This window comes from Lathamus discolor, chromosome 8, assembly GCF_037157495.1.
Source record: "Lathamus discolor isolate bLatDis1 chromosome 8, bLatDis1.hap1, whole genome shotgun sequence".
In the NCBI taxonomy this organism is placed as follows: domain Eukaryota; kingdom Metazoa; phylum Chordata; class Aves; order Psittaciformes; family Psittacidae; genus Lathamus; species Lathamus discolor.
In genome coordinates this window covers 5,919,960-5,992,048 of record NC_088891.1, presented here as the reverse complement: position 1 = coordinate 5,992,048, position 72,089 = coordinate 5,919,960, and the positions used below count along the sequence as shown (strand labels likewise).

The 72,089-nt window shown below is 39.8% G+C and overlaps 1 long non-coding RNA gene across 1 annotated transcript; it reads right to left on the bottom strand.

Moving 5' to 3' along the window:
• Nucleotides 1–21,381: 21,381 nt before the first annotated feature.
• On the bottom strand, nucleotides 21,382–50,619 carry LOC136019042 (uncharacterized). The gene is made up of 3 exons (XR_010614723.1): nucleotides 50,501–50,619; nucleotides 47,953–48,034; nucleotides 21,382–21,669 (listed from the first exon to the last, which is right to left on the bottom strand). It is a non-coding gene; the product is annotated as an uncharacterized LOC136019042 (long non-coding RNA).
• Nucleotides 50,620–72,089: the final 21,470 nt, after the last annotated feature.

Here is a 72,089-nt window from a genome sequence, read left to right as displayed (position 1 = left end):
AACACCCACTCAGCTCCTTTGTACTACTATTTTTTTTTTAGCATCTTCCCCATGTCACTGGAAAAGACTGGGAGCAGCAATTGAGTTAAATCTTGACTGAATTATCCCTTTCATAAGCCTGTGTCTTCAGTGTTTTTAAGTAAAGGTTTCCTTTATTAATTTTACCCAGCTAGCATTCACTTAGCATTTGCTTTGAGGGATAATTGACAGGTTGAGGCAACACTCGCCAGAATGAGAGCCATAAATCAGAAATAATTTCCAAAACTGGCTGAGGGGCTGATATGTTGAATAGGCAAATACAGGTAAAAATCTCTCTATTACGCCTGACAGGAGCGGCAAATGTCAAGCATGAGCTCCTTAATGCACCAGATTAGATTAATTTTGTGGTTCCTTCTTTGGGTGATTTTATCTTTGGAATGCTACTGTGCTCTGACAATGCTACCAGACTGCTCTCCTGGAGGGGGTGGGTGTTTCTATTTTTCTCTTAAATGAGGAATAGCCAAAATTGCCATGGAAAAAAATGGAGATTATTTTAACTCCAGCTTGTTTTCAAAATAAGCCGCTTTCATAGTCAAGGCTGTAGAGTAAAAACAAACAAACAATGAAAGAGCTTAAAAAAAATGCCAGTGCCCAGAAGACTAAAGCATTTGTCATGAGGAAGTGGGAACTTCAGTTCAGGGTCCACTGTATTTGCTTACTGAAGTCCATGTTTAAATAGTCCAAACTGAACGGCACAAGGTTGTTATAAAGTAGGTAGACAGCCTAGCACAAAATTAACTTCCAATAGTTGTGTTCACTCAGTGTTTTTCTGTAAAGGCTATCAAACATTTCACCAAGAGCAGTGCAGTTAGTTAGTAATGGATAACTGTTACAAGGAAGTAGGTAACTATGATCTTATTTAAGAAATAGAGAACTCTGTTGTTGGCAATGTCAAAGACAGTAATCAGACAAACACTAATGATTCCAATACCCAAAGTCCATAAAGCCAAATCTTCATGTTTCATGCTTTTCACCATCCATCAGCAAAGGCCAAAATAATCAAATTTCTGAAAATTAAAGTGGGTTTGGTCAGTTTGTCCAGATCCTTTTCATGACATTCTGCTAAATAAGAGGTGTGTTCCCTCCAGGCCTTTTGAATGCAAGCGCACACATAAAAAACACATTCACTGCAAAAATGGCCAAAATTCAGTCCCAGAATAAAACTGTGAAAATTCACAGTTTCTTCCACTGAGCAATTATTTCAGTTTTCGCCAACAGGAATGGTGAGATTTTAGCATCAGGTTTTTTTGTTTGCAACATAAATACTTGTAAAGCAAAAAACTGGTAGCTTTGCAAACTCTAGATGTATTTAAGGATCTTCTGTGAAATATGATGGATGAGGGGGAAGAAAAGAACAGCTCTTGTCATGAGAAGCCAGAACGAGAAAAGTTCTCTGAGTACCCCAAGACTCAAGACCTTGAAACATAACATGGTTAAGGTCATGATCCAAGATGGATTGCAGTCGATAGTGATGGCTGAAATGCATAGAGAAGTGTGGGCTGGTAATCAGACTGACAGATCACAGTATTTCCCACTACTCCCAATTTAATTCTTCCTTGAAGTCATAAGCAGGTCAGCTTCTCCATTCTTCTGCCTTAGATTTTCTATTTGTGGACAACTCACTGTCCCAGAGTTACAGATTAAGTTTAATGTTGGGCTCCACCCAAGCTTGGACACAAAACCTCTCCCCATTGGACAACCTGTGCATCTGTTCTATATTTGCAGAGACTGGAAAGCAGCCTGGCTGCTTCCTCAGGACTGCACATTTACACCCACTGTAAATGATGTGTGCAGACATCTCTTTCTATTTACTTCAAATTCTGCTGAAGATAGTCTCCAAGAGGACAAAAGGGATATGGTGATATGGCTTGTCTAATCTAGCAAAATTATGCCTGAGAAGGGGTATGGTCAGTCTATAATGCACCAGAAAGAAACTGATAGGAGCGCAAAGAATTCTATAACCAAAAAGGAAACGACCCATTTACAAAAGCCTGTAGACTAATAGACTAACCTCGTATACTCTTAGGCTGGAAATTAGAACAAAGTTCTTGGAACACTTTTCTCATAACGGAGTAGAGGAGCAAACTACTAAGTTAGCTAAAAAAAAAATTGATAAAGCCATGAATTTACTGTTTTGTATGAAAGATGTCTCTAGAGGCTGGGTGTTGGACTTAATCCAAAGCACCCCTTGCACAATCACATGTGGGAAGAACAAGAGGGAAACCAAGTGCTCACTTAGTACAAAACTTTATTTATGTTAGGAAATGAGTGGCGATTACACTTGTAGCTCATAAGTACTTTCTTTAGACTTACAGAAGGCATCTCAGCAGCTCAAGTTGAGCACGGGGAAGAGAAATGGCTAGATCTGTACAAGGCAAGTTGGGGTCAGTATACTTCAAAAGTACCATGGTTACTACAATTTTATTATGTTATTTTATGTTATTTATTATTTTTCTACCCAGGTAGAAGCAGCTACATATTTATCTTGGATATCGATCTCTCCCCCTCCACTCAGAAGTAACACCACCTTCTTGAAGAGCTCATCACATTGAGGACTGCGAGTGAAGCCTACATTAAACCTGGTACTAATAAAACTAGACCAAGACTAGGATCAGAAGTAGACTCACCTAGGAGTACATTTCCTATCACAGGCACCTACGGTTTGATGGGCCACATACATTGAATTTAGCTCAGAGCCAGGAAAGCTCTCCAGACTTGAGATCTAACCACCTCCTCCTACCAAAAAATTCTCAGATGTGGGAAAAGATTTATTGGACAGCTTCTTTGAGGTTCACTCGAGGGAGGTTTTTTTCCTCTTTCCTTCTCAAATGAGAGGAATATCTAATAATACAGTAGCCATAACGATTTGAGTTTGGTCTGCTCCAGTCTGAACACCCACCGTGTATATTTCTAAACCATTTGCCCTTCCCTAATTCTTACAAACCGCTTTACAACTCAAGTCTAATCAATAACAACTGTGTGAAACAGCACTCAGACAGTAAAGAAGTTGGAATTCCCCTTAATAGCCCTTTAAAGGAGTTTTAATTAATTCCATGCGCTTCTGTAGGATTATCAACTTTACAGTATGACTGCATGCGAAAGCTTTGAGACGTTTCACTTATGTCTGCAGGATGTTATGGTACAAAAACTGGTTTTCATGGCTTGTCACCGCTCCCCATTAGCGTCCTGATTAATCCTAAAATCCCACTTCTTCCCTTTCTACTTTAACTAGCTGTCTCTGCAGTTTCTCCTATTGGCCCCTCTTATATCCCTTCTCCTAGAACTTGATCCAGCTCTTAGGAAAGGAAATAGATTTCCTCAGATGGTAATGGGAGCTTGGCACAATCATTCCCTTCGTTTTGCTTACTCCTCAAAGAAGCCATTTAGCTAAAGCTGTGCAACAAATCCATTGCACAGTTCCAGTGAGAAGCCAGCAATTCTTAGCTCATACCCAGATGCTTGAATTTCCTCACGCATTTTTTCAGTTTCCAATGGGTATTTCTTTTCTTTCATCACCTCTAATTTCCTCTCAATTCCTGCTCCTCTTTTCACTCCTTTTATTCTCTTTAGTCCCTATTTCCATTCCGTCCACTTCCTAACTCAGGTCCTCCCTCCAGGTTCTCTTAGCTCCTGACTTCCTGCACCTTTCCCCCTTTTGCCACTGATCCTTGCCTCATTCCAGTTCTTAGTACCGCTGAGCCATTTATCTCATTTCCATTAATCACACAAGACTTCTGCTAATTATTGTTCAGCCGAGAAGATCTGAAATAGCATCAGAAATGAAAGAGAGCAAGAAAGAGGAAGGGAGAAAAGATTTGCGCTTTTTTTTCCACCATCATATTTACAGCCAGTGACTTTTCTTAATGAGCTTATGAAAGGAAGGCAAGTGATGTTAGTGCAGGAAAGCCTGAGCACAGTGTGTAGTTAGAGGCTAGAGTTCATGGGCTGTCCAGAGCATGTTTTATCAGGTCACCGAGTCAGACGTGCTATAGGGCAATTTCTCTTTCTCAGCATTAACCCTCAACTCCAAGTCTCTGCTGGAAAGGCCTCCCCCTCACAAACACTCCAGGATAAGATGATAAGAAGATTACAAGTAAAGCCTCTCTTTAGCAATTCCACATCTCCTGTCAGACACAGCAAGTTAAATTACAGTGCAGGCTGCAAATGCATTGATCATCCACTCAGCTCCTACAACCCAGGGGTGAAAAGATCCATGCCGAGGATAAGTGAAGTAATCTCAGGAAAGTTTATTTTAGCTGGGAGGGGTTAAACAAGTTCAATGAGGCAAGGCTTCAGGAGGGCGCTGGAGCCAAGTTCAGCAATGCCTTGTTTGTGCAGGTACAGGCTGCAGGTTATACATGCCTTAGCTGTGTAGGTCTACACTGAAGCACTTGCACTATGCCAGGAGAGCTGCAATACCTCACCAAGGGTGATGGGAAAGTGCTCCAGTCATTCCAATGAAAGCCTCTACACATTTGCCATAGGCAGAGACCATCAATAAGGTAACTACCTCTTTATTGCAGTAACTTCATGCTGCTGAACCAGAAGAGGACTTTTTATATTCACAAGATCTCCCCTTTTTAAACAGGTGGTGATAGCATTCGTTTTACCTATAAAATCTATACTGTGTTTTATGACAGAAGAAATAAACCTCCCTAAGCAGTTTTGACAGAGAAGGCAAGATTGTCCATTTTGAAGATAAAAAAAAAAAGAAAAAGATTATAAATCATTAGGAGTGCTTATGAATTCTGTTCATGACTGCCTTCTTTATTAAAAAGACCCATTGTAAAATGGAAAGTTCAGAAGGCTTGGTGGTGAGCGAAAATGAATTATAATGACATCACTGGGTCATGAACTAGGCCCACTGGCTACTTTCCAGAATAAAATTGACTGGAAAGATCAGATGAGCCCATTTGTACTGAGAGACATCTGGGTGGCAGCCAGAGAATGTGGGTTCAAGCTCCCTATTTACAGAACACGCTTCCCTTTTCCCTTTCATTACTAGGAGTACTCTGGATTTCCCAGGCACTATGTGTGGCATAGTGATGTCATTCGATTCACATTCCAGGAGGAATTTCCCCAGAAAGGTTCTTCATGATCCTCACTCACGAAGTGAAGGACCTTGTTAAGAACACAGACGTGTCAACATCCAGCTAACACGTACAGTACATTATCATTACACTGCTGATGGGACACATGTTATCTTCAAATAAGCATAATTTGTCAGCCTTTTTGGTCACTTTTTCCTCCTTATCCCTTTCCCAGATAATAAACAGTGTCTGAAACCCAAAAAAAAACTCATTTCTGCTAAGAGGTCACTTAAAAGCCTTTAATTGCATTTTCTGTAAAAATGAGGGGATAGCCTCCTTTTGTCTTAACTTTTTCAGTTGTCTTTCTAAACTCAAAATGGCATCTCATTCAAAGCTTTCCAGTGCCATCTTTATCTTTCCTATTTGACAATTTATACTTCTTTGATATTGCAGCACGAGACTTCGAGGAAGCTTTTACCCAGTACTGTAATGCCTATTATCTGAAAAATTTAGGTGCATGTAACACTTGCCAAAGAGCAATAATGCACATCAATTGGATGTCAGCAGTCCAGTAAGGTGGAATAGTATATTTTCTAGGGAAGAAAAGATGTCTAACCATCTGACCTTAGCACTGGCACCATCTCAATATTAATATATTTTATGCATGCATGTGATAACGTTTTACCTTCCTTATGGTCCTGCAGGGAAGTTTCTCTTCTCCCTACTGAGGATTATTACCTATTCAGAGGTGGTTATGATTATAGATACTTACTAAGACAAGAATAATTGACCATAAAAAACCTTTTATATTCCCACAATTATTTTTGCATTGACTAAAAGTGTCAAGAAAATCTAATTTTATTAGCAGGTCCCTAATTTTGCTTTCTTTTAACTTATAATTAGGTTTCCTTCCCCACCCAAAGTATGTTTTCACTTTGAGGCATTTGGCAATGATGTAGAAGAACAATTTGTCACAAGATTCCTACTGGGAGCACATGGATCAAATATCAAAGTAGATATGATATATCTGCAGGAGACGGAGCAGGCTAGAGGAAGGTATCAAGACTGTGTGTACATGGAGGAGTGTCAGAAGACATCTCTATGTACGTTCCAAGAGTCATAAACAAGCCTATATAAAACCAATAGTCTGACATAGATTGAGAGGGAGCCATAAAGACATTTCATAACAGTTTTGGAAAACAGGAACAGAAAATCCAGTTCTACTCACAAATGTGACATTCAGGCCATTCTTCAGTAAAATTTGAGCACTAGAACCCTGTGAGGCTATCTGAGAAAACTTATTAAATAAAACAACACAAACAGGGACTATCTGTGAGATACGAGTAGCTAGTAATATAGATGAGAACTGAGACAGAAGAGTGACAGATTCTCAAACACAAGTCTGCTAACTGTAGGTGAATTAACAGTTTTCTTCTAGCAGATCTTTACTTCAAAAGAAGTAAAACCAAACCCCAAAACAAAACGTTTTGCTATAATTGCATTCAACCAGAGAGGGTAAAACTGAAATTCAGACACACTGGGTCCTATTCTGGTTAGAGGGAATGTGCTGACAGTTCAGTCAAAGGAAAAGAAGACTGGACAGGCCTTGATGCTGCAAATTATTATTTCGAGAACTTCATCCTTCTTGTCAACCTGAACATTTTCTGAAATCCAAACCTCAAAGGATGGGATTTTTAAAGGCACTCTCAATTCTCTAAAGAAGTGCAGTTCACTTAGATGCTTTTCAAAAATCCAGTCCAATTAGGCTTACAGGATTCTGTCTGAAAATGCCTTCCTTGTTGCACAGATTTGACTGTGTCCCAAACCTCATTATATGACAGCCCTCAAAAATTCAGCAATATCCAGATCCAAACTGGGTGGATAAATAAGTGTCCTAACTCCTGTAAAGCACTATGGAGGCTCTGAAAGAAACATTTCCACACTAGTGGCAGGAGACCAACACACGACATGGCTCCAATAGAAAGCAAGAATGGTTTTCTCCTGACCCAGGCCTGATGCTTGTTCCAGGTACATCTCTCCATCTGACACCTACTAAGTCCATCGTCAAAGCTATCCTATATTTTGTTGCTATTTTTTACCTAAATAAAGAGTTTCAGGACTTGGCATGGTGTTAACAACACAGCTAACTGGAAACTTTTCAGTAAAATATGTTATTTCAAAGCCAAAATGATTTGTGGAAATATTTCAGCTTCAACAGAGACTTTATTTACAGGACTTCAAAGACAAGCATGCCACTGTCCCTGCGTTGGAACTTTCTGCTTCTACTATGGGTTTTCTGCGTCATCTGGGCCAAACTCCTTTACTATCTCTACACTTCTTCAGCTCTTTCTGTCAGAGTTTACTGTTCTCAAAGATAAAGCATTCATATTTATAAGTTTGGGATATTCTGTGAGGCATTGCAGAAAGTACTTGCAAGAGCAGGATGCCCCGTGGCTTTTAGCTCATGTTTGAAAACTGCTTTCCAGGTGCTATGTTTCTTCAGTATGATAGAGAACATGCTCTCTAGAGGACACCCTTGACTCTTCCTGAGGCTAAACTTGAAGATTTGCCAATAGCCTGGAAAACCATGTGAGTCTTGACATTACCCTTGGATAGGTCATTGAGATAAAGAACAGGTGTACCCTGGCCCTTAGCAGAACAGAGATAAATATCCCTTCCTTTTCCAAGAAACATTGCTCTCTACTAAGAAAATACAGCTGCCACAAACAGAACTGCTACCTTCTCCCATGCAGGGAAACAGAGGGGTTATTCTTGAGAGCTGCTGTCCTTCAGGATTTTGTTTTCCTAAAAGATGTGTAAAGCCAACTTGAAATATTTTCTTCATCAGGAGCATAAAACAATGTGACAGGAGAATTCCTTCCTATTAGTTTATATCCATGAATGAAAGTTTAATTGTTTAGTTTAAAACTGTTTAGAGAAACCTGCACATGAATAGGAAGTCAGGCTTTCAAGAAAAGCAGTCATAAATATAAACAAAAATGTGATGCCAAGCAACAATTAGTGCTTTGTTCCTTTTTTGAATGACAGCATGCCTTAAACCCATTTATTTCCAGTTCTGACTTGCTGTAATGTGTAAAAATCTACTGTAACTACACTAAATAAGCTTCGTATTTTTTTCTCCCGAGGTTCTTTGGCTTCTGCCAACTTTCTGTGCAGTGTTTTCCCTTTATTGTGCAAGGCACAAACATCTCCACCTCTTTTTTTAACTTTGTTTGGAAGAACAATTATTCATAACTGACTTACCTGGAAATGTTTCACAGATACAGACAGAGATTGTGCTCGCCAGTGGGAGTGCTAACAAACTGACTGCTGGTATTTTAAATGTCGTGGCATGTAGAGTCAGTGCAGATCTAGATGTTTCTAATTGCTTGCAGTTGTTGAGTGACTGTCGAAACCATTTATTCTTACTGCTGATGGTAAATTTTTTGGGGAAACGTTGTTTTAGACAAGAAGGCAGGTTTTTCAAAGGCACAAATGGTAGTCAGGCATCTCGCTGCCATTTGCTCCTTTGAAAAGCCTGCCCAACTCCTTAGACAAGTTGCCTGGCAAACAGATGTGTAAGGATAGATTGGACATTTAGGTATCAACACCATCTTTGAACTTCTTGGATGAAGAGTCTGCCAACATTTTTTTTTGGCCTTTCCTCTAACACTCAATGCCTTCTAAGATGAAACACCAGCAAGTTCTTTAAGCTCATGTTATTTTAAATAGAGGCCAAGACCTTTAACGAATTTGCTTAGTGGTGGCAGAGAAGGAAGAAAGATTTGGTCCTAAGTGTTGTTCAATAGCATGTCTTGGTTTTCTCTGGATGGTAGCTAGGCCTGATATTTAAGAGGTGTTTAGCTGATGGACTATCTTACCTTAATGACAATAACAGAGCAGCACAGTCCCCAGCAGGCTATCCATCTAACTACATCTAAGAATAGATTCATAAAATCAGAGAAAATTCACAGAAGAGCCTGTAAGAACTTAACTCACCATTACCAAAAGTGAAAGAAATATAATCCTCTTCTAGAGCACTGGTTCTCACACTCTGGGGGCAAACAGAGCATTGTCAGCACTCCAAATTCATCATGAAACACCAAGCATAATTAATCAAAATTTTAAATGAAAAAACACCCAAAAGATAATAGAACTTTGGCCACAAAGACAAGAGGACTTTGAAGACCACCTGCCATAATCTCACAGACAATGGATTGCCCTTTGGACTACAATTTGAAAGCTGTTTTTTATGAAGTTTCTCAGACTATCTGCGTGGCACTCTAAAAAAAAAAAAAAAAAAAGTTAAAAATTAGTGAAATATCAGTACAAAATTAATTGACTGCTTAACTTATATTGCTTTCAATGCCTTAGCTTAAAAAATGTGCTTGTAGTAAGGAAAAGTGTTCCCTGTATCTGTTCTCAGCAGAAGCCCAGAATTAGCATTTGGAGCTTATAGCAATATCTAGAAGGAAAAGAAACCAAAGAAACAAAGAAGCTACCAGAACAATTATGAACTAATGCTACAATATGAGAGATGTGACATGGAGATCAGCCTATTAAGAAAGTTAAATTCACTCACTATATATACTGCGTTTTGAAGATTAAGAAACTAAGATCTTGCAAACAAAAAGCTGATTGTTATGTTTTACTCTAAATTTTCTTCAGATTGAAGTAGCACGTTTTTTCCAGAACATAAACATTTAAATTCTTAATGCTAATTTCACAACAGATGATAAAAGTTTTGCTAATCACAAATAGACTTCTTGGGGTCACAAATCAAATCTTCCCATTTTGCTACAAATTAAAATGACCACCCTTGAAATAATACGTTTCAAATAATCTTAGCGAGAGTTTCAGCCTAAAAAAGGGCCCAAAGCAAAATCAAGCAAAACTTGATGGAAAAAAGAGTCAGATCTAGCAAGAAAACTAGAATATAGAAGCAATTTTAAAGTATAAACAGTGCAGAAGAATCATTTTCCCTTGCTTTTTCATAAGGTGCCTTTGGCGTCTTTGGCAATTCCACTGGGTTGAGGCTCTAAAGAACATGCTGAGAACATGACAAAGTTAGCAAGCACGGCTTAATGTATCTTCTTTCCACATATGAAGACCTGATATGGAGTCTGGAAACCTACTGAGCATCTGTCTAGATCTATAGAAGCAAAGATCCAAACTTCTACAGGCTTCAGTGAAGCAAAATTCCCAAAGCAAAATGAGCTCCACAGCACATTTTGAGTCCTGGAGATACATAACTAACTAACTAAATTAATTAATTTGATGCTGCAAGACAAGGTAAAGAAACCACTGAGAACATGAAAGTACAGAAAGCTTTCTGGTGAGGCTTCAAATTTGCTCTAACTGGAACTCAAAGTCCTGGGCTTCAGAAGAGGAGTTAATATTCACCAACTATAAACTTTATAGTGTGATATAGAATTTCAGCATTGAGACAAAAAATGAGGCAAGCTTAACCTACAATTACTCATCTAATAAAGTCCAGAGCCTTATTCATAAGCGGCTGAGATAGCCAAATTTTATCTGGAATAAGCATCTGAACTTCTGGGACGACCTCCAAACCTTTTATGGTACGTCTAAAATACACCCTATTTTAACAGTCCATATGCTCTTTGCCAGTCTTCTACCTTCAAATACAGGCACTATACAGCCAACTCTTAATGTACATTAAATCCCTTGGGAGACACTCTTACCCAGAAATAAAGTGCCCTTGATCTACTGTAGCTTTATCCTCCCAGTTTAGTCTCTCAAATTTGAGAGTTCACCAGTGCTTATATTAAGACTTCGTAAGTGTAACAGAGCAATAACTTACTTTCTGAATTCTGCACTTTTTCCTCAGTTTTCCTTAACTCTTCTAAGTGTCCCCATAAAGAAAAACCTCTGGGTTGGGAAAGGGACTCACAGTACCCCCAAACACGGCTGCAAGGGACCTTTTGCCTCTATATTTGCCCTCTTATGCTTTATATGCTGCCCCATTCCCTTTCATGCCATTAATCTGACAAGTTTTTGAACAGCTGTCTAACTTTTTCCCTGAGCCTTGGGTAGAAAATTGGTATCTTCACTAAGAACAGCATGGAAAACTTTTCCAAGTCAGTTAACAGTTTGTCTCGCTGTGGGTTTTTAAAGTCTGAGTACAGATTTACAGCATGTTTTATGTATATTTTTTTAGTCCCAAGGTCCCTTCTCTTCACAGATACATACACAATGTGTCATGTAGAAAATATAAATTGTTGATTGTACAGGCACTTTCCTCCTTTTTAAACCTTTCCAAAGGTCTTTTTGTTAAATACACCCAGACACCGTTTGACAGATGAGGGGCTAATTGCTCTGTGAATTACCTCTATCGATTCCTGTTTCATGTTGAGCCAAACAAACAAAAGATATTAATGCTTCGAAAAAAATGAATGATGACCTTTCTCTGCAAACACAGCTTGCGGCCTCTGATTATTGGTGATTCCAAAGAGCAGCGGTCAATCGCAATAGCTGTAACGCTATGATCACTATAATAAGCTTGCCTGACCTTCTCTGCCATGTTAAGTGGTTTAAATTTATTTGCCCAACAACACTGGAGCTTTCATTTAAAGTCACAGAACATTCAATTCTATCTAAAGATCCAGGCTGGGCTTTTTAATACCTTTACCTGTTCTTTAAAAAAATAATATGTGCCGCACTTAGAAGTGATAATAATATTGAATACAAGCCATAGCCAAGGAGTTATTTTAACCTACATAACCAGGAGTCCTTGTTATGGCTCTAACAGTGTGGATTTTTCTTCAGCATTTTGCCTTCCCACTGCTCCACTCATCTCAGAAGTGTAATCTATTTTGCACTCTCCCTTCAACAGAGTTGCAGTTGGGCACTATCTTTGCAGTTATCCCAGCTGGACTAAAAGAAAATCATTATCATTGAATGCAAATGCAGTCCTAAAATCCAGTCCCTCTAAGCAAGATTTCCCAAGAAGTGGTCAATAGCAGAATCTGGCTACAAGCAAGACTCCTGCAAGTCCTTCATCAATGTTCTCTGTCTTTACCCTCTTCCTAGCCAGGGCTACTGAGAGAGTAAAAACCAGAAATCAAGGTGAGGCAACCAACAGAAGATGAAGTGCTTATGTTTTTGCTGGAAGTGGTCTGCAAATTTGCTGGAATATTCTTTATTTTGAGATTTCCACCTCCTTCTTTGGTTTCATATGGACAAGAAATGCGTGCATGAATATCCTTCGCCTTAATGTCTGTGATAATACGACACTGTATCCATAAAATGGGAATAATAATCCTTAGTCCCCTTTTCAAAGTGCTTTTCTAAGTGCTGGATACAGCAAACTCAGTGAAGTCCCTGGGAATTCAGCATTCATTTTGATCACTGTTATAAGCCACTGTAGTCTGGTATCAAATGAAGGGTGAAATACAGCAACAGGAAAATATGGTCTAAATTTGTTAGAGACAAAAATACAGGATCAGAAATGATTCCTGGGGGAAACCAAAGCCAGCAGACAGCTATTCACTTCTCTCAGCTTTATTTTCAAGATTCTATTTACCTTCCCCTTTGCAAGGAAGCAAAAATCTACTATTGCTTGGGAAATTCCCTCTTCTTCCACACATATCAGGTATCAGGTTGAGGTCAGGGCTTAAACCAAATCCTCCACCTGCCTACAAGGTCACTCGCACTCCCCTGGTCCCCATCCCTGGATGCTCAGCATGCCCAAAGCTTGTTTGGCTGATGGTCTCTGAGCATGTGGATTCAGCCTGTGAGCAACATCTAACTCTGTGAGTCCCACATCCAGCCTGACTGCTAATTCTTCTCTCTATTACCCCAAAACACTAAGGAATCTGTGGTGAAGCAACAGTCATTGAGGTGACTCTGCTATGAATACAAGGCAGGATTAAGAGTAGAAAGGAAACTCAGATGTGTTGGCAGGCTGGGGACATCCTCAAAGGCAAATTTAAGTAGCAATGTAGACGTGCTTCGCTTGAGGAAAACTTGGAAGCACAATAAAGCTGAGTCAAGTGCAGGAGGGTAATACGTGCCAAAAGAAGTGGTGAATCAGGTAGTCAAGCCATAGAAGAGAAAGGAAAGAGGAAGGAAAATGTGGGGAAAGTACCCTAAAATTTTCTCTGTGGATATACTGGCACAGAACATGGCTGTAGAGGATGTTTGTGTCTGTGAAAGAAACTTCTTCCCTAAATGAAAGTATTATCAAAATGCCCCTGAGGCTGGAATTTAATTTCAAACAGAGCTTAAGTAATCAGACATCTATGTCTTGGAGCTGTAAAAGTCTGAGGCCTGTTGTGCTGTGAGAGACAGCTGTATCTTTAACATCAAAAATTAAAGTTCTGAGAAAAGGCTTAACAAAATTGTGATGCATTTCTGTATCCATATCAGAGTTGCACCCAAGGAACGAACAGTCCTTTTCAACCTTTGTATGCCAAATAGACCCTAGTCATGAGAATGGTGTAAAGGATGAAATCTTAGTGACCAGGCAAAGGATGAAGTTGTACCTTCTCCCCACCTAAGCAGTTACTGTCCTGCTTGGCATCATGGAGAAGGGCAGTTCTTTACTTGGAAATTGCAATGTAAAACACCACTTTGCATCAGTAGATCACAGTAAAGTTCAAAGTCCAGACAAGAAGTACTTTTTATAGAAGGGGAAACTGAGGCAAAGAGGTGGAGAGAGGCACTCAAGCAAAAAGGAAAAGGAAGAATTTTTTGTCCATCTGATCCACAAGGTTTCACTTTCTTCAACAGAGGGATTAAGATAAGGAACATTCACAAATTCCTCCAGCTGCATCTTCTTGCACACATTAAACTCAATATATCGAACAAGCAGGTAAGTATTCAAAACCCTTGAAATAAAGAGGCATCTGGCTAAGTACTGAGCAGGTGTTGAAAATATGTTCACACAGTTGTCAGGGATTTTCGATATCCTGATATTCTGGAGACACTTGGGTTTTTTTCTTTTTTTTTTTTGGTTGTTGTGGGGCTTTTTGATGAAGACATCACCAGCATTTTTGCCTGTTGAGTGCAGAGAAGGTGGGGAAGGAGAGAAACGGTGGGAAGAGGTATATTTTAAAAAGCAGGCCAAAGACAATTTGATTAAGGATTAAAACTGCGTTCATCTGTTACTTGCTAAAAGCTTTTCTTATTTGCATAAGGGCTTGGTGCTCTCAGACCCGTCTGTTACTCCCAGTGCTGTTCTACCTACAGCCAATATTTTGCTCTCAAAAATGCCCAAGAGGCCAGGAAGCACAAGGGTGAGTACGTTCCTGCTCCCAGGTCACTGCTCCAGACCTCCCAAGTCACTTTTACCTATTTCCAAGCAGTTGCTCCAGTCCCTTACTAGTTGCTTTCCAGTGCATTTTCCTCAGGAGTAAACTGGACTTTGAAAACATTCAAGGAATAAAAATAAAACTCTCTGATAAACATTTTAACCAGCTGGAGGTCCTCTGAAGTGTATTTCTCACCCTAAAAAAGTAAATATTTTGTGAGCTTTCCTCAGCCTACCAGCCTCTTTGATTTCAAATAGCATCACTGTATTTGGGTAGAGTACAATGTATTTTGGCCTGAAGACTGGTTTCTTAGTGATAGGCTCCACCAGTGTGGCAGGCATTAGGGCTGGTTTCCCACAAGAGTAGCTCTTCTGAAATACCATTTCACACCAGCTGGGGATCTGCTCCTTAAGAACAAAGGAAGCAAATTACAGCCAGTCCCTAAAGACAGATAGCTGGCATTTCCTCACACTTGTGCCTCCACAAAGTCAAAAATAGCTTCTGTTCAGGAGACATCACACGCAGATGAGGATTCAAACCATTCTCAAATTGAGAATGCTGCTTTGCCACTGTTTCTTTGAGAACATCAATATGCCATATTTCTGGCTTCAATAGGCCATATGCAATAATACATGGATCTCCGAGTACTTTGGATTTTATGGGACACCTCCCAGTGGAACGTCTGTAGTTGTTAGCTCAAGGGATGAAAAGATTGTGAAGTTGTATTCCCACAGCCAGATGGGATTTAGGACTTTCTTCCTCAGCTGAAAACCTTACATTTCAAATCCTGTCTAGGTAAATTACCTTTCCAGGGCTGAGTATTTCCTTTTTGGATATTCCTTGGAAGTAATCTTCAGGGAATTGACTAACTTCTTAATGGTTTGGTCAGACAAGAAGGAAGGAAACTTGTGCTGGTCCAGTGGGAGGCACCACTTCAGGCAGTCAGCATCCTGCAATTCTTCCAAGTCGGTGAATCATAGCAGTTTAACTTTCTTTCAAGGGCAAACTTCTTCCTTTAAGATAGGGCCAAGGTAGCAAAAGCAAGGCCTAAAATAGTTCGAGCCAGCATTTGGCTTTGAAAACAATTTCAAAGAGTCACTGCTAACTGCTAGGAAGAAGTTTAGCCTTGATCTAGAAGAACTGGACAAAGAATATCTCTTTGAGTATAAAGTCTGGAAAACAAGGATCTATTCAAAACACTAAAATCATTCATAAGATTTACTTAATATCTCCATGTAACTTTCCAAGGAAATGCACAGGCAACAAGGCTTGGCTTTTCTTGTGGTTGCTGGAGATTAGAAATAGTCAAATACCAGCCTAATTCCCTGATATTATGTTATATTATATTTGAATTAAAAGTAGCTACAGACATTGCTACAAAGAAAGTTCATGGTAGCACCTTCATCTCTCTACTATAAACAGGACAGTGGCCTCAGGGGCTGTTGTATGCTTTTCTTTACAAAACATTGATTCACCTCCTCAATCAGTTGGGTTTACACTTACATTTTGCTGTAGGTTCTATTTCCAGTTCAGAGCTGCATTTTTCCAGGTTAACTATAGCCTCCAGACTGTTTGAGAAGCTAATGTTTAGTGGCTAGACATTCTTATCTGTCAGAACCTGAGTCTTGTATAATCACTGAAGAAAATAACTGGGTAAATGCTTCAGTTCTTCTGCAAGCTCCTCTCAAAGGGGGTTTGAATATGATGGTGAATCAAGCAGATTGCTATATATAATAACTCATGTCTAATGGGGGGAGGGAACTTAAAAAAAAAGGTCATGTGGTAGGAGCTTAGAGCTGCAATTTAGATGCCAGAAGCAGAAAAAGGTGTCCATTTAGTCTGACCTCCTCATAAAAGGATACCTTGAGTCTAACTCTACTGTTTTTTGGTATACTGATAACAAGGGAAGAGTCTTGTGTACTGTCCTTTTTGGTTTTTATCAGAATCATATCAATATTTCACTTAAGATGGAATCCAGATTCATCTCTTCTTGACTAGTTACAATCTCTGGTAAAGTTCTATAAAAGGTTTTTCTTCCTTCCCTCCCTAGACTCCAGTAATAGCGATAATTGATTAATTGATTCAAGACAAAAAGGTTGGGCTGTATTCCTGGCAGAAGTCACTGTGAACCAAAAGCTTTCTGTATAAAAAGATGTTTGAAAATGAATTACGGGGGAAGATCAGGAATGAATGCCCTCTTTCTTCAAAATAAAAAGAATATTGGGTTAAAATTCAGATGATTGAACCAATTTCCTTGAAGACGTTATAGGTAATATCAGTTAATAAAATCAAAAGGTTTTTAAGAGTCAAATATACTTCCCTACATGTACGTGGTTTGTAGAACCTTTTGCAACTTAGCCCATCTCAGCAGTGAAAATAAAGGGTTTGCTACAAAACTGAACTGTCCACTGTCCAGACACTGACTTACTGTTTAACACGATGCAACAGTGAAAGGCAAGCTGTGCATTAAAAGAAAATACAGAAATGGTTGACATCAGAAACATTTTTCTATAGCAATCTTCATATAAAACTGAAATAACTATTCAAGATAAATGGCTAACCTTCACACATATGGCCTGTGCAAGAATGAAAATTTATTCTATATGAGCAGAAAGAGATTTTTCATTCTTTTTAAATAATTGTTTAAAAAATATTCCAGTCCAAATTATGAACGTCAAGCCTACAAAATGTTATTTTTAAGCACCAAGCTGTTTTCTTTTACTTAGAGAGAAGCCAAGGAATAAATTGCTAAATATAGTTTATATGTTGGAAACAGTGACACAACCTTCATTCTCTTGGTGCTGTAAAATATGTAACTTTAAATATAAGTTTTACAGAACAGTATTTTGCTCAACAGATATTTCATTTCACTGAGTGAATCACATTAATAACACTTAGCTTATATAGTGCTTTTCATCTGTGGATTTCCCATCACTTTACAAAACGTAAATTCATTACCAATATTTTACAGGGATGCAATAAATGGATTTGCTGAAGGTTACACAGTGAGTTAGTAACACAGCTGCTGAAGGAGTGAAGTCCCAAAATCTTGTTCGTTGCCTATTAGAAGACAATGACCTGTGCATTAATTGGGTTTTTGCTCTTCTTTCAGCATGTGTCACTGGAAGAACATGCTGAGAATTCATTACAGTGAAGCAAACCATCAGGTATCATGCAACATTTTGTGATCTAGCCATCTGATGTTTGTTTGCCCTATTTATCATTGTGATGTCTACATGCACAACTGAGAAAGACAGGTGTGAAACACCTATACACAAAACAGTCCCTGATGAAAGAACTTACACTTGAGCAAGACTTGCAAGAGCAAGGGAAAAAAGAGATGTGGCACTGAGCGTTTGACAAGTATCCAAGTGAGTTCAATATACCTCTTCAATTTTTTTTTTTTTTGTGAGCTACCTTGGGAATGAACAGCTAAGTGGAAAGACAAGAGAAAGAAGAGACTAAATAAGAGAGTGGATATAGAAGAGGTCTGAATAAAGAGTAAAACGATAGAGGAATAGTCCAGAGTGGTACATTTAGCCATGGTCACGTCTCTCAGCAGGGATTGTTCCAGCATCACTCTCATCATGGTTTTTCCTCCTACCTTTTTGTCATGGGGGCTGCCCCATACTAAAGGGTAAGGAGAGAATGCAAGGTATTAGAAATTAAGACATGAAAGGAATTCGTGAGTAGAAGTGCTCTGTAGCCACTATCTCCAGCCCTTCCCTAAGCAGTAGTACCTGTGTCTGTTATTCCCTCCTGGCTCCTTAGAGGGGTCAGGAAGAAAGCCTAGCTATGCAAATGACATCACCCCCAAGTTATCTGTATTCTGCAAAGCTACAGGGCCTCCAGAACTACTGGCTCACTATTTTCCATCAGAAATTGCACTTTTTTGTCAAGTAATTGAAATAAACATTAAAAAAACTAATATGGCAGAGTGAAAAACAAAGAATTTATGATATTGAGCTTAGACTCTTCAGTAGAAAAAAAGAATAACCTATTCTTTAAGTAGTCTTCTATTTTCCTGACTTTAATGGCTAAAGGGTGGGATTTTGTCCTCTCCAAATTCAAATGACAAAGATATAAATTTGGATGTAGTGTTTCATTGAGGAAAGTCACACCAGGTTTGTGTGGATGGAACTAGGAGCAGAATCTAAAGAACCAACATGTCAAAGCACACTTGCATTAGTTCCCAGAATTTTTGAAGGGGAAAAAAAAAAAGTTTTCTGATACTTCATTTACAGTCTTGCTTTTAGCAGTACAATAAAATCCTACATATCATAGCCTTGACAGATGTGGAGTGGTATGTCTCTACATAAATAGAATTAATTAGATCATTGATTCACAGCAGCTGAAAATCCAGCCCTCTATTCTACAGCACATGTCAATGCTATTACACAAACAATAAGATTTGCTTAACAAAAATATAACTCTGCTCTTTTCAGGTATCACTGATACTTGATTGTTTCGAGTATTGGCTTTCTGACAGGGTTTGGAATGAAGCCATTTTTATTAATTTAGTTATTTTTGCTGATATAAAAGGTCGTCTATCATGTTAATGATGTATCGGTCTGAGGTACCACCGAACAATAATTACAGAATGTTCCTAATAGTAAATCATTTGTCACAATCAGAGCTCACTACAACAACCTTTTGTTGAGCAATAGAATACATTAGGTGAATAGCAATACACCTTTATGCTTACCAATTAAAGGATCCCACACATACAGAATTTACATGAACTTTAGAGTGAAGTATCATGAATTATGAACTGCTGCTTACAAAATCTTGCTAGGTATAGAACTTGCTGCTAATTTTTAACTTGTCAAATCATTTATATGTATCTTTTCAAGTATAATTGGAGCTGCAGACAGATTTCCCAGTCTGTCAAATCAGAAGTGTTTGGAAAAATTCAGAGGATCAGGGACATTGAAAATAGACACAAATAAATATTTAAAAGACCAGCTAATCTATTCAAAATGCAAATATGTCCTGTCACTCTATTACTCTGTTTAGATAGTGATAAAATTTCTTCTTGTTTTATCCATTTGGTAAAAACCGTAAAAAGATTTCAGCTTAGGAAAAAGGTTTCCAAGCTCTAAAGACAGGTAGCACATGCATTACTGGCTGGTCAGCTAGGGAGAACAGTTTGATCACACTCTGCTTCAACGTCAATTTTACTTCCAGTTACTGATTGTCTTTAACATACATTAATAAAACAGGAGAAACTTTCAGTACTTTCTTATTCTCATGGACATATCACATGAAGTTATGTGATGAAGGTGGTTCATTAATTAATCTGCCTTAAAATGGGCACCAAACTATAAGCAAATTCAAGAATTCTGGGTTTGAATATTCCCTCCGCATGTTTTTAAGGGTCCGTGTTTGTTCAGGTTCAGTAACCATATCCTACTCTTTATACTGTAACACCCTACAGAAGGGAAAGGCCATAGCTGTCCCTGCTGTTACGCCTATTACGAGTCATTAAATCTTTGGTCACATGAGCCCAGTAATACCTAAATTGGATAAATTAAACCAAACCTGAAAATAGAACTTTTTTCAGAAGCTCCAAGGTTTCATTCTCACACCGCCTTTTGCAGCCGGTAGATCGAGTCAGTGTGGATTTGTCAGACTACCAGGAGATGTACTCTTCCCTTGCATGCTTCAGATCAGGGTCACCTACTGGATACTTCTCTACACAGAACTGTTGAGCCTTCTGCCCCTTAGGAACAACGAAACAGTGGCACATGCAAAAATGAGAGTTAAAAAGTACACGAGCTGCCACGGCAGCGCTGTACTCCACCCATATGCCTCAATTATCTCTCCCAGGCCTCCGCAACACCACGCGCCACATCAGGAGCAGCAGAGGGACTACCAATGAGTAATTAAACCTCTTATTGCTTTGCATGGCTGAGTAGTTTTCATAACAGCACTGCACAAACTTGAGATTCGCAGATTTTTATATAAGCTCCTCAACATTTCTACTTGCCTCTCTCTCCTTTTTTAATTTCAACCGTTAGAATAAACTTTATTGTGAACTGCTGGGAATAAGAGGATTTGAGCAGGCAAATGCTAAAATGATTGTTCATTAAACCCAATGACTTTGAAACTGCCTCTGTGTCAATTAAAATAAAAACTGTCAAATGCTTTAAAAGAGCAGCTTTGTATAATAGGAACTCTGTTGAGTTTATGGGCAAGGAAAGAGAGCGGTTCCAGGAGGGTATGCAGAGGAAAATAATACATTGTTTTTAAGAACGGTGTTCCCAATCTCTCCTGATCCTCTTTCATTAAGGAAAACAGTACAAAACACAGGTATCAACATACATATACCCAACACAAATGCTTGCTGGACAAGCTAGGGAAAGAAGAGGTTTGGCCTTTTACTTTTGTTTTTCCAGAGGGTTTTCTTTTTTCCCCAAGCTAACAATTAGGATTAATTGTCAACTTATAAACCACTGGGTTTTGTTTTGTGTCTAACTGGATGCAGATTTAACACTTCATATAACTTAAAAATTCCATTTTGTTACAGTAGCCCACCAATCCTACAGAGGATCCTCATGCCTGCGTGTCAAGTGTCAAACATAAAATAGCTGTAAAATGGGACAATAAAAAGCATGTTACTGGAGGATTCTGACAGCCCCCACGCCTGGCAATTAGGGAACCTTCGTAACAATTAACAGAATTGAAATCAGATTGAAGAAGTAAGTGTGGGTGTGTAGGATGGACATGATAGAAGTGCCTTCCTTCTACAAATGTCCTTCTACTCTGTCTTACAGCAATACATGTGCTGAGTGGCCATTTCTGGTAAAGGGGAAAACAAGCACAAGCAACGTAACTGGGTCCCTTTGGAAGAAATGACGCTGGTTCCTCAAAAGGGCAGCAAGGGCGGGAGGGGGATTATTTCACCCCCTGAAAAATTAGAACATTCAAATGTCTCTCCCCCCATCCACACACACACCACCCACCCCTCACCATGTTCTGTCCAGAAGAAAAATCCCTCAGCCGCAATGGTTGTTTTTATTAAATTCTCCTCAATAAAAAGCTCAGGCAGGATTTATTAGGTACTCAGGGCGGACGTTTAGTATTTCGCCAGTTATTAAGTGAAAATCAATAGAAAGCAAAGAAAATGGAAGTCACTGCACTGTTAGCACGCTGTTGTCGCCCAGATATTATGTCGGCTGTCTTGTAGATTCATGACAGACGAAAGCGGCCGGGAGAGAACTCTTTCTGCTTACATTGCAGGAGCCAAAGTGGGGTTATTCATTAGATCAGGCAGCTGGCCAGATGGATTTCCAGTTCAGTTTTACCATTTATCTTAAAAACGCCTGTATCGAGTGAGAAAGAACACTGATATTATGTGATATCGATGGCAGCTTTATGTATCTAAATCAGGATTTATTGTTATTTTGTTCTGAAGACCTTTTTTTCTCAAGAAATACCATTTCACTGGAAGAAAATAATAGCTAAAACCTTGTCAAAGATAACCTTTCATGTTGTTCGTGCACTGCTGGCTGTAAAACAAATAGAACCCAGGGTATAAATAGGTTTAACCACATCCTTACAAATCATTCCCTTTAGGATTTTCTCTCCCCCCCCCCCCCCTTTTTTTTTTAATGGTACAAATGTAGGTTTTGGTCATTAGTTGTTTTTCTTGCCAGTAATTTAGCTATAAATAATGTCAGCATTTGTTTTAATTGCATTAAAAAGCTCTAGAAGTTTTATGTCTCTGGAAGGCCAGAGCAGAAGGTTTTTTCAGTGGGTGGGTTGAAAAAGGAATTTTTGGGGGAGTTTTTTTGCCTTTTGCTTTTTTTAAAGCCTCCCTCTCTGTTACCAAACTTTTCACCCAGATCATCACAACAGAAGCAACAACAGCTGTTCTACCATAAAAAAAATGTGTTTTTAAGAGACAGGACCAGATCTCTGAAAGAGATTAGCTCCTGCTCAGGCATCTAGAGGAAAAGTGCGGCTTTTCAGAAGTTTTCCACATACAGTGAGTTCCATTTTCTCCAGAGCTCAGAGCCCTTCTGCAGGATTGATTTATTTTTGCCCTAATCAGAAACAGAGTGCTGCTTGTCCTGAGCCTCATCTCCCCTACAAATGTGTGCTTGAAATGGCTGCAGCATGAAATGCTTGTACCTTCTGAAAACACCAGGTCCTCTCAATCTGAACCCCATGTAAATAGACACTAGACTGAGTACTCTCTGACACAGCAGATGTTGATAGCACTGGGCCTGACAAGCAGTGCAGACACACCATGGCTCAGTGCTGGCAATCCCAGCATGTTTCATTGCATGCTTTGCTTGCCAGTCCACAAATAAAGCTCCACACTCAAAAAGTTACTACTTCAAAAGTCGAAAATGGAATAAAATAAAACACATGTTCCAATCTTTAAATTATTTTGAACATTAGCTCTGAGAGGTGGGGATGGGATTGATGTCCTTTGAGGTAAGAACAATGGAGTTGTGCTTCAGTGGGCTTTTCTGATTGCACACAGGTTAAACTGAAAAAGGCCCAAAGAGGCAGATGAAGCAGCCTGAGAGATCAGCTGTCTCTATGCTCAGGACACCTTTATGCACCAAGGTTTTTCCCCTTCCTTTCCTTCCTCTTAACCATGCTGTTATTAAACATATTGACTCCTGAATGAACAGCAAGTTCAGCTCATCCAAATCCATCCTTGAACATAGTCCACCACCCAGCCTGTCCTAGCTGGGCTTTGCCCATGCCAGGGTCTCTTTGGGAGGCCGCAATGTGTTTGTCACGACTCAAACAGCAACTTTAAAACACAACCTTTTGTCAGTCATCCTTCAAAGGGTGTGAACCCTGTGGAGGACAGGAAAAAATAAAAAAGACACTTTGAATCAAGCAGATACATGCAAGAGAACTTACAAAGTTGTAAATAACATCACAGCCCTGGCAGGAAGAAGCCGAGTGCATTGCTTTTACAGTTTTTTCCTCTTTTCCTTCTGAAAGTGTCAGCCCGTCACCATTTCATTGACGTACTGGATGGTTTCCCCTAGCTCAGATATTTTTCTAGGATCTTTGAGTGTTTAGATTGCCTTTGAATCCACTGTACCACAGGAAGAGGAAACCATTGTGTCTAGGATGGAGTTACACATATATGCTCTTCCCCTACTGATAGCTCAGCTATTGTTGTCCTGCAAAGTCCTTTGATTTAGCACCAACCACCCCCACCATAGATGCTCAGAGGGGTAGTGGCAAGAGCAAGGGCTTTTTCCTCAGCCACAAAGTTCTTCTTTCTTCTTTTCATAAAATTCTTTAAATATAGGGTGAAGAAAGCTTATAGTCACTGTACATGTTAATTTTCCAATATAGTAAGGCTAATTCCTGCTAGAATCTCTCTCAGAGTCACTTACAAGGCAAACTGGAGATGGTGAAAACCAGCTGCTAGTGAAGAACACTGAAACCCTCAGTACTGGTGAACTTTCACATTTAAATTCTTTTTAAATGTTACGTTTCACTTAGCAAATTGGGAGCTGCTTCTCATATCCACCCAGAGCATTTCTAAGGTAAAGGACTATGTGAATGCAAGAGAAGGAAGCATGATCCTACTTTTTTACTTTTTTTTTTTTTTTTTTTTTTTTTTACGCACTTACTGTATAAGTCTTTTAGACACCGTGGTTGAAGTTCCTACTGATAAATAGACACAGCAGAAATCTTAATCTGGATTCCTATATCCCAGGTGAAATTTGCATAGCAGTTACACTAACTTTAGGATTTAATATAGCCATAGGCAGTGTTTTGATGCAACTCTGGAAAATGTTTCTGTTTATTTGTATTCATCATCACTCAAAATACATTTCTATCTAGGAAACTTTCACATGAAATAATACCAGTCAAGCAACCTTTCTCTAGGTAAGGAACAGTCATGTTTTAATCTCTGCTTTGCTTAATTATTTTTAGGGACTTTGTCTGAGTATACCAACCAGAAGACAGTCGTTATTCTATGATGGAAATACTTTTCTCTCCTGAACAAAGTGACATGTAGTGATCGACTAACTCCTGAGGTATTTTTTTAATACAATTATTTATCTTTCACCAAAGCATTTAAACCTTTGCAAAATGGCAGTTTAATTTAGTTAGAAAAAAATATTCCATAAGCTTTTCTTTCTTGGTATACAGCTCCATTGTCTTCTAGTACTGGCAATTCTGTGATAGTGTATAGCAAACTGAACCACTTTTGTCACAGAAAGACGATTTGCCCAGATGCGTCTTATCTGTTGTCTTTTCTTAAATTTGCTTTTATAATGAAGCTAAGGAAAACAGAATACATTCCTTTTAGTTCAAGGTGGAAAAGTCATCCTCCCATAGAAGACTATCCCATACAGATTTCCAGAAAAGATAACCTTCTACTAACAAAATACACAAATCGGATGTTTTAGCATTTTGCGGCTTGCTGTCACCTGATGTTGAGCCCTGTACACATCCATGGGATAGGCAGCCCTGAGGTCTATTGCTTGTTTCTTCCATCTTATGCCATCTTCACTACCCCTCCATCTCCTTCTTACGCTCACACATGCACCTCTGTGTTTTGTGAAGACAGCCAGACTTGTGCTACAAGCTCTACCAGGGAACCCTTGCAGTCAGTAGTCTTAGCTAGTTCTCCACATCAGTCCCAAGGCAGGAACTCAAAACCGAGATGAAGTTGGGTTTAGCCCCTCTCCCTGCCTTCTCCAAGCCTGTTAACTCCCTAGTTTTCTCAGTGAGAACATTAACAAAATACTAACACCTGATTTGATTAGATCAAGGCTTGCTTTTCTTTTTTTTTTTTTTTTGAGAATTGTTAATAAAAATCACACTTTAAAAAAAAACCCAACAGGATGGAATGTAAATGCTGCACTAATTTAATTACACTTTGGCGCTGGGAGACACTAATGTAAATATTCTGGTGAGTAGGCCTAAGACACTTGAAGTAATTACTTAAAGGCTTCCTTTCAAAGAATCTCCCCCTTTTTATTAAATGCCTTTTAACATTAGCACTTTCTTCCTGACAAATTAAATGAAATTTCATTACTCTCCCTGACTTAATGGCATGAGGCTGCCTGCTGCAAGTGCAAGTTAACCCTCTCTGGATGGAAGACACAGAGTTGTGTGTTCTGGTTGGCTCTGGGAGTCACCACACTGCCTGAGCATCCCCCTGCCTCTCCATCTTCAACCTTGAACTCAGCTGCAAGTTCTGCCTTGTAGCTCATATTCCAGAGTATCCCAGCTGTTGTTTCATGGATGTTTGCAGCCCAGATCAACTACTACACATGGGGTCCAGCTCTTCACTTTCTCTGTGCAAGATGAAGCTAGAAGTCAAGCCTATAAGATCTTCAAGAGACATGCCTATAAAATTAAAATCCTCATGAGGCTTTTTGTAGAATTAACAGAAATCTAATAGCAGATTCATATTTATACTGATCGCTGCTTGAGGTTCCAGCTTTCCATGACACCACAAAACTTCTAGAATATTACAATTCCAAGACCATAGGCACATTTAACACTGAATTCATGTACTCATGAAGAGAACTGAGAAAGGAGAGATTTTGCTAATCAATACTTGTGTGAACAGATTTACTTTTTTACTAAAGTCCACCTGACCAGTCCATTTTGTAACTTTTGCCCCCCTCCCATCCTTTCCAATTGATTTCTCTTTAAATTAAATAAAAGTGGGGTCAGGTTATCTCCTTTTTTTATTTACATACCTACATAGTCTCCACCAGTCCCACTGGGCCAGCTTCCAAGCAAGGGACCTGGTGACAGACTCTCTTCCATGCTGTTTATATAGTGTCCCAGCCACAAAAGGAGCTGAACAAAGCTTTTAAAACACCTGTGAGAGCCAACACTTATAAGCTGCCAAAGTAAGTGAAGAGGCAGCAAAACAATAGCCTTCTGTGCATGATACTTCCCTGAAGGGAATTACATCCTTCGTATCCCCTAAAACATGACTCCCAAAGGTGAACAGACCCCGGCAGGTCAGGATTCTCTCAGTCCTCCATAGGGTTTGCTGCTGGGGGCTGCAGCTATTTCACCCCTCAGACAACCCCTGCAAGGCTACCAGTGTGTTAGCTGTTATCCACATGGTACCTCTCTCCATTTCTTCTTCCTCTTCCCTATGACTTTAAGATTACTGAAAGGCCACCTTATAGTTACAGCCAACCATCAGATGTGCTTCACGCTGACATGTCCTACAGCGTACTTTCCTACTGACTCCCTATTGCTTGCAGCTTTGTCCCACCAGTGTATTGCTGCACGAGGGTAGGTATAAACAGAAATATGAGCTCTTTGCTGAGGGTTTCAGTTGTTGCCTCCAAATGGAGATGATGGATGGTAGATGGTTCAGCTGAATATCACAGCCACCTCTTGCCAACAACTCTTGGGTAAGGTTCAAGCGAGTCAGCAAACTCTCACTGTTTTACCTGAGCTGAGAATCTGGCCTTACATATAAAAAGAATTGAGCTGCCATATCCAAATCAATCCTGTTCTGCCTGGTGAAGCTGCCAGCCGTGGAGGAAATTTATGCTAGTTTTAATAACGGCTTTAAAAAGTTCTCTGATGAAAAATTACCTCTGGGTCTGCCTCTTTTGAGCATGCTTCACCCATAGTACATGTGTTACCAGTGCCAATTTCCATCTTATCACAGATGTCCTTTCTCAGAACACAGAGTATTTGGGACTGAAAACAAGGACCTTGCAAACTCAAGTTCACATGGAACATTTTTTTTGGCAGAGTCCATAGGTCAGCCTATAAAGAAAGAAAATATCTCTGTTTTCTTCTGCGGAGTTATCAGATTTTGTAAAGAGAGCTTTCTCCTCTTGTGAGGTCCAGGTAAAAGTTCACCCATTCCCTGGCTGCTTGCTTCTGACAAACAAAAATTAAGGACCTGAAAATAACTATTTTATCTGAAAAAATGCTAAACATCCCAAAACAAACATTCAGCTGCGCCACTGCCAAATTCCACAAGTAAGAGAGCTGCAGGCCGAGACAGCTCATGTCTCACTGGGGAATAACGGGTAAAGTTTGGCCAGCTGCCCCTTCCAGCCCTTCAGGGACCCACAATCCAATTGCAGTGTCTTAGCGGATGTGAATTTCAAGGTTACACCTGGGTGTTCAAGGGCAGGGCCAAGTGTAATCGGCACTTAGATCATAGATTAATCTTATTTGCCATCTATTAGGTTTGATTCCTGCTTCCCGCTCTCCCTCCCTAAAGCCAGGATTATTGTGATAGTTTAAGATAATGGATTCTAACGGAAGAAAGGTCACGCAGGCATTGAGATTTGGAACCTTAAGATAATATGATTAATCTAAAAGCTTCTTTCTAAAAGGGGAGGGGATACTCTCATACGTTTAATTGAGGGGAGAGAGCAAAAGAAAGGGAGGGAAGGATAGAATTAGCAACATGAAAGGAGGAGTAAAAGATCCTACTTTTTGTCAACTGCAATTAATTAACATAGTAAGGAAATGCTCTTCATTCAATTTCAAGATGGTAAACCAGATTTCTTTTCCAGTCCCTAAAAGTGATTATTTTACTTTTGGATTTTTATTGAAAATCATTAATTGCTAATAAACATGCACATTGATTTTAAGGGATATATACATGACAAATGTAAGCTATCTGGAGCACACACAGATACACATGTAAAAATTCATAAGCTGAGGGATAGAAATTGCTGTATAAATGAGATAGTCTACTATCAGGTGCTTGGCTTTTATGGGTACTGTACTACAATAGAGAAATAGACTGTAATAAGTTTATAGTAGTAGCCAAAATGTTCTGGCGACTGTGGAGAGAGCCTCACTGTCCCAAAGAACCAGCAATACTATACTGCGGGGCAGCATTACATAATAAAACTTTTCCTTACTTATACTGCCTGAGATTATCAGATAAAAGAGTTTGAGAACAAAGAAACGGCCCCTTTGTTATTTATGCTGTTTATTTACTTGGGCATTTGGATAACCAAATGTAAAAAAAAAAAAATCAGATCATGCCCTTATGCTCTGCACATCACTTCAATACCACAGGAATTCTCTCAAATAGTTTTTGAAAAATGTCTGTCATATTTCTATTTCATTTTTAAATAATAAAAAATATTTCTCTTCAGATTTATAAACAACCACCAAACACCAATAGACGTGTTACAGGCCCAAATCAGAGTCATTATTAACAGCCATTCAAACATGATGACCCTGGCCACCCACTGACTAAATATAATAAAATGCAAGTACTTTTTAACTGACTCTTAGCTTTGAGATCCTTTGGTTCCAATGTCATCTTTTCCTCACTGACCACAGTGAATAGTTCTTCCCCCAGTCAAAAAATATTAAAATGAGATTGATATATATATATATATATATATGCATATATATATATGATATTGTTTCCATTCTGCGGGACTTTATGTAAGCACCTAAAAATCACTGGTTTATGGAAAAAAATAAAATCATTGGATTTGGGAACACTACAGGGAACCAGAGGGCATTTTGTACTTCTCATTTCTGCTGCACGTATTTAGAAATCTGCAGTCATGTTACTTAAAGCTCAGCAGACCAGCCCCGTAACTCAAGCACCCACACGCTCTTAGACCATCCCTACTTGCTTCCCCAGGGTGCCTACAGTGCCTGGAGTAGAGACAGGGTGCTGCTGCTGTCAGCATGCAATGCAAGGAGCCTCTCATTTTAATCCTCCCTTATCATGACCAGTTTTGTCCCTTTTCACAATATATCCTCTCAGACCCTACAAGAAAAGGCAGTCAGGAGAATTTCCTTTCTCCCTGACCTTGCAGTCTGACTAAGAACTACTGGCGAGATTACTCCTACAAACTCAAGAACCAAACCAAGTGTTACTGCTGCCGTGGCTGAAGGGTAATGTAATTAGAACTTGAGCTACGACTGCTTAATACAACCTGTAATAATAATATATGTCTATCATCATTCAGAGCTATTCTGAGACTCGGAGCAGAATTAAAAGCCATAGGAAATAATTAGTAGTGAAGAGGAATCATGAGTTGCAGAGTGCTGCATTCACACAAGAACCAGCTGCATACGGCTTTAAAAATTACTGTCTCGAACATATGCCATCCCTACAAGATCATCTATAGATAAGTTAATATAAGGAAAGATAAAATCCCAGGAATGGATTAAACTATATATTAAGCTATATAATTCTGTGGATAACTGAGGTTTGGACAGTAAACTGAAGGCAGAGAAAGCAAAAATGGAGCACTGAAGAACAAGAAGTGGGTATGCACAATTGGTTCCTGCAGTTTTCACACTCAGTTTGTGAAAATTTGAGTTTTTACCAGGTTACATCACTCTGTGATGTGTTTTAGGATATCATATAGAACAGGAAACAGAGACAGGCTCCCTGGAGAATACAGCAGTGAGAACAGATGAAGCTGCTGGAGGAGAGATTTGCAGATGCAGCATTTTGATACACCTTTCAGTGGGGCTGAGCAGGAATAGGTGAAGATGCAGGTTGGTCATGACTAGTGATGGACTGACACACAGGTCAGTCACAAACTCACTGTCCTCATGATACACTTTGCAAGAAGCCATAGTAGCACACAGTTAATTGTGCGTGAAAGAATTGAGAGCCTCTATGTTGTTCATTACAGTTCTAATTTCCCTCCACAGGAGTGTCATATTTTTGATGGTACTTTAGCCATGTTATCATTACTCCTCTCAGAGTCAGCATTCATAGAACATAGAAATGCTGATTATAGAAAAATAAACATACAGGCCAATCCACTTTTTTTAAAACAAGGAAGACTTAAACTGCCTGAAATTCATCACTTTGGACTGAAGGGCCCAATCCTCCAAAACTCCTTGGCCAGGGATGCCAGACATTTAAACACACATCAAGTGCACAGGCACTATAAAGGTAAATGTGTTTATGCCTGTCATGATGTGCCAGTACATAAAATCTGGTGGCTTTGTGGAAAGCAGTCTTCACCCATCACTCTCAGAATCACACTTTGTGTTTTTTATTTCCACAACCGGTTTTGAGCTTCAAATTCAAACAACCCCAAAGGTTCAAAATCAAAATCCTAAAATATCATTTATTTTGCTTTTTCTCCCCCAGTCTTTGCAGGATTTGTGACCCACAGATACGCACTGAGAAGTGACTTGGTTAAAGAACCATAAAGGGAACTTTGTTGTGACATTCACCAAGAGTCCTCTCCCTGCAAAGCAGCATCAGCAAATCTCTAGGCCAATATTTTGCCTGTTATTAGAGAAGTTACAGATACTTCCCATGCCGGGGTACTCTGATATCAGCCAGAATCACATTAACACCTGATAAACAGGGTACCTTCACTTTCTCCCTCCTAAGGGCCTAACATACAGGCAGCTTCCAAACTGATTCCAAAATCAAAGCTAGAAGGATTTCAAGATGGAAGTTAGTGAAATAAGTGACAGGACCTATTTCTCACTCCAGAAAAATTAAATAGAAAAGAAAAACATCCCTGTTCAGAAGAGATTGGTTCTTCTCCTTTAAACCCATAGGGGTTATGCAACCCAGGGGTTTCTCAGACATGTACAAGCTCCCCATGGAAGTTTTCTTTCTTACCTCCTGCAAACAGAGGTGCACGTGAAAGTGTTGGTCCCCATTTCCTCAGATCTCAGGACAACTGCCTGGATACTTCCAATCAACTCAGCAGATAACATCTTAGCAGAATATTTCCCTGCTCCTCATTCAGCTGCTGAGCTTGTGTATGCTTTTCACCTTCCTTGGAAGTAGTTGTCAGTTCTCTTGAGCCTCTCCAGAGGAAAAGCCTTTGCCTAATATATGACATGCTTATTCATCCCAGACATAGGGCATATCATTCTCAAATGACTGACAAGCGTTCTGAAATGAAGAGAGCTTGAAGTGTGCTCTAATAGTGATGGGAAGCATTTCTAGTCAAACATAAAGCAAATTAATGTGAGCCCCCACTGCACCTTTAATCTGGAAATGTCATAAAGTAATAAGCAGAGTGACCCTGGTGATGTCTAAGGTTGGATTTCAATAGATTTACATCTTAAAGGGCAACTACATGTTTTTAAGTAGTAGGGGGCCAAATTCAGAGCTCCTCTTCCACCAGTGCAAATCTGGAGACACTCCACCAATTTCAGGTACAACAGAGATCAGAGGATGATCTTCTTTTATAAGCCTTCATTACAATAATGCTCATCTCCGTATCAGCGGCCAGCTCCCCCCTAAAACAAAAATAAAATCCAATCCCCTCAATATGTCTCATTAACTTCAGAAGGGGCAGCCTCTGGTTTGCGTGTCACATTCCCAACTAGTTTCATTAGAAGTATATTTAATTAATGCACTCTTTTGATTAGCATTCAGAATGAAAAGCTGTTTTGCACAGCTCCCAAATCAGAAGATTCAATAATACAGATAAAAAGCAATAGGCTACAGGTCACATCTCAGTGCAGAAGAAGCTGTTTTCTTCCAGAAAAAGAGTATCAATCCAGACTTGAGCCTCCCACTATTGTAGTGATATTTTCCAGGTAAATGAAAGATGAACAAATATACAAAATACCCAAAGCAATGACATTTCAGGACACTTTTAAAATTATCTACATCAGTCTTATTTAGAAGCCTTTTTCATCCTTAAGACATATTTTAGGTAGAGGAGAAGAAGAAACCCATTTCCTAACTAGATTTAATGTTCCTTCAGCTAACTAGGAGGCCCAAAGGAGTGAATATTGATGATGTACAAGTGGCAGTGACTCCTATGAGCTCTGCAATATCTGACACCATATCTTGAAGGAAAAATCTTGAAGGTGGGAGGAAGGCAGTGTACATCAAGGCAGGCAGCAGCTACCTTCACAGTGGGTTTTATCTTTATTTGCATTCTCTGCATGACCTGTGCACACCAACTGATGCAGAAACTTAAGGTCCTCTCTTCAAGTCTACCGCTCTGATCATGTTCCTGCTGCATGTTATATGAAGCCACTCCTGCCTATAGGACATGTCTTTGGAGACAAATCTCTTTTAGACACAATGGGGCATCCTCTCTAAGTAAATCCATTGTTTTTCTCTTGATGAGAACCCAAGGTGAGTTAATATGAAAGCACTTGTGGCTCAGGAGGCACAAAGGCAAGGAGCAAAGCAAAAGGACACGTTGCCACATAGTACCATATCCTGCAAAAGCAGGGTTCTGTTTTAGGAGTCAATACACGCTCAGGGGATGGAAACTCAGGAAGCATTAAAAAGTTAATAAAATTCAACATTTTATACCAAAATTTCATGTTTAAAACATCTATTTATTTCTCTGGTAGAAAAAAAAAATAGAAAAGATGCATTGCTGCATTAATTCCCTGCTCTACCTGCCATTTTCTTTAAAACATAGAAAATTATCAAGAAAGGATTGAAAAAGAAAGGGGAAAAAATGCATTGAGGAGCAGGTATATCACTGTATTTGTGTGCTTTCACTCTATACAGGATTACATTTCATTCTAAATTATTACAGGGGTTGGAAAAGGAAATATAAGGAAAAAAAAGGAAAAAAGAAAAAGGAAAAGGCATCACATTGTGTGTTGACCCTGGCTAGATGCCAAGTGCCCCCCAAAGCTGCTCAATCACTTCCCTCCTCAACTGGACAGGGGGGAGAAAGTATAAGGAAAGTCTCATCGGTCAAGATGGTAACAGGGAGCGGTCACTCTCCAATCACAGTCATGGGCAAAGTAGGCTCAACTTGGGGAAAATTAATTTAATTTATTACCAATCAGATCAGTGTAGGATAATGAGAAATAAAACTGAACCTTAAAACATTGTCCCCCCACCCCTCCCTTCTTCCTGGGCTCAGCTTCTTTCCCAAATTCTCTACCTCCTCACCCACAGCAGCACAGGGCAACAGGGAATGGGGGTTGTGGTCAGCTCATCACACACTATCTTTGCTGCTCCTTCCTCCTCAGGGGAGGATTCCTCACACTCTTCCTTTGCTCCAGTGTGGATCCCTTCCACGGGGTCAGTCCTTTAAGACCAGATGGCTCCAGTGTGGGTCCCCCATGGCATCACAGCCCCTGCCAGAAGCCTGTTCCTCCATGGGCTTCCCACCAGGTCACAGACTCCATCAGGCATCCTCCTGTTCTGGCATGGGGTCTTCTCTAGGCTACAGAAGGGTATGTGTTCCACCATGGACCTCCATGGGTTGCAGGGGCACGGCCTGGTTCACCATGGGCTGCACCACAGGTGGCAAAGGAATCGCTGCCTTGGCACCCCAGAGTGCCTCATCCCCTCCTTCCTCACTGACCTTGTGTTTCCCTCATATCTTTACTCCTCTCTTCAGCTGCAGTTGCCCAGCTCCCTCCCCACCCCCTTCTTAAATACAGTGCCAGTAGGCATTGGCTCTGTCAGACAAAGGAGAAGCTTCTATCAGATTCCCACAGAAGCCTCCCCTGCTACCAAAACCTTGCCACGCAAACCCAGTCCACACTGGGATAACAGGCTTTTCCCTAGGGGTTCCAAATAAAGACAACTTTACAGTATTCAAGCAGGCACATCAGCAAAGTATAGGTTTGCTTCTTGAAATTCCAGTCACTGGTCTCACTCCACTGAGAAGTGTGTAAAAGCACACTTTACACACAAAAGTGTGTAAAAGCATGGGCCATCCATGCTTTTGGTTAGAGCAGAGGAATGGAAGACAGACCCTTTGGAGCATCAGCCACACACTGGCAATGTAGCCCTGAGGCAGTCACAAAGCACCTGCTGCTCAGAAGTGTCAGGGATAACTCCTATTTAAATCAGTGGGATCTGCAAGAACTGTGCCCCTCCAGAGGGGTGGGGGGAAGTCAGGCTCTGAAATGTTATGGTTTCCCCAATGTAAAATGGGGTTAATCATACATCCCTAACTCACAGGGGTGTTGTGAAGATTGATCAGTTAATGTTTGTACAGAGCTTTGGAAATGTAAAGTGCTATATAAATGCTAAGGATTATTATGTTTCACTCTTTCTCTGCAGCTGAACCCTTTGGGGAAAAGGAAGAAAAATCTATTAAAAAGTGCTACTTGCATTTTATACCTCTGCTTCTTTTTCTCTTCTTTGATGCTTTTAGTGACTTGGGAAGGGGGGAACCTTCAAGAAGTATTTGTGGGCTCATGTCCTGACTCCTCTGTCAGTCTCCCTCACCAGTAGCTAATCTCATTTTCATTCATACATATTTAAGGTGAGATATGACATCCTTCAGAATACACACATACCCCTGCAGTTAGTACTTGCATTCAAACACAGCTTCTAGTGCAGGATTTGATATTAATCCATGCTCAACTAGAGCATGGTGGCATCGGCTGCAGGGTTCATGGATCAGATCATCTGCTTGGGCTTTGGCTTCTACCAGAAACTGGGTACTGGACAATTAGCTCCATATGTGCTCTAGACCACCCCTAACCAAAGGTTAAGGAACGTGTTTAGCGCTATGAGAACAAGTGTCCAACTCATGCTGACTCATGGCTGTGATCCTCAAGTGTCGCTTTCATGGGCAGAAGATACCCTTAAATTTTAAGGTGTGGGAAGAATTACATTACGCAAAGAGAAGCCATTCTGTCAAGCCCAAGAGTATCTGTAGAGTTACTGGGCCAAAAGCTTTCCATTCTTTAAGACAAGCTAATACAGCTGTACTAAAGGAAGCTTGTCCTAGAGACAAATCTCCTACCTATCATATAAAACCTTTAAACCACACAAATGTACAGTAGCCGCAGATGTTCATGAACAGTACAGTCCCTCTGGACACACTCTACAAGAGGGGTGACTCTTTCCTAGAGATCACCTACCCTGAACCCACATGAACAAGGGACATTGCCCTGCAAACTATATATGCACAGAGCTTCTTGTCCTTTCTGAGCCATCCCTGATATGTTGGATTAAACCATTAATACACTGAAACAAGTGGAAAGATTCCTGTTGGTCATCAGTCACAGTAATCCCTTTAGATGCAAAACTGATTAAGTTGCTTATGATCATACATGGAATCAGTGGCTAAACACAGGCAGCTGGTGTTCACATGCACCCACCAGCTCCAGTGCAATTCACAGCAAGCACACTGCGCCTCCTGAAACAACATGGAAGAGTAAAGCAAGACCCAGGATAAACATCTGCAAATCAGGAAAGTATCAGATTGGGGAATTAAACTCTCATTTGCAACAGTAATTGAATCAGAGGATTTACAAGAATAAATAAATTAAAAGAAAGACAAAACCACAACATAGTCTCAATAACACGCATTGGCTGATACTGATGTTGGTGCAACAAGGGTTTAATAAAGGAATGGACCTTTTTTTTTTAAGGAATACCCCTTTCTCAACTAAAATCCTCTGCAAGTAAGAGCTTTATTATCTCCAATTTCTTGGCAGCCACTAGAGGAAAGGTCACTTAATAAAGTGCATTTATTCCTCATTGCAGGAAAACAATATGTCATCCCTGTGTTCATTATTTACCAAATTGTCTTCATTTTTTTCTTCACCTGCTGGGCTTTGGGCTATAAAAATAAATAATATTCTAAACCTAAGCCAGGTATTTTCAGAGAGGATCAGAATTTGTCAAACAAACTCAGTTTATAGAGAGTGAAGGAGAGGGAAAAATCAGAGTGGTGGTGCTAAATGATTCATCCTTACAAAAAGACAGTTAGAAATGCAGGCTGGGAGAGGGCTGAGTCTAAATAAGATGAGAAAAACTCAAACTGTGAGTGTAATCACTGCTAATAGCTCAAAATACAACATGACATACAAAAGCTGAAAAAATGGTTCAAAATGTAAAAGAAAGAAAACCCAAAACACCTAAGACATCACTTCAGGATTTACCGATCCTGTGATAACACTTGTCCAAAGTAAAATTCAGCTCTGAATTTTCTTGTTCAGAAACAGAGCCTAAATTATCAGTTATAGCCTAATGAATCCCTGAAGATAATAAAGATAAAGATCTCCAAACTGATTTGATTTCAGGAGCTTCAGAGACATTAGCTAAGAACATGCATACTCAACAGGTTTTAAGGCACTTAAAAAAATCTCACACATGGGAGGTTCATACACTCAAACACTCTAACAGCATTTTCTTCCACCAGCATCTCACTTTCACCTGCGTACATCCCCGGTATTGAGGAGAATGAAATAACACAAGGTAAAGCTAGAAGGAGGTTAAAAAGATTACACATCTCAACAGTATTTATTTCAGCAGCCATCTGAATTTTTATCCCTAGCATTTTTCAGCCAACTCTAGACAAAACTAATAGGATATGCGTCTACCACATCTGCGACTTTTTAATTTGTGTGTTGCATCCTACTTCCCTGCTCTCCATCTGCTTGTTGTCTTTTTAAGCTATGATGGCGCAGCAAGTCTTAGACAGGCGAATGCTGAGCGGAGGAAGTTTGTGTACCTGTACCCCCTTTCCAAATCAGAGCCTTGCTCCCCAGAAAAGCGGTATGTCCTTCCATCCTCCTTACAGTCCCATACTCCATGGGACTAAGATCTAGGGCTGTGAGGGGGGGATTTCAAGATGACGAGGCATCATTTCAGATGCACCAGCATCCCTGTGCTGCTGATGTTAGTGCAATAAAATCATCCTACCTGGAGTATCCATGGATTTCTGTCTTGATTTTAAACACCTTGACTGGAAAAACCCTGCTTGTGCACTCAGTGCATCCACCTCCATGTTATGCAGTGCAGATGGAAGTTAGGGGAGCACCTAAAATGTCAAACTAAGCCTTTAGGGTTTTAATATGCCAGCTTGAATAACTCCTTTGGTTAAAGTTTATTAAATCCAGCCAGCAGACTGTCTGATTGCTAATAGGATTTACAGTGTAATATCTCCTTGTAAACAAAATACTGCACTTATCTGCTGGACATCTAAGTTGCATGCAAGGGTGCGTGCGTGCGCATGCGTGGCCTTTCAAATCTGTTTTTTGCATTTATTAAGCATCAGGAAGTAATCCCTTCATGGTGCAGCCAAATATAAAACAGGAAAACTCTTTAAAGCAGCCTGGGGGATGCAAAGCAAATCCCTGCAAAAACCAGGTGCTTGGTATAGAATTTACTAAGTTCTTCAAAAGCATATAAAGATAGCCTTTAATTGACATCAGAAACAGGGCTGTCTTTTCCCTCCATCCACCCTTTCCTCATTTTCCTGCAGCCCACAAATGCACACAACATTTGATCTCGTGCCTCGTGCACTATGCCCCTATAACACGACACTAGCCAGTGTCCCTCTGAAGTGTGCTCATTCTGTCATCCCCAAGCAGCCAAGATTATCAAACATTTTTGTTATCAAAACAGCTCATCATAACCATCATCACTTCTGACCATCACAGTTCTCACAAGGCGTCCTGTGTTAAGCTGTAGTGTGCAGGGTTTCTTTAAGCTGCTATGGAAACCAGTGATAATGTTTTGTTGTAATAGAGAATACAACAAGATTGCCTACTTTTGCCTTTTTACTTTTCCCTCACTTCAACCCACATGGATAACTTCACGTGACTTTCCTCTGTTTCTTCCCAAATGAAGGTAAGAGCAAGGTGGGAACATGAACAAGTAACAAAAGCAGCATAGCCATGGAGTACAGCGGAAGGGAAAGTCATGGGGATAGCCAGTATTTTAACATAGAAGTTTCTCCCTGCACACTTCAAAGCTCTGCATTGCCAGCAGCTGTAGCAGCAACAACTTTCCTCCTATGACTTCTAAGTAAAACATTTGAGGCCCAAGCACTAGCATAAAGTCCCCTAAATTTTGAACAATGCTGGAAAGCAACCAGGAGGGAGCAAATGCCACCAAAAATTGTTTCTGTTCTGAATACAGCTCTTTTTATCCAACAGACGTTGTCCAGCAAAGAGCAGCTGAAGAGTTTAAACTTTGATAGTCAAGGTACGGACACATTGAATTCCCCTTGTTCAAAAAGAGACGCTTCAGATTTACTGGCAACAACATAACAGTGCTGGCATCACTTTCTCTTGCTCACAGGTAGTCACCACAGGGGCTTTGCCTTGCATGTACAAGCAAAGAAACCCAAATTTTGACACCTGAATAGAGACATAGGACGGATAGGCCAAACTCAAATATCTGTCACATTTCCTGGTTGCAATTCCTGTTGCTTGAGATACCTATTACACAGACAGGCAGTAGTAGCTCCCAGTCTTAGCCTAGAAACCCACAGACATTATTTTTTTTTAAATTAAAAGCAAATAAGACTCCTAAATTGCAAGCCTCACTTATCAAATGGCTAATGTTATCTCATTCGGCAGTTTAAGCCAGCTCTCCCCAGTGGTCTGCCAAATAAATACCATTCTTTGTTTCATCCAGATTGATCTTCAAATCAGTCTGCCCTCCACCCAGCTTCTATCTTCTGAAGACACTAAATGTATCATTCCAGCACATTAGTGTAATTGCCTATAATAGAGATGTGCAGTTAGAGGTAATTTACATGCACATATGCCTAACAGTGCCCTCACATACTCATTGAGCATAAGGGATGGCAGGTAGAACCTTGTGAATGAGTTAGATGAACACTTTCTCATCATTATTCGCTATATATTTCTTTCATTTTATTTTTTTTAAAGGAACAAAAGGACAAAAATTACATCAACAGCATCTCCATGTACTTCTGCAAGGGGATTTTCAAAACAACTCTCACTAATAGAGTCTTTGCTGACAAATCAGTATAGTTGCATGTACTTTGTCTATAGCTAGAAGAGCATATGCCAAAAGTCCTATTAGTACAGAGCCCGTCCTTCATGGAAGTCTAAAAGAAACATGAAGACTTCAATAATCACTAGACCCGATTGTTATGTACTTGTTTCACAATCCCTTACCCAGTCACAAAAGATTCAATACAATAAACAAGATGTATTTTTCTGCATCAACTTCTTCATAAAACCCTCACCAATAGTGCCCCTGAGGTCCCCAAGGATAATTGGATCTCAAAGATTAACATGAATTGGAACTAAAGAAAATGTTTGGAGAATTCCTATTTTAATGGAAAACAGAAAAAGAAAAAACTCTCTTCACCAATTTCCCATATGGCTTTACTCCTATTTTTTCCAAGAAATTGCTAGGGATGCTGTTCCCTGTAATAGAAATAGCTTTTGCAAGAGGTTGAAAAAGTGTTCCCTCTTGAAAACAGGAATACAGACCCACTCTTACATGTGTTTATGTGAATCCTATATTATTCTCATGCAAACAAAGGTTTTGTTCCTGAAAGGTTTGGGTTGGTTTTGTTGTTTTTTTGTGTTTTGTTTTGTTTGAAACGAGTACAAACTGGAGTTAAAATTAAAAAAAGCATCTTAATATTCAAGTTTTATGTTAATATTTGACCTGTGTTTATGTTACTTTTGTATTTTCCACATGTAGAGTAATTCCCCTTCCTGCTTTTCCATACAATTTTCTGCGGCACACAAACTTAGCTTCGGCACACACATGACAACATTGTATTTTGAAATGAAGGAAAAGGTTATTTAAAGACGAGTTAAAATCCCTGATTTTAAACTTGGCCAGATTTTACTTTCAATGCCATACAGAGGATCTACTCCACTGAGTCACAAAGCTGAAAATAAACCAAACCTAACATTGAAATTATGATTTTGTGCAGCTGATATGTCTCTTTCATACCTCATTGAGTAATTTGCAATGTAAAACTGCTGCCATAGAAGATCCTCATTCAGTGATTTTTATATGGATCTTGCTATTTAGGGAGAAGAAGCAGAAGAAACCAAGAGCCTGGTCTAGAGGAGGCATAAATCAGCCTATTTCTGCTGAGGACCCAGTCTGGAGTGTCACATGCTTTTCTAGTCAAGCTTCTCAAAGTGCGGTGTTTTCTTACATGTTCAAAATTATTTAAAAGCTTCCCTTACATCTCATTTTTAAACCACCTTCCCACTAACAGGACTTTCACAACTGGAACTCCTCTCCCTCACACTGTAGAAAATCCCTTAGAATATCCCTTACGCAGGGCTGCATTAGTGGAGAGACAATCTTTGCAAACCATCTTTCAAAGAATTTCATCCAGCCTCTAATACTGGAGGGTGCAGGATTTGAGTCCCCCTCCTCATCAGCACATGAACCCAGGCCATGTGGGGACTTTGCACTCCCCTGTGAGCACCATGCCAGGCCACGTCCTCCTTGCTCATAGTTGTTTCAACAATGTCATTTTTATGTTCTCCACACTGATGAGGCTCAGTGGGAGGCTTCAGGCTCAGTGTTGATGACATTGGTTCCAATGCACTTACATCCTAAGTTTGTTTGTTTGCCCTGTTCCTACAGAGGACTCTATGGAAGAGACACTACAGGTAGGAGATCTATGCCAGGAATGTAGACCCCGACTTGTTGTCATAGGGGAACACAGATTCACGTACTGATCTAGCAATGCATTGCAGAACAATAGACAATTTTTTTTTATGACACAGGTTTCTTTTTGTAAACTGAAATGCCTGCATAAGTAATCATTGACTTTTAATCTACTTTAGTGGTATAAATGGATTGGACAGAGGCAAGCAAATTTACACACATTTAAATAAGAAGCTTCCTCAGGGACTTCCCTATTCTTTGTTCTCCAGCATCAGGTACATTTTCTCTCCCTTTCTCTTGTAACTTTATTGATTTTATAATAAACCACATGTTTCAATGATCAGCAATTTTTCAGATACAATGATAATACTTTGCTCTTACAGAACACTATTTTGCACACCTGGCTTCTCCCATCCAAGTATCTCAAGCACTTTGTGAGCTTCACTTACTTAATGCAGATCAATTACAGGCAGCACCTCTTTTAATAATTCTGCTTTTCCTTAAAGGGAATTGCATTTGGCAAACCTGAATCATGGCTCAGTGTTAACATAAACAGACAAATAATCCAATGCAAACACCAATGACTTCCCTCTTTTACAAAAGGCAGCATGGCACGTGGTATTAACCACTAATCCTAGCTTCTTGAGATTACTTTTCTTTTGGGTTCCCCAGAAATGAAAGTGTGCTCTGATTTTCCTCTCGCCATTTGTTGGGGTGGAGAACTTATCACTAGGAAGCCTGACACTATTCCCTCCTCTTCCCATGTCAGCTGTCATCAAGTCCCTGGCAGACTACGTGGCTGAAGCAGGATACCTCAAGTCTCTTCTTCCTGACACTTGGGGTTTCTAGATTAGGGAAAACCACCACTGTTCTGCACATTATAAAACTTTTAGCAAGAGGCTAATGAAATGCAAAGCTTTCTATAAGACCAGCACTAGCCTTCCTATCAAATCATCTGAAATATTTATTTGCCCTCTTGAATAATTGATAGGGGCATCAGCTCTCCCGGTCAATTGATTTATTAAGGGACTGTTTGGAATTAAACAGCTTAAAGATATTAGATTTAGCAGCGACCTTGCTTGTTAGCATATTCATTTACCTACGGGAGCTCCCATTAGATATTGTTAATACATGACGTTCCCAGTCACGGCCTGGATCTCCTCAAATTGCATTAACACTGGGCTGTTTAGCCACAGAATAACAGGTTTGATTGAGTGCTTGGGCTTGGTGTAATTAGATTTTCCTAGAAAAGGGGGGACTATTTTAATGCTGTGTGCATTAAACTAGATATGTCATCAGCATTACTGTAATTGGCAAACAGGAGCTTTGGAGACCTGGCTGCATGTGAATGTTTGTGTTTATGACTTGTCCTGGTTTTGTCATAGATGGCATATACTAGCCCTGCTTACTTACATATGCATGACATTGATAGAAAGTATCTGGCCTCTTTAATAAGTATCTCTTAAAATCAGTGGAATATTCTATACTGAATCATAGGATCAATTTATTCTTAGTTAAAAACTGCCCATTATTTCTCTTGCAGAATAGGTCATGAAACCACTTAATCAATGATGAAAACATAGCATGCGTGTGTGGTCATTCTATGGATTTCTGATAGATATACAGAAAGATAGCCTCCTTGCAAGGCGTGACTGACCCACCAACTCCACCAGAACTTATCAGAACATACTTTTATGTCCCTTTTCACCAGGATTTTGCACCTTTTCCATCAAGGCACAATCCTGCTCATTTCAATTATTCTAGCATGAAATGGAGTAACATAGCCATGAATCAGGCACTTTCATTTTTAATTACATGCACCTTGATATAATTAAAGGTGCACACAGGTAATCAAATGCTTGCTATCCATGTCTAACCACAGGCTTCCTTGGGGTCAAATCATGCCTTTGGATGCATGTGCATGAAATTGCCATTGGCTTCAAAGAGCTCTGTCTGCCAAAATTGTTAGAAGTGTGCCTGTGCTTCTGTAATGCGTGCTGGACACTTCATTAGCAGGGACACATAGAAATACTGGTTGGGGCCTAGGGAAGGGCAAAAAAGATCATAGGACATAGGGGGAACTGTCATAAAACTCAAGAAACCCTAAGTGTTCAGTGAGACTTAAAGGCAAACAAGAAGAGAAGCATGGCTGGAGGACATTACTCAAATGGTCTGTAAAGTGCAGAGTACTCAGCATGGTCAATGGCAGCATTGTCTCCATCACCAGTTTGATTACAAAGATTTAGGATGGCTCATGAAAACACAGTTGTTCACAGTCAGTTCAGGGAGCTAACAACAAGCCTGTGTTTCAATAAGTTTGGAAACTACTGATGCAATTACAGAGAACAGCGAAGGCATTTGTTTGTATGAGCACACACACATACATATATTAGAACAGCTTGTTACATAGAAATGGAACTAAAGTTACTACAGGAGAGAATATCTGTGGAAGTAAGAAACACGCAGTGGTCAGGAGGCTGGATGTAAAGGAGTGTTCTCAATATGGAACTTCCATCACTAAAGATAAGAAAGAGCAAAAGGAAAAAAGGGAAAAAACACTCTCTTTTTTTCCTTCTCTTCTCCCAAATAGCACTGGAAAAGGTCCAGAAGTATATAAACAATTACGAAAATAAGTCTGAAATATCACATTTTCCTCAACTCTGCACTCTCTTTAATGAGCAGATTTGTCCTGCCAGTTCTTCAACAAGAGAGGAATCCAGTATTCCCTTTTTTTCTTTTTTTTCCCCCTCTTTCCAGTGGGACAGAAATACTGGAAATGTTGTTGGGTGGTGGTATGGGGGGCGGGGGTTAAGCCAAATTATTTCATGTGCCAAAGTACCATACTTGGGAAAGAAGAGGTTTCCAAGAAGGGTTCTGTGTACAGCCAAAGCAATAAACAACATTTATCCTGAGCAGGGGCTAAGAGGATCTTAAGTTGGAGGAAAGGACTTGAAGCAATAAACTGGCAGGTGACTGGCAGAGACAGCTGCCTGAATACTTGAAACTGGCCCGAGTTTAGTAAAATGTATTTATTTTATTTGCGCTCAAACACGCACTCATTAGTAATGTGATCCTGCTGCTAAACGCCAGGTCAGGACAAGGGTGCCTTAGAGCCAGGGCTTCAGAGTCAAACTCTGGTCCCACAGGGGCAAAGGAAGACTGGGGAAAGATGACTCCTGGTTACACAAGCAACACAACAAAACAGCTCTGATTTTCCCCTAAAAGACAGGCACTGAACAGGAATAGAACGGCCCACCCTCAGATTTCAGCTCGGGCCCAGAGATATCAACACACCCATTTACAGGACTCATGCAACTTGTTTTTCTTGTGACACTGCATTTTACAGCTCCAGCTGACCCTGGAGCTTCTCAGCCTGCATATTCCCTTTACTAGATGAGTTTCTTGGCTCACAGGCACACTGATGATCAGCACACAGCTCAAGTGCACCTGAGTTTGTGATGCAAATTTCCAGCTGGTAACAAAAAGTAGCTGACTTTGTTTAAAGTCTTTGGCAAATATTTCAAGTGCGAAATTTGGGATTTTTTAAAACAGTGCTGGTAAAAACAAAAACACCAAAACAACACAAAACACACAAAAATAACCCACAACACCCTTCTGTTCAAGCACTTGAAATCCCAGGAGGATCAGAAAAGAAATCTAATCATAAATACTAAGTGCAACTGGCAACCTGACTCCCCTCTCACTGGAACAGTAACAAAATCACCACTATGATTAGATAACTGAGGCGATTTTATTTGCAAGTAACTAATATTCTAGCAGATTTTTTAAAGTGGACAAAGCCTTCTCCTAATTCATATTAAAAAGATTAATGGAAGAGGTAAAAGGGCTTCCTGAATCTGGAGTTATCTGCAGAATAACCCTTAGAAAGAGCCACATGTTCCTGCACACGGATAAGGTCTCCACACAATCCCTCTGCACCCAAAAAAGCCACCTTCCCTCACAAACTACAGCAGTGCCCAAGTAGTCCCACACTGATAATCAGAGAGTCCCATGCCAGCAATCAATTCAGTTCGGCAGTAAGGAAATTCTTGCTGTAAATAAAAAGGAGAATAAACTGCAACTAATGATTTATCCCATGTTTTCTGTGAATTGCTATTACACTAGGTATTACATTGAACCAGGAGAAAAAAAAAAGACTGAGTATAGGTTGAATATAAACAGAATAGAGTTTGCCTTCCCGGGCTGATGTTTTATTTAAAATGGCAATTCTGGTTGCCATTCCCTTTTTATATAAGGAAGAAAATGAATATTTTCCAAGTATTGCTTTTCTCATTCGTTCATCTCATCTGCAAGAAACTACTCCTTAAAATAACTTGGAGGGGTTTTTTTAATGCCAAAGAGAAAAGGGTGTATTTGAGTAACGGCAGCAGAAAGCACTGCCCAATCCTTAATCACTGCTTACTGATTTAGGTCCATTTTATTAGCAGGCAGTCCTTTTCCAGAAAGCCATTTTCTTAGCAGGGAGCACAGCGTATTTGCAGGGGCAGAGGGCTGTGTCCCCCCCATGGCTGCATCCTTCATGTCTGGCCAGCCTAGGAAGGCAGCAGGAGGTTCAGTGCCAGAGTTTTGCCTGACAATACTCATCTCTGGGAAGTGTGAATGAGTGTTAGATATAAAGCAGGAGGCTGGATACAAAAGACCCAACAGGGCATAAAACCGATACATACTGCACACTGTGACTCCTCTCATGGGCAAGGCAGAAATTGAGAGAGAGAGAAATAAAGAATTTCACTCTTTGCATTGAGATATTTTCTTGGTTTGGGGGTTGTTTGCAATTGTTTACGTGTCAGCATAAAAATAATGGATTTGGGTAGAAGGACCTGTTAAAAACCTCCCTTGTTTTAGAATGTTTTTCACTCCCTCCCTTCCCTAGTCACTATTTGTCACAGTCAACTACTGAAATCCTCTATTAATCGCTAAATCCAGATAATAGCGGAGGTGGGTTGGCTGACCTGTGAAATTAGGTCTGCATGTAAAAAGGAATTGAACTGTGTGAGCTTTGGAAATAACTCTGTCGGTATTTACATTAGCATTTGAACATCAAAGATCTCCCCTGGGCTCCTCTAGGTGCCTCTAATCCAAGTACCAATCAACCAACTCTGTTTTTCTACCCAGCCAGCCGGGCTTGGAGACCCTCAGAGATATATCCCAGCCAACCAAGAGGCAGGTGAGAAGCTTCTCACTGGTTGTCAGTCCCCAGGTTTCCTGGGGCCCTGCTCTCCTGAAAACATGCTAACAGAAGAAGGGAAAATAATCAGCATTTTTATTTCACAGGAGAAACAGCCTATCCACCTCATGGGCAAGCATGTGCACACATTGTAATTACCATCTTAATAAGAGGCCTTTAAATACACCAGGCTCAGCAGACTACTGGAAAGCAGAAATTAAAAGGAAGACTAGAAATTATTTCCTTCTGTTATTACCAGTAATACTGTTATTGTTTTAAAGAAACAGTCACTTTAGAGTCCTGAAGGGCACCGCATCAAAAACATAAGCTCACTTGCTGCTTGTATGAGCATAGTTGCTGCCACTGAAGCTGCAGATCTCAAAGCACAGCCATCACTTAAGCCAAAGTCCCACAACCATATGGATCTTCTTCCCATTCTACAGATGGGCAAAACCAGGGCTCCAGCAAACATTCACCACCAAGTCTAGCTCAATCCTCTAATTCTCTGCAGAAGACTCCTCTGAAGTTCTGATAATTTGGAAGCCTTTGTTCTCACCTTTCCCCATTCATTAACAATTCATCTACTCTATTTGACAACAGGTTAAAATTTACCCAGTATTTTCAAGACAAGCAGAAAGCGGTGTTGCCTTCCTAATAGCTCCAGCCTCTAAGGATGTGGGAGGGGGCTGGAAGTAGAGAGGGGGGGATATTTACCATTGTTTGCTAATAGGGTAGGTGAACTGCACAGCATCAAGTGTGCCTCCTCCTGAGACCCATTCTCAGACATAGTAGATATTTAGCCAAGAAAATCAAGGTGAAGGTTGATCTAACATCTACCTTTAAGATATTTTAAGGAAAACTTGAAAGAAAAAAAAAGAAAAACAATCCAGGAACAAAAAAATCCATACTGACCATGTAAAACAGTTGGCATGAATTTAGTGGTATATTAAAAAGAGTCATCATCATATAAGGCTGCAACAGAAGTCTCCTACCTTTAGACTGCCCCACTACCTCTTAGTTTTTATGGACCTTTACTGAACTATCCAGAGAGAAAGGAGAGGTAGAGAAGAGATCACCTTTCAGGCTTCTCCTTTCTTGTCTTTTTTTCTTTTTCCTTTTTTTTTTTAATGACAATAGAATTTTTTTTTTTCCTAAAGTTGTATTAGGGATTCACTTAAGCAGAAATGAACTGTAATATGCAAATAGTTCTAATTGGACTGCTAATAGAGCGTGTCTCTGTTGTTTTTTTGTAGGGAGTTTTATGCCTATGTAATCAGTGCAGACAGCCGTTAAGTAAATGAAGAGGCAACTAACAATGTCAGAAAAGAGACCGGGCGGTTCCAGCTGACACTACCCTAATCTTCCAGGACCCATTAAATGGCAGTTTCAACGCATTACCTACCATAACATCCTTGAATATCACTGATTTTATTTGCAGTATCAAACATTCCATTTCATGCCCCATTAACAGTAGGAGCCTGGGCTTTTTGACGCAGCTAAACATTTTACTAACTACCTGGACTAAGTAACCAATTAACTTTTGGAGACAATACGGCCAATTAAGCGCGAAAAGGTAAGGCTGTCATCCCCCACTAAAATTGAATTTCCTTTTCCTGATGGCACTTATTGTCGGTGTTCAATTGTTAATGGAGATTTGGTCCCTATTAAAAGGATGAAGCCGAAGGATAATGGGAAAGTTCAGAGGACTTGGTTCCTAAAGAGTAGGTCAGAAAATGTCCCAGTAGGCCACTAATTCAGTCATCTTTTCTTCATGCCAGCTCTCTTACTGGAATAGTATTGGCAACGTAGCTCTAATCTGACCTACCACGATAACACATTGTGCAATATGGCAGATTCAGACGCATGCACACGCAAGGGGTAGTGAGGGAGCTTACATGGAAAAAAATAACCAAAAACACAAGCAGAAATAATTGTTGGATTTTGACAGCTGAAATACTCTTCTCACATACTGAGCTGTTTAGCATAGGGGTGAGCCTTTGAGCACATAAGCCAAGGGAGCAGGCGCTGTTGTGATGTTCATGCGAGCTTCCCTGGCTGCTCATAGGAAAAGCCATCATAGATACGCGCTTGTATAAGCTTTAAACATTCATCTTCATAACTTACATGGATTTTTTTAATTGTTGCCATCACGCTGAAACCACCTACCTTGTCCTGGGGTCACCGACACATGGAGAAGCTCTTCCTTAGGTGCTCTTCCTCAAAGGAGGTAGCAGTGTGCCCATATATACTGTATAAAGAGAGAAAAAAGTTTAGTGTTGATATATCTTCTACTTTTTTATACTAATTATTATTTTAATTGTATTTTATACCTGTACTCTGATTAAAAACCAGTCATCCCCTATCATGAGATGAATGTCCCCACCAAAAAACATTGCAGCAAGAAGCTAACAGGTAGCAACCTAAAAATCTCCTCAAAGCATATGCACTTCATGGGGTCTTTCAAAAAGTGATCTCAAAGAAGTTCCCACAAAACACCATGTTGGATTAACTTTTTAATGTTACTTTAAGGTTTGTGGGTTTTTTTTCCCCCGAAATGAGCTGAAGGAAGAGGCAAAAGGCACAAGTCAATATGTAGACACAAGAAATGGCACATGTACAGAGGAAGCTGGTTTATGTGAGCAATTTCTAAACAGAAATGCATGGAAAAACATAAGGAATAAGCTGCAAGTTTGCCACGGGCCTACCCTGCAGCTGCTTTTAGGTCGCCAGCCAGACAAGTCTGGGAATTTGGCTCTTTGTGTCAGGCAGAAGGTGTGTGCAGATAATCCCCCATCCCAAAGAAAGCATCCTCTTTGATAAGGATGGCACATATCTTCCAAGGGCACCTGGTGTCTGAAAGGCTACCAAGCCAAGCTGGACTGAGGTGCAACATTTGGAGATTATCTTTTACTATGTACTATTTATTACTAACTGTGTAACGTGGAGTCCCTTTATCTCAGCAACAGTACCTGTTGAAAAGCACTATAATTGAAATACAAGTGTACTATAGCCCTTAAGAAGAGGGTGGAAAGCATCATATTTTTTGAGACCAAATGAATCCCAATGTTGGTTTTGTGGCTTTCCAGACTCTCTGAATACTTCCATTATGCAAGACAAAGCTGAAACCCACATTAAGATGCAGGCTTACTCTGCCATAACATATTTAAAGATTAACACAGCCACAACATAGTCAGTTTAGACTGTTATTAATCTAATCTCTTAAATGCATAGAATATCCAAACAAGAAAGCAAGTGAGCTGATTTCTGTCTGCTCTAATAGCAAAAATATGACTTTGGCTTTTCTCTGCAATGCTTTACACCATTAAGCAATTACTTGTGGGCAGAACCCCAGCACCCATATTGCTACTTATGGTTAAGGGGTTTTATTCCAGCTAAGTCTTCCAATTGAATCTGGTGTCATTAGGCTTTTGTAGGACCTGGCTTCCATTGCCTCTAAGGAGTTCTCATTACCTTGAGTGACTTACTATCCCAGTCTGAAACACACAGTACCCAGTTTACCCTGAGAAGCAAGCTTTTAATTGGTTATTGAAGCACCCTTGCGATCAGAAAAGTGATTAAGAGTAGCTTCCATCTTCTTCTTGACAGTAACACATCACCAAGCCTTTTTCTAGTTAACCTACTGCTGCATCAAACCTGCAAAATACATCTAAAGTCTTTTCTGCCTTGCACATCATCACCAGCTACTGAAATTCCACAGCAATATCACCCTTTAAGGGAGGAAAAGTCTCAATCTCTTGATCTTTCTTCCTCTTTTCTCCTTGCACAGATCCCTGGTTGAATCAGACACAGTATTTGTTACGTTTCAGCCTGCAAGATCCCTGAATTTGTGTTATGATTCAAATATAGACTACCCCAACCCATTTCTGTTTTTAACTTTGGATAGTGGGGTTTTTTTTAAGTAAATATATTTTGGCACTCTCTCAGCTCCAAAAATATAAAGATTTGTGGCTTGGTTGTAAAAATGGAAACACATGAATTTTAATTTGAAGAAGAAAGTTTCATGAAACTATTTAGTTTAATATCAAGTTGTAATGAGAAAAAAATCAGAGGAGAAAAAGCTTTTTAAATTAATTGTTTAAAAATATTTAAAACCCTCCCTCTCCACACCCTTGAAGATATATGGAGCTAAGTTAATGGCAGCACACAGTGGAATCTTGCTCAATGGGAATTTTCCATTATCCTTGACAAAAAGCCCCTAATGCTCATGTGTTCTGACAAAAGTCATAGTTATGAGAAACATATGGCCTTAATAATAAACCAAATCTTTGGTCAAAAATCTAAATTGCTTTTGTGTAAGTGAGGACAGGACCCAGCTGGGCATCAAGGCTGGAAGCAGCTATTGCAGCGACTGGGGCTGCATAGTCCCTCTGCTCCTCCTGCACACAGGGCACTAGACACATACAGAGATATGCTATGGTCCTCTCCACCCAGGAGCACCAAGAACCATCTTCTGAGCATGAACAATGTAGGCTCAGCCAGCAAGAACCATAAATATAACTTTTGTATTGCATTGACACATACAGTTCCATGGAGAGCACCAAGCCTCCTTCCTCCCCTGCTGAACAGTCCTATATAAGGCAGCTACATAGCTCAAGCTACCACGCTGCTCAGAGACCCAAATCCCACAGCTACGTTCTCCCTCTACAAGAACTGTTTGTTTATGTTTTCCTAGAGAAACCACTCTAATACAAACCTTTTCAGGTCATCTTCATCCAGTTTCAGCATCACTATCATAAAAACTTTTCCCTCTTCACCATAAGAGTCTCTGCTTCCAACTCCTCAGCTAACCACACCACCAAAGCAAGAGAGAAAAAGAACACACAACAACCCAGTTGATTGTTTCAGCACTCAATATATCTCACCTGGTGTAATCAAAAACACCAATCACCTATGAGCTGCATTTCCCACACCTGCAAACCCTCCCAGGCTGATGTAGTTTGTGTTAATTAGTAAAAGACATGCATTTTTCAGTTCTCCATTGTAAAGCTGCATTTTAGCAAGCATGAAGCGTGGGAAGACACAGATTTCACACAGAAACATGTCCTTTTGTTCCAGGCTTTTGGCACAAGGAGTTTAGGGCCTCTGGAGGGCCTGGCTCCCTGAGCCAGAAAATCAGATTTCTGTGGACAGTGCTGCTTTCTCCATCAGTGCACTTTATAAATCCTAAGTTCCTTTCAAAGCTTCATTGATAGAGAAACCAACTCTGTCATTGAAAGATTGTGCTGTGGAAGGGCAAGAGCACCCTTTATTAACCCTCTGTTTCTCCCTGGGTTCCTAAAAGTGCCCGGTCCTTCACAATGCAACTTCTGTGAAACAAGTAAGGAAAATGTCTAGAGCTTAGATATTGCAGCCTTTATAGATCTGCCTTAAACACCTTGCTCTTGTCTTTGGTGGCTGGATAATATGTACCACAGATGTGAAGTTGTTTCAGTTGTAAAAATACCATGTAATGTGCTAAGAATGTTTTGAGGAGTTATTCTGGTTTACTCAGCAGATGATCACCATTCCTCCTATCGACAAAAGCTGAGCTCCTGACCCTACAAGCACAGACACATGGATAGCTCTTCACAGATCAGAGCTTTTCTTGCTTTTACCCATATTCCCTCTCTTTGTCTCTCCCCTCCCATGCTACACTGAAACCAGATATGAATCTCACTGCTTTCACCAGAGCTGGGATTTTTTCCACTTGAAAACTTCAGATATAAAATAGACCACCTTATGTGGGACCAGAGGGTAACTTGTTGCCTGGCTGGTGATTATGAGGGGTATAAGGTTGCATATGTAATTATGGGGAGGTTGCAGCAGGCTGAGGCTGTAAATTCTCTGCTGTCTGCTTGAGGAGTTGAGTGCTGAAGCTGCCTGGGTGCATGCTCTTTGCCAGATTAGAAGTTGTTCCTCCCCGTGACCTTGATTCTGTGTGTTTGTCTCTGGTAGGGAACATAGCTCAGGCCTTCAAAACTCACAAATGGAAAAATACCAGGGAAATTGGAGCTGGAACCAAACAAACATTACTGGCTTGGGATCCCAGAGAGGGGATGTTTGCCTGCACTAGATATAGAAAGTCCTTAATAGCTTCTGAATGTCTGGTTAATCTGTATTTTGTCCACCATTTTCAATATAGGTAATTTGCTGAATGGTCTTCTATGTGGTTTGCAGACTTACACCACTTACAGAACTTCCAGAAACAAACATTTAATCCTAGCTAGTCTTTGAATTACTTTCCTTGTGGTCTTACATTAAAAACCAACAACTGGATTTTGACTGCAGCCTGTTAGATATATGGTTGTTTTTAATCCATTGTCAAAATTATACATTTGATAGCTATAAGCCAAATGAAGGAGAAGAAAACACACAAAGAATCTACCATTTCTGAAAGTAATTTCATTCCACAAGTTAAAATTGTCACTAACCTCTGCAGCACTTAATTAATTGAAATGACTCTAGCTGTGGGAATCTGTGGTGAAGAGGTCTCTAATAGTTACATGCAATTTGACCTGGAATTCAGTTAGAGCTAAAAGATACTTGATCAACATTTTTCAAGAAATGAAAAATAAAGACCCTGTTGAATGTAATCAGTTGTCTACTTTTTTTTATCCTGTCTCTTGTTTTCCCTCAGGGATTTGCTGGGCATAATCCTTTGCTAGCTCATGTACACAAAACACCTGCCTAAGCAGAACTTTAGCTTCCAAAGACAGATTAAATAACAGATACAAGACTAGTTGTTTTGCTATTCAGACTATGGTAAAGTCAGTATCATTAAGAAGCCCAGCTCTAACCCACTCTAAAATGTATCTTGGCTGATGAGAACAACTCATGTAACAGCTATAAAGAAGACAAATTCTTTGTAAGGGACACTCCCTACTCATTCATATTTATGATAGCAAATTGTGGTATCCTAGCCTGATTAATAAAGTTTGTGCTGCACTATGTCTCTCAGAAAGGATTCCAACAGATTTAGCCAGACCCTCCAGAAAATACACAGAAATTATTTTATCCATGGCAAAGGAGTGGCTGATTCAGATACAGAACTTGCCCATATTTACCAGCAGCAATAAGAAATTACTTGGAAGTGCAGGGCAGGGAGTACACAACTGAGTTATATAGAAAAGCATAAGGTAATCATGCAAACTATGTCTGGTCAGAAGAATAGTTCTAATAAATCTTTTTAGTCATTTAAAAGGAAAGGAGTGAGTTGATGAACTGCAAAGAGAGGGATTCTTTAGTCCAGACTGCAGTCATACCCCTAAATCCTAAAACTAGGGTGCTCAGAGAATCACAGGCTACTACCACTGTATCCTGCAGTTATTTGTTGTTAGTTTTGCTTTTCCTCTTTGATAACATTCTTTAGGTTTCTTTAATAAGCAGCTGGTGCTGTGCTGTGGACATTTTATCCAGCACAACTTGTAAGTCACTCTATGCCTCTCAGTATATTGCAGTGAATAAGGAGGAAAGGAGAGGGTGAACAGTAAAAATACACACAGTTATACAAGATGTTCCCTGGATTTTGTTATGAACCACATGTGAAATAAGGATGTGCAGACAGAGCTGCCTGATCAAAATTAACATTGAATCCCTCAGAAAAGATGTCACAGCTGTCCAGTCTAACCCAGAGGAAGACTAATGCAATTATGTCAAGGTATACTAAAGAACCCTTGGTGCTATAAATAATAATAAAGGGTAAATAATAAAAAAATAAAACAGAAACTCCAGAAGTGAGATGTTTTAAATGAAAGGTGATGCACTGTGAACTTAACACACTGGCCCTTTAGCCTTTCTGTTAAAAAGGTAATCTGATTGCCATTGATTTTTTTCACCTCTGTTACTAAGAAGGTGATGGAATGGTGTCCACACAGATGTATTGAATCAGATACTAAACAAAGAGCAACATAAAGAACAATTATCAGCAGCCTTGCCATCAGCTTGCTGATTATGACATTACTGAAAAGGCAAGGTCTGGGTGACTTAAACCAAAAGGAAAAAAAATAGAGGAGAGGGAGGAAACCAATACACGTTTATCATCTGTCTGAGTACAGAGAGTTCTTTGCCTTTACCAAAATATGTATTTCCCCTTTGCAGCTTGATAGGTGTCAGAGTGTGAGCTAACTAATTAGCTTGATCATGTTACAGAAAAAAAATAGCACAAAGGCAAGGGCCAACCAGTAGTTTATGTGTTTTATCCTACCTAGAAAATTCTATATGGAGAATTTTGTGTTTATGGTTCTGTCTGCCTAAGTATTACTGATCTTAATTATTGCCTGCATGATCATGAGGCGGATTTTCCTAAGGGCTTGGGAATACAGAAGCCATTACAAGGCTCGGAGTAACTCAATAGGCTATTAATAGGTGTATATATATCCACTTTTGAATGACGTACAGAGGAATGGCTGGCCAGATCCTCACAAGGTATAAAATGAGAAAACACCATGCGTCCACGTATCACTATTGATTTCAAAGCAGTTGGGCCAATTTACACAGGCTGAGAAGCAGAACTGGATAATGGGAAGACTAAGGTTGTAAACTCTCACCTTGTGGATTAGGTTTCAGTTTGTCCAAATGGCACAGGCTGTTCAACTTGCATTTCTAGTGGCACAGCTCTACCTGACCCAGCCTGTATAACCAGTACAGCCAAGTAGCTCTAGTGCTTGGCTGCCTTTATGTACTAGCAAAAGTAATGACGCCTAGTATGTAGTATTATTATTTTATGACATCAGCATAGTATGACATTTTCTCAAGGGCAGCCCATATCATTTGCCCTCCTCCGTATTGGCAACCATCACTAATTGACTGTGAAAGTGGAGAATTCAATGGGTTAGGGTGATCTCTTCTCTGAACTCCAAAACAGTTTGTGGATGGAAATCAGCTGAAGCAAAACATTGGTCCCATTACATTGTCAAGGGATATAGCTCCTTTACGACAGAGGTAAACACTTAAAGGAGCCAATCCACTACTACGTATCAGTGATATTACCATTCTATTTTAGATGTGAGAATCATGTGAATTAATAAAAGTTGACACTGACATGAGCTAACTAAAATAAACCATGATGAGCTCCTATTGCTGTAAGGAAGAAGTGTTACGTGTTTAGTCTGGATAACACCCCAGCACCCTTGCTCACAAGGGTTAACGGCTTCCCCTGTCCAGGCTGAGGGCACCATTCAAACAGTGTCATTTACTGAGAATAAGACAATTTTGTTCTTGATGTTAAATCAAAGGGTTAAATTGTGTTCTTCTTTCCTAGGTTGAACAAAACTTTCTGATCTCATTCCCTTCATTGGTCTATTCAGGGCATAAAACATTGCCTGATGCAAATAACGAAGAGAATCTGCTTGTGTACTCAGTGTCCACACACCTCTGAGTGTGTGTTTTTTACTGTGTAATAATTGATGACATCTTCCAAAGACAGCCTAAAGGACAGGTACACAAACTGTAAGAATCCAAATGGATATACCTTGAATAGGATCTCATAGTGCTTAGACTTGTCCCACTGCACCCTAATTACTGAAGAATATTTGCTTTTGCTTATAAGGGCAAGAGCTGGCTGATCAGATATGGATGAGTCTAACAACAATTGATCTTGAGGATAAGGTAGAAAACACTGTTTGGGCATCACACTAAGCTACTTTGTAGAGCAAATCATCAGATATACAGTGAGCAGGTACCCACATATTAGCTTGTTTCATACTTCCCAAATCAAACAGAATCTCTTCCATAGAAAGTTCACCTTTGATACAACCGTGTAAGGGCCAAGGTTGCAGCTGATGTCCTTACCTCAACATGTCAAAGGGCATAACATTATCAGCAGCTGCAGCCAGGAAGAAACATAAAATGATGAAAATAAAAAGCTTTTGCCTTTTCTAAAGGAGATTTCTAGAAAGTCTGTAGCAGAAGCTGCTGTAGGGGACAGCATCTTCATCCAGAAGAACTGCAGGAATTTTTTTATTTGCTTTGTAGAGACTCCTTTTATTTTTTTATTTTTATTTTTTTTGATATGAGAAAATAGTTATCTTTTCTCCCAGAGCTTAAACACCTCTTGGTCTAAGAAAACTTATGAAATGCTGAGAGACTGACTACGGTTCTACTAAAGGTGTTATTTTATCACATATGAAGGGAAAAGCTGTGGCTGATTTCAGAAACAGAAAATAAAATAAAATACAAATTACTATTCTTAGTGAGTTAATCTCAAGGGAAGAATTCCACACTCCAAACCCTTCTAAATCCCTGTGGAAAGACAAAAGGCCACAACAAAGTTTAACAAAAAGATGATCTCACACCTGAATCAATCTGAAGACTCCCAAAAAATTACTGGACCTATCGCATGTATAAACTGCTAAAATCTCAAAAAGAAAGCCTCTGAACTCGAGCTCTTCCACGTGCCACCGCAGACACTGCAGGGTGTAGGGCAAATACACAGCCATGGTTTGCTTAGCTGGCAAAAGCATAAGCAGAGATTTTGCCAAGTGATGACTATTTGAACATTGTTCAGTGAAATGGACTGTTTGCTTGGATCATGATTTCATTTGTAGGTCAGATAATTCCCAGCAGTTTCGCAGTCAAAGGAACTTTGCCCATTAGTACTGAGGGATCCATCTTCTGTATAAGAAATTAACTTAAAACAAAGAACTACACACTGAATAACTGAAAAAAAAATCCTTGCCTATAACTCCAATTCCAAATGCAACTGCTGTTTGCTGGTCCAAAGTCCAGACATAAACTTGGACCTGAATTTCCAGCTGAGAACTGTTTAGAAATTGAAAAAACAAGACTTTTATAAGCAAGTTTTGTTTAAGGCATTGATTAAACATTTTTTTCTGATTTCCTTCACTTCATTCCAAGCTTCTGGCTGTGGCCAGAAGCATAATTATTGTAATTAAGGATGGTTATTGGATCCAACCCAAGATGTAAGAGGATATACCATGTACAAATATATAGTTCTTCTTAATTGTCTTCTATTTAAGAATTTTAAGGTGCTTTAAATTTAATCTCATAGCACTTTGTGAAATGACTATTATAATCTTGGTTAGACAAATAAAGAAACTGAGGTAGAGACAAGATTTATGTATGGTCACAACGGAGATATGAAATAAATCAGGCACTGGAAATGAGCTTCCTATCATATAGACTTGTCCTTGTTCTTTTTCCATTAGCATGGCTATTTTCTCCAACTTTTCAGCTCATCACCAACAGATTAAAGTGATTTGGGGAACCATCCAAGTCTCTGGACGTGCTGTCCAACTAAATCAGAGACAATAAGTATAATGAGGCCAAACTTCTACCAACACCCAGAACTAAGAATTGGAGTTCATTCAGGAAGGAGGTGACACTGGGAGAAATGTGGTCAAGAGATGAGGAAAATAAATAAAGTACCGGAATGGAAAGGAGAACCTGACCAGAGATAAATGATTCCTCTCCTGAGATGTGTTTTTGTTTTATCGCAATAACCTTTCAGAGGAAAGATGAAGCCAGCCTCAGGTAAAAAGAAATAGCCACATTTCATCTACAGTTAGCCTTTGTGACCTCTGAACTCTGCTTTTCTATCTGAACCTATTTCCATGCACCATTTCTCCTCACCACAGATAAGAGACTTCCAAGTGCCAGAAAGACTCTTAGAGCTTTCACACAAAGGTTAGCCAGCGAGCATGACTACTCCTTAATTTGGGAAATTATCCCCCCTTGATTTTTAAGCTATCTCCCCTCCTGCATGCCACAGGAATCTGATAAGTGATGAAGGAGCAATCATGACATGCTGCACATTTAGATGTGAGATTGTGCGCATACCTGTGCATGTGTACATGTGCACGCACACGTGCGCGTGTGCGTTTGTACAGCATATCTCATTATCGTATCATCACTTTTCAGCTATCTCTAACACAAGAGTCAAGGGGTTTGGGAGCACACACAAAAAAAGAGAGATTTCTAAGAGAGCAGGAGATTGGGCTGGGGTCATCCGAAAGGGTAATTATTGTTAAATGTCAGGTTAACTCTGAAGGCCTCAGCTCATCCAACTGAGAGCAGATTAGCCCAGATGGAGACATTTTCAACACGGTTCTGTCTGACCAATCAGCGACAGATGGGATTAACCAAATACCTTCTCTCATCTGCTTGCTCACAGAAAGGTCAGTTTCTGCTCATTGCTTCCCTTTTAAGATGTGCCTTTCTTTTCTTCTTCTTTTTTTCCTTTCTTTTTTTTCTCTTTTTATTTTTTTTTCTTCTATATTTGTGGCGGTTCTATGCAGGAAATCAGGGTCCTTTCATCAGGAAATTAAATATTCAACATCTAAAACCCACTTTTTTTTTTTTTAAGAATCAACTTCATTCACTTTCAAGAGCTCTTTTATCTTTTCTTTCTCTATTTCTTATTTTTTTTCATGTAATGCTGCATACAGATAGATAAAATATACATGTAGCTATCAGGCCTCAGCTTGCTCAAAGTCGTGCTGCTTCATGGGCTTCACCAAAGGTATATTGATTTCTACCCACTGAGAATTTGGCCCAGTATCTCAGTATCATTGCATGAGTGCTAGAGGACATATTGTTTTCCCTTGTTCTTTTCTTGCTTTCCTTTCTAAAAAGAAGCCTTTGGTAATTTTATTCTCAACATTCATCTATTTAAGAGCTACAGTTTATGTCTTCTATCTAAGGGGGGAAAAATCCACAACAAACCCACCAACAACAAGTTAAAACAAAACAAAACAAAAAACTCTCCCTGAAACCAACCCTGGAGTGCTTTAAAAACTAATCATCTTATATGTACAGCCTCTTTTCCCAGACAGCTTAAATAAGTGCAAACATAAAGTTCAGTGATAAAATTAACAGAAACTGAAACAAAAATCACCCTCAGAACATATTTCCCGATAATTTGTCTTCAGATCCCTAGAAAGTTCTTTCACTCCTTAATTATTTTGATTAAGAGGGAGGTCCTTTCTGTCTCTTGTTAATTCTGTTTCTGGATTTGTGGTGCAGGTTTCAGGCAGAAGTGGCAATAGCCAGACTGAAAATTTTACTGGCTTGTGTGCCACTTACGCTAAGATACTTATTTAAGAGTCTGGTAGTACAAAGGGGCCTTTAAAAAAACATGTCACGTTGACATCACTTTTAAGATATTTCCACACACACACCTTTCTATTTCTGGAAGTCTCTAAAAGGCCTAAGTGTGAAAGAATAATGGGCTTTATAGAAATTATCATAGTGAAAGCCTGATCCTGATCACTGATGATGCTTTGGTGTTGATTTTGCAAGCTAAGTGATCTAACCATGGAAGAAAGGAAATGTTTTGTCCTAGGACAGAAATGCTTTCTACTGCTGAGGGGGCGCTTGCATTAGCAGAACACATCCTGGTGAAAAGGGATGAAAAATTTGGAGAAGGGGGAATAGAGAAATGCATCCTTAGAAAACAAGATGAACAAAAATATGGTTCAGCATCCAAACAGAAGTTAGAGAAATCCTCACATTTAGGATTTTGCTAGTGGAATTGGAGAAGGACCTGCAAGACACACTGAGACAAGTGGACGAATGGACTGACCAAGACACTAGAACCCAAAATATGGAGATACTAAAATAAGACTCCTAATCTTGTGAAGCAGGAATAATGTAGGGGAACTCACTAACTGTAGCCTAACTCTGTATTCTTCAGAGATACTAGATGTGGGGATAAAATCTCAGTTATCGTTGTGGGCTAAATCATGCCCCTTCTAGTGGCACAAAGAAATGGGTGATCCAAAGCTTACCTTCCTCATAAGCTACCCAGAATTTGCGTCTGGATAGACAGAAATACTGCAAACACGTACCATGAGAGAGCCAGGGCTGTACCTTCACTCCCAGCATGCATCCAGTGGAGAAGAAAGGAACTGCTAGGGAGGAATACTGCATGACTGCTTCAATTTTTTTCCCAGTAATTTGCATGAGGCTACACTCATCCATCCTATCATCTTCTAGCTTAGAAGAAAAGGACTATTATTACAATAGTAATGTTAAAGGATGAAGTAAATAGTTCAAGTTTACAAAGTGGGTTAACAGCAGAATCAAGTCCTGATTTCCCTTATCAGCTCCTTTCCAGATATTTCATAGAATATCACTGATTCTCTGCCTGCCACAGCACAGTGGTTCCCTTTGCAGCATATATCCTTCACTCAAGCAGGTAATATCATCAAAATCAATTATTATTTCAATTAAATAGCCCTGCCCATCATCACCACAAATTAAATGGAACTACTCTGGAAGCTGAAACCATCATTCATTTAAAGCACGTGTCCACCATTGCTCTATCTGCCAAGACCTTGATCTCTACCGTGAGTTTGTGTCTAGACACAGGCTTCCTACTTCTTCCTTAAATACAAGCGCTCTAACAGGCCTCAATTATCTCTGAATAATGCCAAATTCTTACGACTCAGACTTTTCCACATATCAAACTGTATTGTGCTGTTATGATACAAAACTGTTTCTAAGGTAATTATCATTTTACTCCTGATCATTTTATGGGTAGGAACAAAAAAGCAAGGGGTGAAATGACTTGCCCAGTGGAAAATAGTAGGTCAGTGACAGATTTTGGAGCAGAACCCAGGTGTCTGGAATCATAGGCTACTTGCCTACCCATTGGACCACACTAATTCCCAAGAAGAGCTCAGCCTTGTTGTTTTCAAGCTCACTGTCCTACACAGCTGCTCTTGCACTTCTTACACTGTGCTTCTATGAAATTAACATATTTAACAACATGCCACATACAAAAACTAAATGTCTTTGATAATCATTTGAATCAGGCATACAGGGAGACAGAATTCTTTTTAGTATTCAGAGCAAAGCGCCTTATCTGAGATCTACTTAAAGTATAACAATAACACAGCTTCTTTATGTAATTGTATTAATTTAATAAGCCACCATTTCAATAGAATGGATTCTTTTTCCTAGAATCCTGCCAAGAAAAAATAAAGAAAGAAAATCTTTTAGTAAACTTAGGAAGAGAAGAACCTAAGTTATTCTGAATGTCAGACCCAAAAACACAAAAAGCAAATCAGTTTTTGCATGAATCAAGTAGACTCATACTTGAAACAAAATTCTAATCTACCCGTGCATTTTGCTTTGTGTACACTAAAATTTATATCTAACTATATATAGACATATAGATATATCTCAAGTCAAGCAGAGAAGATTCAGTGAGGTTATGAAAACAAGATTCCACAGGAAACAGCTGAGCTCAATTCTCTTTCCCAAACCTCCCAAGTTGTAAAGTTGTTTAAGAAAATCGTATTAATTTACTGCAGAGCTAATTTAATAAATGCAAGTATTTGAACAACTGACCTTCTTAGTACAAATATAAATCACCATGTTTGAGTTCACATGGAGCAGGAACAGGCTCCACCATGGAATATTTGCAAAAGCGTGGGATGAACTTGGGGTACAAAGCACAACTGGACTGTAGCATGTCATACACGGCACTGCACATCTTGTCTTGCCCAGGACACACTTCTAGTCCAAATCCATACATATGAGTCTTGCCCAACATTTCTTTGCCTTTTATGTCTGAGGGGAAAGAAAGGGTCTTTTGTATAAACAACCTGGTGACAACACTGTTAGTACTTTGAGATCTCAAAGTAAAAAGTAATGATCAATAGTGTAACCAAGGTAAAACGCATGTAAACAAAACATGGACAATACAGAGTATTCATGTGTCTAAGATCAGTTCAGGCCAAAACCGGTGTGAGTTTACCCACATTCAAATTTACCACTACCACACTGATGCTTCTATGGAACTGCAGATCATGATTTACTGTTGAATTTTTATTTCTTTTAATAACCTTTCTGCTTAACTGCAGGCCAGTCTTTCTACTGGAAACTAAAGATACGCTTTACAGAAAATCCTTGGAAGCCAAAGAGAATCATCTCCACAAGGTCAGGCTTGATTCTTCCAATAGATAAATAAAAATATATTTGATTCAGACTCTAAATATCCTCCAACTACCACAAACCCAAATCATAATCCAGGATCTTCCTGTTTATGAAATTGTATTAGAAAAGCAGACTGATGAATCAGAATTAACCATATATGATTTAAAATGGAAGGTGTTTTCTGTGCGAGAACTTCATGCCTTGGAGTATCTAAAAGAGCTATATCTTAGCCATCTAAAGCAAAAGTCTCCCACTACTAAATAGTTAATATTTATAGGTAACTTTGCAATCATTACTATCAACAGACAAAAAGCTACAATAATCCGATTGCCATCACTTTAACCAAAGCCCGTGTCGTAAACCTTGTAATTTTCTGCTGTCATGCTCAGGCACTTTCAACACATTTAAATTAGAAAGGACTATGCTAATTTTGCTTCATAGCCAGGGTAATTGTTGTAAGACATAATTATCTTTTTTTTTTTTTTAAAGGATCGTTTTATCTCCAGAGTTGTTTAAATTCAGTCTCAGTTACTGCTCGTCCTTTCATCCCTACACTGCATTCTGGCTCCCACCTCCATTAAATTATTCTTTTCATCTTCGTTAGCTGGAGACAACTTAACCCTCCTTTCTGATGGACATTTCAGGCCCTGGCATAACTCTATTAAAAGCAGGAAAGTATGCTAAGGACAAATCTAGTTCTTTGTTTCCTTCTGACCTTCATGAAGAGTCGTCAGAAGGTTTGATATGTTAAGTCATCTTTGATACCAGTTTAAAGTTACAGCCCAGCATACAGCCTTGTTGAGTATTGATGCATCAGAGCTTTGCCCTTATATAAGCAATGAGTTTCAGTTGAATAACACTGAAATACAGCTAAGAACAAAGAGAATATGTGGATTTTTCCATGAGAATAAAGCCCAAAAGACAGGATGCTCACTAAAGCTTATTTTCAAGATTTTTAGGCCAGGATATTAGTAAAAGTTGCAGTAGGAAGCAAGAAGCATAGACTGTAAGTCCAGCCATCAGACAGGTGACTCTGATAATCAGTCAGGTCTGCTCTATCATCTGCTCAACTCATTGGCAGGTACAACAAATCACAGTTGCCTTACAAACCGCCTGCCTTGTGCTGCTGCTGAAAATATCTTATGGCGTGTCCTTACAGCAAGCAAATCGACTGCTCCCTGGTTATCAGTGGTTGTTCCAGGGCACCTGAAGCTAGAGCTAAAGGAAACAGTCCTGAATGAAAATACTAGTGATACTAGTTACTGATTAAATGCTGGGAAGTGAATGGAAGCATTGTTTGGAGCGTAGGAGGACTGACACTGGCACTGTGACATATTCTGATGCCAAATGGAAGACCTGAGCACAAAATGGAGAAACATGCAGGCTTGACGCCAGCAAACCTTAGCAAGTCATATACTCTTCAGAGCATGTCAGAAAGTCAGTTCCTGAACTTGTTAAAAGACATGCCTTTGTAATTGGGAATCTGGTGCCTCATCAGAGCTTCGAATGTCTCCTGTGTGGTTGCTCTGAAGAGTTTCTAGTAGACAGCTTTTTCTTTCCCTTACATGCTTTTTCTCTACGAGAAGTTCAATAGCAGGGGAGAAAGGGAAGAAATTTCTAGCAACAAAGGTCCAGGTCTATTAACTGACAACCATACATCAGTTGTCACAGATAGGATTCACTAAAGAACATGTTCTCTGTGTTATAGTATTGGTCCAAATGAGTCTACTCTCTAAAGAGGCAGTGCAGTTACCTGACCACAGGTTTAACCTCTCCACCTTGTGTCCAGAGCAAAAGTTTGGTTTGAGGGGCTTAAGGGCAGAATAACTTATTCTGTAGCGTACACCTGCATGACTTGATTTGCAGATGTAGGACTTGACTGTAAGCGCTTCTGTCCCATGATAAGCCCACTGCTTCTTTTTCTAGCCTTTCCATCACCTTCCTGTACCTTTTAATTATATTGTGATTTTCTGAACAAAAACTAAGTCTCCACAGACTTTATTCTGTTTTGTAGTTTGTGTTTTGTTTGGGGCATTTTTTTCTATTCTGTCCTGTGTACATTCCTGTACTGGTTTTGTCTGCATTGTATTTGAAGACTTTCTAGTTAGCAGCGTGACTATTACCTGCTTCACCCCTGTTTACACTTTTGTCTTCTCCCAGCAGGAAGACATTTGGGTAGTGGAATGGTGTTGCTGGTTCAAACCTCATTTTATTGTCAAAATAATCAATTCTGCTTGCCTATAATCAAATGATAACTAAATAACCACTAATTCAGCTGGGATTAGTCAAATCTGCATACACTCTTCCAGTCTATTTGTACTAACATATAACCAGTGAATACTTATGATAGAAATCTTCTCTTATTCACATTAAGGATAACTCGATTGATTTCCCTAGAATTACTGGACCTTTACAATAGAACCAAACTGAGCTCTTTAAACTGCCATTCTTTTACCATGTAGTAACATCCTTAGGGGTATGCCTATTGCTGAAGTCAAGTGAACCACATAGCCCCTGAAGATCTCTCTAGATCAGCTGATGAAGAACTATAGAAATCATCTGCCTAAATGACAGGCTAAAATATCTCGGGATATTTGTCTGTGCCAGCATTGGCTGAGGAAGAGAATACTAATGAAGGAGAATGTTTCTAATTAGAATCTCTAACAGTGTCCTGGGATGAACAAGGAGTGAAAATCATCCCCCTGGAAGCTCTGAACTCAGATGTTTTGTTTACGCACACACACATGTGTATGCACGCACTCACACACACACTTCATTTCCAAATGCCACAAGTCACTGCTAATGACTCTGATGAGTTACATGTGCAGATGCTGCTCCAGGCTCTGTGTTTCCACATTCCTATGGCATTAGGGGTTAACTTAATTCGTACTGCAGTTGTCATGCTGGAAATGCCCAGGATGAAGCAGAGATGGCTGGGACCAGAAGAAGTACTGGTTCTTATAATGTTGGACCAAGCAACAGACATTGTCATCTGCTTAGTCACAACAACCCCTTGGAAGAGCTTGCAGAAAGCCAGGCCCCATTTTAATGTGCAGCACTTACTCCTCCGCTCAACAGGAAAAGCTGAGATTGTTGCTATTACTGGTAAACTTGAGCTTCTCATAAGACACAAAGATTTTACAACAGACATAAAATGTTCAATCAGATCATTTCTCCGATTGCCTGAAAATACAGTCTCATGGTGACATTCCTCTTCAAAAACAGCTTCCTCTGTGTTCTAGGGAAAGTAACAGGTTTTGTTCCCTTTCACTCAACACTGAGACACCCATTGTAAGATAAAAGCCATCACTGAGACAGACTGACTTAGCAAGCCATAAGTCATTGCAGAGGTGTGTAACTGGAGACAGACACATTTTCTTCCATTCGAACTCCCTACTTCCTCTCTTCCACCCTACCTTGATCCCAAGTGCTCTGTCACGCCAGGGCACCCAGGGAGTATCTGTTTATGGACATTTATCAAGCAGCAAATAAACCCTCATGTTATTTGTAAGCATGGCATTTCTGAGAGGTATCCTTGGTTGTTTAACAACATGCAGTGTTTTTCTAACTGCAGAAAAGGTCCTATGGGCCATTAAGCAATCATTTATTGGTTAAATATCTCCATTCCGTGTAATGAATTGCTATTTTGTTAGAACAAACATTTCCTTTCAGTTTAATTTTCAGATTTGGAGGTCGCAATGGTGTGTGCTCTGGAGAGGGAATAAAGTCTGGGACCATGACATTAATACACTCCCAACTTTCATTTTCTTTGCCAACTGTGACTAGAACACCAGTACATTAATTTTCCTGATTTTCTTAGGCCACCAGCCTCTCAAGGAGAGAGATGTGTGTCTCCACTACTCCTGTTGTCTGCTTAACTTACTTATTGCTGATTTTTACCTACAGTGAGACAAACATTGAATTCCTTTAATTGGGTGTTACAAGTTCTGCCCTTACAGATTCCTGGATATAGGACAGCCACAAGGCTGGTTTCCTATATTGTTTTAGTTCTCCGTTGCTTTGTTTGGTTCTTTTTAATTGAAGAATTGCCGTCCTGGATTAACAGCCTCGGAAAATTTATTCCCTTGTTTTTTTCCACCACAGGGACTCATACAGAATTTGCAAAAATGTCTGAAGAATAAATCATGCTTTTCAACAAGGGGTGGGGTTGGGGTTTTTTTAACACTTTCCTGAATAATGTGTCTTTGAGGATGAGGAAATAGTTTCTGTAACCTCTATAATCATTCTTTTCTCTTAGAAGACTCTGGATCTAGCCAGTGTCAGTGACCCCAGTGAACTTCATGCCCTGCAGTTTTCCAGGAGCACCTCAGACCGTTTCGTTGACTTGAACAAAGTATTTTTAGCCTCTTGCTGTAAGTGGGAAATCTGAGGTATGAGGATCTGAAGTGCTGGAGACCGCGTGACTGAGACGGGAACATGACCGAGCAGAGGCCAGATCTGTGGCCCCCTGTCTGACCCAATATGGCATAGACAAGTCCAAAGACCCAATTCAAGATGTGGTTAGGGACCATGTTCCTAGATTTCCCACAACCCCCTGGAGTTATGCTCTAGTTTTTTATATTTTGTAATGAATGGGATCATTAAGAATGATTAAGGAAAATGTGGTCAAATGGGCAAATAAGGCAGCTTTGATTCTATCCTTGGCTCTACCACTGAGTTTCTGGGATGGCCTCTGGCAAGTCTTTTTGTCTTCTTTCTCCCTCAGACTGTTAATTTACAGTCTCTTTTTCTGCCTGAAGGCACAGTGGGGCAGTGACAGACTCTGCAAAATGTTAGTCCAGTTCCTAGCATGATGGCTTACTGCATAGAGCAAAAACTATGAGGCACAACCATAATATTATTTTTGTTCTACTATTCATTACATTCACTTTAAGCACCCTTACAGCCTTTCATCATAGCTTTTACAGAGGAATGAGAAAATGTCCTGGACTATTCGCAGCATCTGTAGCTATATATTTGTAATTTGCTGTGCTGGAGGGAATAGTTAAGGCAGATGTGTGTTACATGGATGTGAATATGACCCCACAAGTCCCTGCTACCAAAGCCCACCCAATCCCTAGGGTAAAAAGTGAGTCCAATTTGATGCAATTCCTGCTAGAGTCTGTGGAAATGGGCCATGTCTTTGGAGACCCTATATACTCCTGGATGCCCACTTTTTACTGGCATACAGAAAGGCAGCACCAGCGAACACAGCAGAGGACAGAAGCAGCTTCATCACTTCCAAGAAATAGCATCATGCCCACAAGTACCCTATGTCAAGGATAAAGCAGAGTAACTCAAGGCTGGTAACTGCATATGAGTGATCTATCTGTAATCCAAGACAGTAGCACCAGCATGAATAAGGTAGGTCTCAGACTGCTGGTTTCCAAGCAAAGTATCTCCAGTATCCAATTAAAGCACCTGCAGTGATAATATAAAGTTTAGTTCTTAGCCACATTAATACTTGCAAAAAGCAGATTAAACCCCACTGGAAATGGTACCAGCACCATTCCCACCTCTTCCCAGTAAGTTCAGCACATGATTCTGGAGCCAAGGGTCAGACAGAATAACTGGGAGAAGGGCAGAGCCCCTGCCAGGGCCTGGGTGCACACAGCCATCTCTGTGCAAGCACAGCTGGATCAGAAAGCATGGAGGCAGTCAGCATGAAAGAAACGTCTCCAGTTCACCAACCACCAGCAGGACCCCAGCACACCAGAGGAAGGTATAACAAAAAAAAAGGCCCTGCACCCAGATGAGCTCTTGATAAGCAAGTGCAAATGCAGAGTAAATAGACTGATGGAGCTGTGTAGAGATGGCACTACCTTAACTCATTGGCTGTTTACTCAAAAGTTATTTTGCTGTGCAAACGAGCATCAGGAAGACCACCTATTGATTCACTTTCTTCCCCCTAGACACTTACATTCTATCAAGCATGGAGAGCAAAAGAGAGAGAATGAATCCACACTGTGGCACAGCTGAAGTTGCTTCGTCTGCATGCAAGAGAGAAACTCTTCTTTCTGCCTTGCTTGGCAAGGGACATTTCCCTGTGTTTAGGCAACACATCTGAATAAATACTCTTTTTCCTAGTAAGTCATCGGAAGGGGCAAGAGCCTGCTCCAGCCTCCCTGGATGGATTTAACCTCAATGGGTTAACTTCATAAAACTGCAGCTCTTTATTCCAGCCTGCGATTTCCCATCATACTTTAGGACCAGCGAACCGTCCCTTCATTGATGGCACCTTTTGGCTTCACAATAGAAGCCAATTTGTTAGAATTCTTCACAGGTCAGGGGCTGCGTGAAGATGTGGAGGGCGCAGCAGTGGCCGCTGGAAAATGAAGTTGTATTCGCTTGGCAAATTATACGTCTGCTGCACTTTATGGGCCTTGATTTCCTTTCCCTTCTCTCTCCTCTCTTCCTTTCCACCCCCCTCCCTTCAGCCCCCCCCTTATCCTCTCTTTCGTTTTTTTAAATCGGAGAAGCGTGTATGTGAGCTATCGTCACATATCCAGTTAATGTAGGTTAATAGATTGATTCCAGTGACACGGATCATAATGAACAGTAAATTGTTTTATCTCTTAAGTCTTATTTGGTCAGCCAGGAAAACATATGAGGTAATATGGCTTGGACTAAATGGACCGTATAATAGATCTCCCTCTAAAGAATAAGGACAGGGGTGACAGCGCCTCTTATGATTAATGAAAATAATAATGGTCCTGAAATTGAAATTTTTCTAATTTTTTTTCCTTCTTCTCTCTTGGCTGCCACCAAAAACTTCAGCCAGCAAATGATTTGTGCACAATAACCACCCCTGACTTCTTCCTCAACTCCTAATACAAGTTTAGGGAGTGCTGGGGAGGGAGAGTTGAAGAGGGATGGATGAGAGAGAGCCTACGTTTCTAAGAGCTCGGCTCAGCAATAGAGTAGATATAAATACAAACTCTTTGCTTTTAACCCTGGGGTTTAAGCAGATGCTTTCAGGTGCTTCTGATTTGCCCAAATACAGGATTTCCAAATAGGTCCAAGGAAGCTGAAGCTGGAACATCCACATCATTAAGGTGCTTTGGAAATACCAGAATAATGTCTTAAACCTTCAGACACATCTGCTTGTTTATTTATGCAGGAGATCCTTGCTTTATTGTTTGTGTGAAGCATTCAGAATGATTTGTCATTATTAATGAATATTTACACTTGTTCAGTGTCAGTGCTGCTTGCCGCAATAAATGTATAAGAAGGTTAGTTCCACGGCTGAAGGAACAGGTTTAGGCAGAATCAGACCTTTTACAGGCCAGTGAAGTCAGAATTTGTCTTAGGGATTTCACCAAAGTGCTTCCATTTGGCTCAAAGAGCTTTCAAATAAGACTTATGAGCATTTACCTTGAACAGCATCAGATGACCTGGCAGGCATGAGATCTTTGTCACTTAGAGATAGATAGATAATCTTTATCTAACAACTATTAATAAGAATAGGGAGAACAAATCCAAATGGGATCAGTAAGGTAGATGCACAAGTATCAAACACTGTAATGCAGCATGACCAGAAGAGTCATTCAATGGCACTGGAGAACATTTGTGCATGTATGTGTGTAATTCCCTTGTCTCTTCCAGTAAAGCCATAGGTGAACAGAAATACATTACTGAATATAAATCTAATCCTTAGTCTTTTCTCCAGGAAATTTATATAAAGTAAAACAAAAGAAAGGATCTAGAAAACTGTTCCATGGAGCACCTTCCTATATGAGGGTGGCAATATAAACCAGTGTACATATGGCCAGAGGTGGGTTTTGCATCCCCTCATGACTTTTTATGGTGTTTATCTTTTTTCTTTCCTTTTTTTTTTTTTAAACTTAATTCCTTTTAAGACTATAACAAACAACAGTAAGTGCCTTGTCCCTTTTATTCCTCTTTTATCTTTGTGCTTTATGGCTTCTTTGTTGTATTTGCTTCCATTCTTATAGGATCAATAAAAGGTTTGTAACACTGCAAAGTTTTGGAAGCCAGAAATTGCACTTAAGGAGTGGGATTATAGGGATTGTTTCCTGATGCTTCTGCAGAAAAGAAACAATTGCATCTTTTTTGTTTTCTTCTTTTTTTGGCCTTCCAATATCTAATCTTAATATCAGCAGTCATGCTTTTGAGTTTTACCCTGGCTGTCAGCAGGCAATAAGTTCAGATGTTCAACTCCTTTGGATTAACATCAGGCTCTGTAGTTTGGGTATATTACCAGCAGGGTCAATCACAGCATCAGGAAACAGCCTGTGCAATAAAATAAAATAAAAATAGAAATAAAAGAGGACTAAAAGGAACCCTCTGAACTTCAAGAGTCTGGAAAACCCAAACTGAGCCTAAACTTCATAAATATCCCTAATCTCTGGTTGAGAAGCCAGGATGGTTTATGATTCATGGCATTTGATGACATTTAACAGCATGCAACCCATTACAGCCCTTAAGTCATTACACAACACGGGAGAAAATGTCATCAGGTGCCACAACAACAAGGCAGGTTACTGAAGAGGCAGGGTTCAGTTCAGATTAGTTCAGACTTCTGACGGATGCTACCCTAGTTCCAGACGGAACCCAAATTCTGCTTGTCAGGCTTATCTCCCTAACAGATCATCCTTGCTTGTCTTTGTGTTGTACAATGTGCTCCCTCACAGCTCAGAATTCAAATGCCTCTGGTGGAACACTGGCAAAAATAATGATCATTCTTATCCATGGATTGCATTATTTAGTTTTCTAAGGAGAGCTGGGGTCAGTCTGGATCCTCCCTGAATATGCAGAGGGTTTCTTATATCTGACATTATGTCTTAGTGAGCTGGTACGTGCTGGTTCCCACTGCAGAGCAGGCCTGAGAAGATTACAGCTTCCAGTAGTAAAATCAAAGTGTTAGGCATTGGTAAGGGAACCCACAGGGCTAGTGAGCTGCAGCAACGTGTGTGAATAATGTGCTTCACAGCCATGTTTCAGGGCAGTACAATTAACCTTAATAAAGTTACCAGCATCTGGAAACAAATGGGGCATTAAAAATCTGTATGAAATATTTATCTGGAGATCTCACAGTGAGTGGAGTGTGACACACCAGGTCCTAATCCTCTGCACCAGGGGAGAATTTCCTCCAAGATAAGGAAAGTTTACACAGATTCCTAGCAATAAACCGCCATAGGTAGGAAAGGAAAGATATTTTTATGGTGTTGTGCTGATTTGAAGAGCCAGCTTCAGAAAAGATCACCTGTATTTCTTATATTTGAACTTGGATGATAGGATGTGATAACTACCAAAAGAAAAGTCCACACCATCCAGAAAGTTGAGCAGTTCCTGTACCTTTCTGTGTACCTTTAGTGTCTAAACCCTACCAACTTTTCGAAGCAGAAGTTTCAGCAAAGTCCTATGGGGCAGTTTGAGGACCCCACTTTCCAAATGTTGCTGATGTCTTCATTTCCAATGTTAAAAACCTGAAACATCCACAGAAGGGCAGGAGAGTGACTATTAAGGGTAAGTAGGTGATGACCAAAGGAGACGATGAATCTCTGCAGCCTGAGAAAACTTTGGCTGGTGGATGTCAGTTTGTGTTTCCATTTGATTTATCTGAACCAATTTAGACTCCTTGTAACTAATTACAGCCTAGCTATCTTTTAGAAGCTTTTAAGTGGCCTAAAGTTACAAACAGCAAGACACAAAGGCAACATTTTAATCTGTTGACATTGTGTCTTGTCTGGTCATAAATACAGCAGTCATACACAATTAGCTTATTTATCTTGGGGAAGTCCTGGGGAGTAGATATTTGATTCAATGTATATATCATGCAAATAATAATATACATGTATCCTGTGCACATGAATATCCTTCCCAGTTAATAGTGATAAGGGGTGTGTATAGATACACGTTTACACATAACATTGCATTATTTTGTCTCTTATGGAAGAAGAAAAAAAGGTATTAAAAAATCCAATGACTGATTTTGCTTCTTGAACCAAGTCAAATATTTTCTTGTCAGTATGCTCATAACTTCAGACTGCAGAGGTCATGGCCTTGACTTTCTCCTTCAGATGGTTTGCGAGTGGAATGTCCTTGAGATTAAGGTTCCCTTTGTTTTCCTTGGGAGGGGCTTTGCTTACACTGGCAAGCAGCTGAGACTTGCCAAGGTCCTCCAGACTCTGTTTATTAGATTTTTATCTTCTTATCAGAGTCTTCCTCCTTAAATCATGTCAGCATTTTACCACTCTTCAGGGATTCCTGGTGTTTTATTGTCTCTGAACTGCTTGGGGGGTGGGGGTGAAGGAAGATATCCTAGCAAAAATAACATTTATATAATGGCAGTGATGGGAAAGATTCAACTGCCTCCTTAAGATTCTCATCCTGACCAAAGTTACCAATAACTGGCCAGATTCTGTGGGTTTAATTAAATC